Source organism: Drosophila melanogaster, chromosome 2R (genome assembly GCF_000001215.4).
Source record: "Drosophila melanogaster chromosome 2R".
NCBI classification, from domain to species: domain Eukaryota; kingdom Metazoa; phylum Arthropoda; class Insecta; order Diptera; family Drosophilidae; genus Drosophila; species Drosophila melanogaster.
The window spans coordinates 5955098-6023330 of NT_033778.4; the positions used below are offsets into that span (position 1 = coordinate 5955098).

Sequence of the window (68233 nt, forward strand, 5' to 3'; positions counted from 1 at the left end):
CTTGGCCCGATTTCAACTCAGAGGTCGTAGAACATTGATCAGAAGAGTAGAAAAGTTCGTTGTGCAACAATTACAATAAGCTGGATGGGACAACAGCTGGAGACAGATGTCGCGGCGTTGTCCGGCAGAGTCCTGGACAAAGGACTCTGTTTGCTATGCCGGATCGCCGCTTGGAGTGGAAACACTTTTCTTATTACACAATATACAATCATAATAACAATCATAGTAACAACAATGAAGGATTTTTCTCTGCCGCGCTTACGGCTGTTCCCCTTGGATGCTGCACGTGCGGAAATGTTTTGGTGCCGCAATAACAATGGGGACAACGACTTCATCCGCAGGAACGGGAACAAATGGTTAAAGTACAAAAGTTGTTCTGAGCTGAAGTTGCACTTCAGTGCTCTTCGGTGCATAAAGCGATGCGGCTTGACAAATTAGCGTCTTAATAAGGAGATGCTAGAACATACATATATTTAATTGCACAGCGATTTTTTTTCATCAGGTGTCCCTTAAATCGATGACAAAAAGAAGCACCCCAAGCCAGTTGTTGAGTAACGCAAAATAATTTGATTCTTATAAAAATGCGCGAATCCGTTTTTCATATTGTAAATTCCAACACTCAATAATTTACATTTTATAAACCCAAATTACGATAGTATCTCCACCAACTTTTCTCGCTAAAAGTATCCTTGTGATCTCAAAGCATAAAACGTCAACGTGTGGGGAGGCAATTGTGACCCACTAGAATATTGGAGAGTAAGTTATCTTATGTCAAATGTGCATCGTTTACTAAAAACGTTACTTTTTTCAATGAAACTAGCCATTTTTGTCAAAAATTTGCTGAATATTCAAATACATGGAGAGGAAATGTCCAATCTTAGACCAAAAATAGTTTCTCGTGCACTAAAAAGAGTGTACCAAATACGGTACACCAAAAAAAGGATACGGTATACGGTGTACCCTACAAGGTATGTATACTTTCGATTTTGATAGTCAAGATGATCTAGCTTTAATCGTCCGTTCCTACTAACGCTGTGCTCTCAGTTAATATATGTACATATAAACTAAAATGGACCGCCATTGTCGAATTCCGAATTTCAGATACCCATTACTTAGATGGTGGGAGAAATTTCACCAGTTTCGTAGCATATCTATAGCAATTGACAAAACTAATTTAAAAAATCTAAAATTTTGGTGTGGCCAAAATGTTTTTGGTATACCGATAGAAATTGGCCAGACAAATAATAAAACGAAATAAAAGCTGCGAAAACATTTTTCAAAAAGTGTTTGAGTGACAGAGTTTGGCGGCTTATGGGCGTTAGAATGGACGTGGCAAAATTTTGTTCGCATACCGATAGAAATTAACTAGACAAATAACTGCCAAAAATATTGTAGACCACGTCGAAATATTTGAGAAATCCTAAATTGTTTTGTATTGACAAGTGGATCGAGTGGAATGCGTCCACTTTAACGCCCACATGCCGGAAAAGGCTTTCTCACCCACAATAAGGTCAAAATGGTTTGGGTTTTTTATTTTAATATATTTTATAGCATATTTCTATCGGTATTTCAAATGTATTATTTTTTCTTCTAATTTCTGGAGATATTTCGAAAGAATTTTGATTTTACTCGCTCGCATTTTCATCTGAGTAATGGATATACAATAGTCGAGGAACACAAATACACCGTTTCTCATTTATTTGTTACATTTTTATATTCTTGCAGATAGTTACTGACTTTGGTCAGAATATTGCAACGCATCAATGGAGACATTAAATAATGTATTGCTGGTCAGTATCAACAGCCGGGTCGATATAGCCACGTCCGTCTGTCATTCTGTACGTCCGTCAGTTTTTACTCATACCAAATAATTTCTCAGTTAAAATACAACATGCATGAAACTTTCATAAAAGACTTCTTTCTATTGCAGGTATCATGCGATGGGAATAGTTGGGAAAATAATTAAAAAGCTTTTGTTGCTCTTGATCATAAAGTGTTCTTATGCGATATTTAATATATATATACATATATACAATAAAAAGCTATTCGAAGCTAGCTTCCTTTCGGGTTTTGTTTTTATTTACACTATTTGATTATAGTTAAATAAATTATTTTAAGTATTTTTTGTGGCTAGCAACATTGCACAAGTGGTACATATATCGTTATAATGTAAATGTATAAATGTGATATATTCTGTTGATTAAATAAAGAAACTTTACCCTAAAAAGTTTTCAAATTGTGAAAAACTAAATAAATTATAACATAACATATTCCGATATGCGAACAGTTGCCTTAATAAATAAAAGTATATGTAGTTTATTTTTATTGTTATCTCATCACACATTTCCGTATTGTGCTACTGCACGTGCATTACTTTGGCAACTTTGGCAACCTACTAACGTAATATAATGTAAATGACAGATAAGTAGGTTTAGGCTTTTATTGTGGGTTCTGTGATACGCTGGCGTATTTATCGCCATTCATTACCATCGTGATAATGATTAGCGAATTCAAATAAAGCACCTTGTATATCTCAAAGATGAAGCCATAAGACGCCGAAGGCATCCCAACGCTTTAATTATAAGCACGGTATGCCCTGCCCTTAGCGCATTTGTGCGACTATGCCATCGGTTATCTCTGCGCTTGATAACCGACTTCTCAGTGGAAAAATGCCGTCTCCGTCGCGGCGAATGATATACGATCCGCAATACTCCATTCACCAGCATTCCGCTCACAAAAGCGCCATAAGAAACACCACCACCCACGAAATACGCAATGGCAAAGCCAAAAGTCGGCGAATCGCTTCAGGAGCAATCATTAACGTTCTCAGAGGCGCCGCTAATGGCACACGAAAATGGCAAGCAGGTAAGGCAAAGGAACCCCAATATCGTGGGAAATGTCCCAACAGTCCCCGTTTCCAGGAGGAGCGGCCCCAGTGGAGCTGGTCCCTCAATTGGGCGGCAATCGGATCGTCGCTTGGTGCGGCGGTTCCCGTGGGCTATTGCACAGGAGTGATGAATAGTCCCGCTGAAGTGAGTACTCTTTAAATTTGTCAGCACCGCACAAGTTCATCTCCCATTTGGCCAGCTCATGCGCTCCTGGTGCAACGAGACACTGATTGCCAGCTATGACCTGAACTTAAGTGATGCGGGGTTGGAAATACTGTGGTCTGCCATAGTCTCCATATTCCTCGTTGGAGGCGCCATTGGATCAGTTGTTGGAGCCACCATGGCCAATCGGTTCGGACGTCGCGGCTGCTTCTTCATCTGTGGCCTCCTTCTGGGTCTGGGAGCCATTAGCTTTTACGCATGTCGACCGTTGCGTTCCGTGGAGCTCCTTCTGCTGGGTCGGATGATGGTTGGTCTGGCCGGCGGTCTGCTAACATCCTTTATGTCCATGTGGCACAGCGAAATCTCGGCTCTCTCCCAGCGCAGCACCTTGGCTCCCCTCTGTCCAATGGGCTTGACCTTGGGGGTGGTGATTGCGCAGGTCTGCAGCCTGCGCTCGGTGCTTGGAGGTCCTGAGAACTGGCACTTCGGCCTCGCATTCTACGGTCTTCTCGTGCTTGTGTGTTATGCACCTTTTAGGTGGTATCCTGAGAGCCCCAAGTGGTTGTTCATCGTCCAAGGTCGTAAGGAGGATGCTCGTCGCCAGCTTCAGCTACTAAGGGGTTACACGGCTGGCAGCGCCGCACTGAAGGCCGAGATGGAAGAGATGGAGCAGGAATCTGCTTGCGAGGTGAAGACCAGCAGTTTGATGCAGGTCCTGCGTGACCCCCAATTGCGACTTCCGCTGATCATCGTCTGCGCCTTTCTTGGTGGCCAACAGCTGTCTGGCATTAATGCTGTACGTACGGTGCAGCCTGCGGAGCGACTAAAAAGTGATTCACCTCTCGTTTGTCCCTGCAGATATTTTACTACTCCGTCTCCATTTTCCGAAAGGCGGGTCTTTCCAGTCAGGCTTCTGAGTGGGCCAACCTAGGTGCGGGTTCCCTCAATTTGTTCGCCTCCATGCTGGGCCCCGTGCTGCTGGAACGAGTCAATCGCCGACCACTGATGCTTTTCTCCACATTCTTCTGCGCAGTCTTTCTGCTTTTGTTTGCCATAATGCTCTTCTTCATCGTAAGTTTTGTTAAAAACAAATAGTCATTGGGTTAATTATTATTTTCTTATACCTTAGGAGAGCTACAGCTGGTTTGGTATGGGCTGCATTGGCTGCATTTTCCTGTACATTTTCTTCTTCCAATTTGGTCTGGGCCCAATGCCGTTCTTCATCGGAGCAGGTGCGTTGCACTATTTAAAATTTTATCTTATCAGGTTTCTTTTATTTGATTTTTGACACTTGACAGAACTGTTTGAACTGGCTACCCGTCCAGCCGCCATGTCGTTGGGAAGCTTGGCGTACTGGCTGTGCAACTTTATTATCGGAATGGCGTTCCCCACGATGCAGAACCTCTGGGGCGCCTTAGTTTTTTTGCCCTTCTCGGTGACCTGCCTCCTGATATTTGGCCTGACGAAACGCTACTTGCCAGAGACGCGAGGACGCCATCCCTCAGAGGTGGCTCCTCTCGTCGCTTTGGGTTTTAAATCAAAGGTGATGCTCCCGAAGCAGATGTCCATTTAATATAAAGCCAACTCTACCACGAAATAGCAATGAGACAACCAAGCCATTCCTTTGTAATTTTAGGAAGTTTTATAAATTAGGCTTCAACGATCTATGTAACTGTAATCGAAAAGCCTTTTCATCGCTGATCCTGGGATCCTTTTAAATTCTGTAGGTGCTGTTGTAGCACCAAAAGTGTGAAATAGTGTATCGTAAAATTCATATGAACCGATTAGACCGACAGACAGATGGACACGGCCAGATGGACTCGACTAGTGTTTCTAATCGAAACTATATATGCTTTATAACTCCTCCGGGCAAATGAAGATGCATTTGCATTTCTTAAGATTGCTTAAACATTTAAAGATAGATTCCACTTGGCACTAACTCCGAATAGAGCCTAACTCTTTGCTTTCAACTATTGTTCATCTAATTAAAAAAAAAAATTTCGGCTAGAAATTGTTCTAGTTCGATTCCTCAATTCAATTCATAATTACTTAAAGAGCTTTGATAACAATGGAATTGCCTTTTGGCGAGCTTAAATACCATGTTCGTTTACTTACTGCAAGGACACTGCGAGTCCTGGCGCTTTTGTGCCATACGCACTTTTATATACCCGTATCGCCGTATGTTTGGGCGAGGGGCCATTTATGACTTTCCATTGGGGCAGTGCGGCTTGGTGGTATTTGGAGCAATGGGTGGGTAAAGAGGAAGGTAGTCGCGGGAACATGACAGCGATGGGGCAATTCAAATGAATTTTTCGCTCGCTCCGCAACGATTTTAATTGAAAAAACATTTTCGTTTTGGTTTCGGTTTTGGTTTTTGTCGGGCCTGGAAAACGTGCCGCAGCCACTTGCTGGCCATAAGCCTCTTTTGGCAGGAGTCCTCCCCATCCCCGCAGGCTCACTCGTCGTCCAGTTGCCTTCTGCCGCCTACTGGCGAGCGGTTCCTTGCGACGTACTGTGCGCACGCGTTCGTGCATAAATTCTACCAAGTGTCCATTTTTCTGATTTGTGTGCAAAGTTTTTTCCTTGTTGTTTGCCATCCGCCGCTCAGTGTTGACTGACTGACCAGGACGAGGACAAGGATAAGCATGCTGATGGGAATGGGAATGGTCTTGGTGGGTCGAGAGGGTTGTTCGGACAGTTGGTAAGCCGGAGCTGGTGTCTTGTTGCCTTAGCTGCACTGAAAAGAAAAACGGGCATACGCTGAAGAGATCGAATTTGATCCGGAACCAGCATGCCTTACGCGAGTATGAAGAAAGTATTTGAAAACCAAATTTTTAATACTATTATTTTGAGTAATAGATCGAACTAGATCGAAACAATATATTAAATTACATTTGGATAGAATGATAAACGCATGATAACTAAAACTAATGTTAATAGGAGCATAATGGTTTATAAATTAAACAGTGGCCATAGTAAAGATAGAGCTTTTTAAGCCAATTGTTTGATTACAAGACAACTTTAAGTGTAGTTTGGCTCTACTCTTTCCATCTGCCCCGCTGCGCTGTTCGCATGCAAATGCGGGCAGAAATAGAAAATGAATTCATTCAAAGAAATAGTAAGGATTTTCTATTAAATTTCGCCGGTTAGCGAAAGAAATGCGTACAAACAAGAAATTAAAATACAAGGGCGCAGCGAAACGTTTTAAGAATTTTTAATTAAAATGGCATACTCTACTACGCCAAATATGCATTCAGACAGCGCTTGCCAGATAGATCAGATTTTCATTTCGCACTTCCCTGCGGCTTCAGGCGCGATCCCGGAATTCCATTCGCGAATCATTCTGCTTTTATATCTGCCTTAGCCTCTGAATCCGTCCTTGACTTGAACTCCATTTGATGGGCATTTGACTCGCTCTCCGGGTCCTTCGCCTGCAAATAGTCTTCGGCATCCCACGCCTGCTGATCAGTGGTGCCCCAAATCAGGTACACCAGGTTGCCAATGAAAAAAACCACAGCGGTCATGGCAAACACAATCTGCCACTGGCTTCGTGAGTCCTAAGAAACGCAAGCACATATTAAATTATAGACTTGCTTCATATAATTTTAACATAAACCTTCCCACCTCAGCGCCTAGTTAAATTAAAATTATTAAATTTTTTCTTCTGAACGAAAGATAACCATAAAATAATAATTTACTTTTATCGTAAAATTGGCATAAATCTTCAATATATTGAAAACCCGCATTTCAACTCGCCTTCCTATTGCAGTATAAAAGTCTGAGAAAAATACCTTTAATACCCTTACTCACCGATTCAGTGACAATGACTCCCACTAAGAGCGGCGTTAGGAGCGGAAAGATGTTGCCAATGCCATTCACTATTGCCATTAGCATTCCAGAATGGTTTGGGGACATGTCGATAATGGTCAGGATGCTGCCAATCCCAGAGCCAGCATTTAGGCCAGCGTTGATTGTCATCAGTGCGATGGCCAGAGTTGTCTGGCTCTTATCCAGAAAGCCAATCCCAATAAGGGCCGCCGCAGGTCCCCAATAGGAAACGGTGTTAATTGACTTGCGCAGCGTGGTTAGGGACATCCATTGCCTCGACATGGCCACATCTGCGAAAACCAGGTATACATACGACATACCCCACATGGCCAGAAAGGGCAGGGCCGAGTAGAGAGCGTTGCTTTTAATGTCCATCTCCAGGACGCCGTGCATGTAGGACGGTGTCTGCAGTTGCATGGTGGAGTTGGCCCAGCCCTGAGCGCTCCGTACCACCAACAGTGCGTAGAACGGACTGGATGACCAGATGGCCCGCCACGGGATTGGAATCTTCTGTGCGTGAAAGCCATCCTGCCGCTTCATAGAGCGCTCGATGTGCTCCCGTTCCCGGGAACCGATTAGCCGGGAACTGGGCGCGTTGTTAGCGCCGAATAGCACCCACAGTAGGCACCACAGCCCGCAAGTGCCCGCCGACACGTAGAAAATTCCAGGCCAGCCCATTGATCCATTCGCAATAAGACCGCTGCTAGCCATGGCCAGCACTGATCCGCAGTCGGCTCCAGAGTACGCAAAGGCGCCCAGTCGGTTTCGATCCTCTGGCGGAGACCACTTGGCCAGGTGCTCATGTATGCACGGAAAGATTAGACCTTGAAAAAGACCCTCCACAATCCGGATGGTGCAAAAAGCCTGCCAGCCACCCCAGGCCACGCAATACGGTGTGAGACCGCTCAGGACGGCCGTAGCCAGCGTGGGGACGAGCAGCACCGCCTTAGCCCCGAAGCGGCGAACGAGAAAACCGGCTGGAAATTGAGTGACGATGTATCCCCAGTAGAAGCTGGACAGAATGTATGATTGCTGCACACCATTCCAGTTGTACTCCTTTAGTCGCAATTTATTTGATTAAAGATAATCATATCGGACTCATTTCATATTGTACTCACAGGAAAGTCCAAGTTAGTAGTGGCCGCATCCGTCATAGCAACTATTGCTACGCTAACGCTGAGCCGGGCTGTGTAGTTCACGACGATGGCCAAGAATAAGAGGAGGGCCTGCATGTGTCGGATGCCGATGACGGGTCCTAGTGCGGAAAGAATTATCAACTTCTTGACCAACCATTTAGAATCTTTACTGGTATAAAAATAGTAGTCCTTATAAGTATTTTGATCCTCCTACAGAGTGCCAGTGGCACCATACAGTGACTGTGTTTTTAACAACTTGTGAGCGGGAATCTTTTTGTACTAAAACGTTGACACCCTGGTGGAACCTAAGATGGACATTCTCGTCCATCCTTCTCCATCCATCTACCACAAATGGCCCATCAATTGTTTCTGCAGAAATTGCGTAGAGAAGCTCCCAAACCTCTGGGATAACAATGAACATATTGGTATATGTGCCTGACGGGTATTATATAGCGAGTCAAAGCTGTCCTCGAGGATCCGTATTTCTGAAATATCTTCCATCAATGCTGAAACTACTCGAGGATTGGCTACACTTCAAATGATCAATGGTCAACAAATACAATCGCCCCCGCAGCGGACGACATTCTTTCCCACTACTCTGGTATCTATCTTCTATCTATCATCTAAGATAGATATCTTCATCAACATCATCACAAACCTGAGGATTCCACGCTAAATATGTAGTTTCAGATGCAGCTACTGTTGTGTAGGGTTGTGTAGCTCACGCAGATGCAGCTCGGTATCAAGGAGGATTTCTCGACTTAAGCTCACTCGTCTTCAAGAAAACCGCATCAGAACCCCGCCAACTACGCGACAAGAGGCAAAGCCACTAACAACAAGCTATGGTGAAATGATCCACTCTGGCCTCCTCACAACGATCAGTACGCGTCGAAGCTCCAGAGTGGACCTTAAAACCTTAAGATATATTGGACTCAAAACGAAATGCTTATTTAAGCGCATCGAAACTGAGCCATTACCGGTTACCATCTCCCTTTACACTGATAAAAATGCAAAATCGCCCTAAATCACTTTTTTTCGGTACATTTAAAAAAAAAAAACTCTAAAAAGACGCCAATACTTTTTTTTGCTTACTTTTAGGGTGAAATTTCTTGAGTTAAGAATAAGTTCTTTATTTTATGGTGCACAATGAATATTCACTCAAGTTTAGCAAAAAAAACTATGTTTATATTGCTATCCACTGTGTGCTTTTCGTTTTTTTAAGAGGAAAGTGAAGTATAAAACAAAAGAAACGTCTACTTAATTTTTGTTCTTTGCTTTTATTTAAGGCAAATACCAGTAGATTTAGAAAATTATTATACAATAGTTCGGATTCGTTTTCCTAATTATGACATCTTTTCTCTTAGAAATAGAGAATTGAATTTGTAAAATGCTGAAATTTTGTTCTATGTCGGCTTCTAATAACGATACTACTCTGATAACGATAATAGTGGAATTGCCCAACAATAATAGCTATTAGCTAGCTACTGATAACTTGGCTTGAATGTCATTCTCGTATAAGTCATTCCCTTACCGTTACTCAAACAATAATAGGGTGTACTAGATTTGTTGAAAGTATATCTGGTCACTACAGAGCTATAAAAGATTAAGAATGCAAGATTAAACGCAGCGCAAGTTTGCTTAAACAGACACCACTGTAAAGCGTATAATTTATATCGATATGCCAATAACATTTTTGACAAGCCCACAAACCGTTTAAAAGATGTCAGACTAAAACCTTAAAAAAATATGTTGCCTTTTTTTGATTATTTCTCTCAAGATCGCCAATTTTAAGACACTCGGACAAGCGGGTATCTGATAGTCGGGAACTATAGCGTTCTGTTGTTTAACTTCGGTTTTGATTTCTTCACTATATATGTATATATGTAAATATATGTATTATATGTATATGTAAAATAAATAATAGTTTCGACGTTCTTTAGTGTCCTCTCTAAAGTCCAAAAATTGAGTAATATTCTTGGCAGTTAATATTGATCAAGCCAACATTTAGCGAAACACCACAAATTTTACAAATCCTTCCATTACTTAAACGGTTTGTAATACCTAAAGTTTACCAAGTTCAATGACATTAGAGTATATCTGCATCTGCCCCAGGACTCCCTTAGCAGAGCAAAGGGTATCAGATAGCCGAGGAACTAAAACGCACTCTATTGCTGATAGTTTTCTTGATATATAGAAAATCCCAACTGGGTCTGTTACTGATTTTGCCTGCTAAAGGCCAATAAATATAATATATATATATATATATATATATATATAAATATATTTATATGAATGTATGAAAACCTACTTATTAGAAATGAAGAATATTTTTTTACCAGAAAAACGGGTATTTGATTTTGAAGTGACTATGACTTATGAACTAAGCTATTTAGCGCATACGGCGTTTTAAAACGATTTTAAAGGGCATATATGGGCTTGATTTGAGGTATTATTTTTTTATATTACGTTAAGTTTAATTTGAATTCCGTGGTAAATACAGCTTTAGGCCTAGTATTCAGGCTGCAAAACAGGTAAAGTCGAAACTTCAAGTCTTTGTTTCTTGCTAAAGAACCCGACTAATTCGGAATTTCAAGCTGAAAAAATAAATATTTAAAACATAGTTCAACTTTAGTTTTAAAATTCTTAAGTCCGTTGAAAGTCGTCGCTCTTTCTGAATCCGTTCTGGTAAATAGGAGTTAACCCTAAAAAAGGATGCTTTTTAGTTTTTTATCATTCATAACTACATTATAACATTTAACATTTTTTAAGATTGCAATATACAATTTTATACCCGTTACTCGTAAAGTGAAAGGGTATACTAGATTCGTTGACGAGTGTGCAACAGATAGAAGGCAGTGTTTACGAACATATAGATTATATAAATTCTTGATCAGGATCAATAGCCGAGTCGATCTGGTCATGTCCGTCTGTCCGTAGATCTTAGGAACTATAAAAACTAGAAGGTTGAGATTCAGCACACAGATTCTGGAAACATAGACGCATGTCGACACGCCCCCTCTAACGCCCAAAAACCGCACAAAACTGCCACTTTTGTGCTATTTTTCCACATTTATTAGTCTTGTAAATTTCTATAGATTTTCCAAAAAAAAACTTTTTGCTACGCCCGCTCTAACGCCATAACCCTTCAAACCGGTCACGCCCACACTTTTAAGCAATATTTAAATATCCCACAAAAATTATGAACTTTCGCGTTTGCCTTTACACTAGCTGAGTAATGGGTATGTGATAGTCAGGAAATTCGACAATATCATTCCCTTTTGTATTTTGGCTTATCATGTAATACAGTTTTCTTAAACCATAATATTAACAAACTACTTTCAAGAAATACATATGTATGTTTATGGCTGAACAAAGTACATACATATATCATTTTTGGACCAGTTCGCTGAGTACATGTATTTATGTATTTATCCGTATATCTACATACATATATGGATTTGAAATCCATATATAAACTGTAATGTAAAATTACGATTTTGTTTCCGTACTAGGCAACAACTTTCGTTCGTTAAGAAGCTATATTAATCGTCACTACTGTTTGTTTATTCAATAATTTACCTTTTTCGTTGTCCCTCATTCTGTTGACGCAGTTTATTACTTGAATACTTAGAAAATGTCCAACGGAAGAAAAAATCGCCTCTTGCTACATAAGTTTTTAAAAAAAATAGTTAAGCCGTCAGCAAAACACTCACTTCCCACCGCGTCGATAGCTAAAATGTGTCTGAGCGTATCATTTAAAGCTCTGCCCACCATATAGCGTATATGACTGCAATTAGACATCAAGATTGGGTCTTTGGCTAATAAGTTTTATCAAAGTACCGATTACCCAAAGCGATAGCTGGATGCTACCTGCCGCATTCCAAACTTGATACTGTCTACCGACTACTTTTATAAGCAAACATTCATGATATAAACATTCAATCACACGCACTCCCTTTTCGCCAGTCATCTAGTAAGCGGTGGGACTTTTTGTGTAAAAACTCACAATCGTTCATTAGCCAAAATTCTGCTAGACCAGATCGCTTAGTTTCAAAAAGAGAAAGCGGTTTATGTGGACTCAATTCAAGAGATACTCTGTTATATGAGAATATACATATGTTATTCATTTAAGCAAATAGATAAGTCTTCAACAGACAATTACAAATGAAAACCTGCTAACTAATAAATCCTGTAAAATGTTATCGAAATGACTATTCAGTAAATAATATTCAAATATAATCAATGAAAGTCTAGACCTATGACATCATTGCGCACAAGTATAATTAACCAAGCAATTTACACCAATTACAAAAATGTATAGTCATGAGAAAATTATTTTCTGTAATTATTACATGTATGTATATTTCAATTTATTAATTTGCCACGGAGGTGCATTCAGATAGCCTGCTGAGTTCATCATCTTCGATGTGATGTCCTTGCAAGTCCAACTAAAACAACAAGGACAATGATTTAATGTTCAAGTCAATAAGCTTAAAGACGCTGTTTTATTATGCCGTAACACATCTACATAGGAATTTTTGCTGGTGAATGTTTTGCTGGTCATTACATTTGAAACTACCAAAACATTCTATATTCCGTCGCTAATTCTTTGTGTTCATTATCGCTCTTGTTTACATTTAAATGTTAGAGATAGTGGTGTTCAGTGTTGTTAGATGTCGATAGTTATCGATGTTGTAAGCTGTGACATTGGGAATATTCCGTCTGCACTAGCACTGCCAAAGAAAAATTATGTTAATCGATAGCAGTAGTTTGAATTTTTAAAGTGAACTAGAATTTGAGAACTAGTCCGAATGTTAAAGGATTGTTGGTCCAAATCCATTGTAACTTGCTTGACACACTAGCGCTGCTTAATCTCAACCTTCTAGTTCCTCAGATCTCGACGTTCATACGGACAGACAAGGCCAGATCGATTCGATTGATCCTGATCAGGAATATTTATTTATTATGATAGATAGAATAGTTTACAAAACTAGACTAACTTAAATAGTATAGCATTGGCTACAGGACCTACAGCTATATTGGTTTACAATGCAATTATATCTTAATCTAGTTAATATTAAATTTGCTAAATAGTTGCTGTGCTTGTTAAGTACATTTTTCCGTTTTATTTTTAGATTTTGTGGTATAATTTAATTTTTTAATTTATATACTTTATATGGTCCAAAACGTTTCCGTCTATCTGTTACATACGTTTCAACGAGTCTAGTATATAAACATTGAAAATAAACACTTTAATTTTTTCATTATAAATCATTTTTTATTATTAGCAATCACATCATTTTTTTTAACAAATACCGAGATTTGAAAGATCGAGTATCTGCGCATATAGACCACTTTTAATAAAGAGAATAACATCGTTGCCAATTTATGCATTTTTGCACTTGTGTGACATATTAAATGATTATATTATTTAAATTGAATAGTGTCGCTATCAATACATATGTATACACATACATAATTAATGGAAAAAAATGTAAGATATGTCGCCAAAAATAAAATTTGACATGTCCTTGCATAATAAGATGAATAAGATTTTGTGTGGAATACACAAACGACTGCCAAACGAGTCCGCGATTCATAAGCACCTACCGCAATCATTGCAATTAAAAGAAATGATCTCGTTTCCCTAAGATTGATAAACCAAGTTTCATGGCATCTAGTGAGAAGATATTCTGCTGCCGTCATTAATACATATGTATATGGCAGCGTCTCCCAGCTGAAAGATGAGGGGCAACGAATGGAGGATTCAAAAATCGTTGTTTCTTCGCCGAATAAAAGGGTATTTGAGATTCGTTGAAAAGTATGCAACAGTCAGAATTACGCGTTTCCAACGTAACTAAATTTATATTCTTGATCAAGGTAAACAGTCGAGTCGATATAACCATGACCCATGATGCACATTCTAGAATAGCCAGTGTTTTATTAGTTAAGTGCCACGGTTTCAAAACAGTCACACACACACTTTTAAAAAACCTTTTCTTTTTATTTTAAATTTTAAAACAGAATAGTTGCGTATTACTTATAGCAACCATTAACCAGTTAACAAGAACGTGTTAAGGTATGCAATGTGAATATGTTTATATTACTATGTTTGCACAAGAAGACAGCTATTTCTGCAATATCGTGTTAAACTTGCTGATTGCCTCGGCAACATATTTTTCCTTTTCGGCCAACGCACATTTAAGCTGCGTACGCAGTTGCTGCAGATTAGGCATGGTGCGACAATCTCTAATGTTAAGCAGAGTGCGGAAGATGTTTTCCCACATTGTGCGCTGAAAGTAGCGTGGCACGTTTGTTTTCGGCATCCAAATCGTGCTCGGAGACCGCTGCACTACTTCCATATAGCGGCCGAAAAGCAGCACATGCATAACGCTTACGAGACCATATAAATCCAATTGGTAAGTCCATGGGCGTCCCGTTCTCATCTCAATGCACTTGAATAGGTCATCATGATGAACATAGTTGAATGTCTGATTGTCCGGAAACAGCTTCATGTCAATAGACACACCGAAATCAATAAGCTGCAGGCTGACTTCGTTGGGATCCGCACATATCCTGAAACAGAAAAAACCTGTGATATTATTGGTGTTGACGAAGAAGCTTTCTGGTTATTACGGTTTCATAAGTAGAAAGTTATCCGGCTTGATGTCGGCGTGGATTATACCCATGGCGTGCAGGTGATCCACAATATCGAGCATTTGGCAACTCAGATGCATTACCACATACTCGTCCATATTCCTGTTAGTGACACTCTTAACCTTGTTGCATACACCGATCAGAGAACCATAGTCTGAAAACTCTGAGATGTATACACTGGAATTATTTCCTACCAGTGCATAGTCAATATGTGCATAGGATGGAATCTGTAAAAGAATTTGCATTCGGTTAATTCGTGTCATGTGACAAGTATTAATAATTATCCCTCTATATGATATGAATAGGTAATATTCTAGGATAATAAACTTGGAATAAAAACTATTTGAAAAATCGGATTTAATGTCCATATATTATTAGTTATGCCTTACCATTTGCTCACTAGTTAGCCGGCTGTGAATCTCTAGACAAATGTAGAACTCCCAGTAGTTAGTGGGCCGTTCCTGCTTGAGCGCGACCTTCTTGCCAGATTTCAGATGCTTTCCTACATAAACCGAGCCATAAGCCCCCTTTCCTATCATTTTAGACACCTCAAACTTTTCGTTGTGCACTTCCAGGTGGGTGTTAGGATGTAGGCGCTTAACGTGTCCAACCAGTTGACAATGGGGCAGCTTTTCGATGTACATAGAAAAGTCAATTGATTCGAGTAGCGAGCTGATCAGTTCTACATTGAAAGGGTTTTTATTAGCGTCTGCCAGCGTTTCGTTCAAAACAGTTTGATCTCCGTTTGAGGTGGGGTGAACAAAGTTTTCCCGCGGAGGAGTTTCTAAATCAGACTGCGACCAGGAACGGTGCGATTGCTTCGGCGTCAGTGGAGTTGTCTTATAGTAGATGCTTAGTTCCGACGCCTCTGCTACCTTTGCGTTAGGGATCAGCAGTGTGGAATTTTTTATCATACTGATATTTGTTGCAAACATTTCAGTAGCTGCGTTAAGCTCGAAAAACTCGTCAGGTTGTTTTGAAATACCGACATTTTCATTCACAGGGGCTTTCCTTGACGATTCTGACATGGAATCGTTGGAAAATTTGATCTTATTCGATGTGCTTGAAATATTCGTTTTGACAACGGAAGCCGGCATCTGTGAAGGACAGCTGCCTATTTCTGTGCAATCTTTCATAAACGAGGCAATCATATGGGAGTGCCCAATATTTTCCTGTTGAGTCCCTGGCTCCTTAATTGCCACCTGTTGCGTTTCGGGCAGCGTGCAGTCTAAGTCAAAGCTGGAGACCATTAAAGCTACTGGTTTTGACTTAGTGAGCTTTGGCTGCGTGTCGTCCAGAAAAATATCAAACTTCTGTATCGCCCCTGATTTTGCTACAGCTTCAGGCTGCGTTTCGGGCACAAAGGAAAGGTCGCACATAAAGGAATCCTGCAGATTGCTGATGCTGGGCGCAGCCTCCAGTTTGTTGCCAGTCACTGCGAAGGATCTCCGATCGCCCTGTGTCGATTTAAAAAGCTGTGAAGTTGGATCGAAATTGCGCTTCGGAGAGCCAAAAATATTTGTTTTCGGCGGTGTCTTTCCAAACAATCCACACAAATCGCTTTCATCCTCCAAAGTGGGAAGTTGCGGTGCGGAAAAACAATTTTCAGCTCCCAGTGAGCCATGATCCATAGAATTCTCCGGCAGTGCGATCGGCATTTGTGGGAGTGTTTCAGTTTTATCTTCCTGAAAGCAAGCAAGAGGTCTTGGGATAGTCTCTGTCTTATCCTCTTGGAAGCGCAACGACTTAAGCATAGGCACGCTAGGCGCATTGGGCTCCCATAACTCACGGCGCAAAAAGTTGTCACCACCCGGTTTTTCCGGCTCGGAAAGGACTGCTGATACACCAGCACTTATCACGCGCTGCAGACGCATTTGTCCAGGAGTGTTCTCTTCAATCTTGCTGCCTAGTTTAGAAACAGCATTGGATCCGGGTGAAGACGTGGAGGTAATAGTGGATTTAGTGGTGGTACCGCTCGTCGCCAAGCTTTGTGTGCCGTGCTCAGAGGTTTCCAATATGGTAGATAGTTGCTTTCGCAAAGTTGGAGAACGAGTCTCCACTGGAGATTCGACGGAATGAGCAGCCTCCTCTGGTAGCGGTAGTTCTTTGAGCACGGTTCCAAATTGACGTGACGGAGCCTGTTTCTGTGTTCCCTTAGGAGTGCTTACTGCCTGCGACTTTATGAACATGTTGAACATTTGCGTGGAGCAGGTCTCATCTCCGTCATAAAACGGCCTTGTTTTTGGAGTTGGCTGCGGCTCTTCAGAGTCTTCATAGATCTCTATTTTCGGAACAGGAACGGCCGGTACAGCAAAATTGTCACGTGGAGAACCGGAATCCTCAAATATTTTAATTTTTGGCTCATCTATTTGATCGCACGGCGATTCAGGTATCTTAGGTGCCACCTGAGAAGGTATATCTTTTACAATCAAAGTGGCTTCATCCTCTTTCTTTTCATCCTCCTCCTGCACAGACGAAACTCTGCGTGGCATGATGGATTTTCTGAAGGAAGAGGGAAAGAAGCTCTTGCGGCGTGGCATCTTGTTTCCGGGCAAGCAAACGGTTTCTTCCATGTCAAAGTCACCATGAACTGTCACATTTCGTTTTTCCATCCATTTAGCTGCCAACAACTCCTCTGGCTGGTACTCCTTTTGCTCAACTTCGTTGTAAATTTTGTCAAAAACTACCTGAAGGCCCGGTACCAGTGGGGGTTTCCAAAACTTGTCTAGCTCATCGAGATCTTGTGGCTTAGAATATCTGGCGAAATTCGGATAGCAGCGAATTCCTCTGATCACCCGTCCAGTGCCCCACCAATCATCATTGCGATGGATAAATGGATGCTGTGGGTTGCGATGCTTCAAAAAGGAATAGGCTCGATACTCTTCGGGCGAGAACTCGATGTTGGGGCGGGGGTAGAGGAGACACTTGTTATAGCAAGGCAGTCCACTTGCGTTTGGCTCGTCCTCAATAGTAACTGGCGTCACCCACGGTTCCTGAGGCCTGTTCTTGGCCACAAAGTTTGTCGGAAATCTAAATGGTTGTTCTAGACGACGCTCGTAGTTTGTAATAGGTGGCATTGCTTGTTCGTCAACGTGTATATCAAAGCCCAGATCCGGCGAGGCGTTACTGCCGAAAATTTTTCCATGTTTGTGGCGTTTAGCATTTGCCTTATTCCAGGCCACCGGTTCTTTTATATTCTCCTGACTGCAAGCCGAGTCGATAATGGATCGCAGGCTTGACTTCACCTCCGTCTCAGAATTAGAGATCGGAATATTTCCCTCAGAATTTTCGTCATTAAACACCTCAACGTTCCGACCTACATTGCGCCTACTGGTGGTGGTTGAAGGCTCGACCTGCAGAATGACAATGTATATTTTTAAAGAAATTTTATTCGATTTAAACCTTTTTTATTACTACTGTATATTGATATAAAAGCTTAGGTGGATTTAAAATCCCTTAGAAAAAATCGAGCTTAACGGCGGGATCTCCAAAAAGTTGGACAGGTTCACCCTAAGCCGTTTAATAAAATACAAATACAAATTAAGGTAAGGTGCACCTGATAGTCAAGGAAACCGACTCGTTCTCTATCGTTCTCTGTTGTTTCTGAATTCTAGAGAAGATAGTCATTAAACATGCATCAAACATAAGTTATAAAAGCAAAATTATACTTGAAACCGATTTCTCTAGCCAACCAAGTTCTTTGTAAACATGAAATAAAAAATCACCCACCTGAACCACGCCTGGGAGGCCGCTTTTAACTGCTGCTCCGGTACGGATGCTGCCCACGGTGATGCTGTTAGAGATCTGCTGCCGGCGACCATGAAGTGATTGCAGTGCTAGCCGTCGCTCGTTAAGTTCCTGGTTTACTGCGTTGGCCTCTTCACCAGTGCTGTAGAGCATGCGCTGGCCCACCGTATAGCCAAAGTGGTGGTGGGCCTCCTTCAGATCCTCTAAGGGCTCTGCGCGGCACTCTAGACCTAAGCGAAAGATCTCGTCGGCCTTGCGCATGTTACCGCTCAGGTCGTAGCTGTAGGCCCAAGCAATGTAGAAATCTGCCAGCATTGTTCCGATCCCGTTGTTGTACATCTGCTGATAAAACTCGATCTTGTCCTTCTGTTTCTCCATCTAAAAAGTGACGAAGTAAAATCGGTGGTTGAGTGATCGTTTAAAATATCATCGGCTACTCACGAATTTAATGAAAAGCTTTATAAGCCGCTTGTCCTGACGGTAGCGCTCGTCGTCTTCAAATTTGGTGAGGCACTGGTGTAGGACAGTCTGCAGACCGGAGCCACTGCCCCCCGCCGGATAGCTCTGCTCGATCCAGCAGATGAACGTGTACCAGGCACCGAGAGGATCCGCGCCTTTGTAGGTGCGCACCTCCTCCTCCATTTGCTTGCGTTGTGCCAGCAGTTCCTGGCCGTGGGTGGAGTCCTGGCTAAGAGAAGCCTGCAGAAGGCTCACATTGCGACCGCTGGCCAGCGGCTGAATGTTCTCTTTCGCATTGTCAAAGTCCATATCGTTCTCCTCAAGCAAATGACCTGAAACTTTTGGTTGTCTTGTATCGGTTAAACAAAAACTACGCGCCGAAGCAAATGCTAGAGATGAATGATACTACGCTCTTTCGATATTTTTAATTGTGTCGTATCGATACTTCGATTGAAAAACTGTTCTCACTGAAGCCGAAATACATACGATAAAAATTGAATTGCTTAGCAACACAACGTCATCACTGACCACCACTTTTAATTGGTAACGAAGCTCACCATCTTGACCAGTAAAAAAGAAGCGTAAGAACAGCTTACTCCAGTTACTATTACATTTCTGGTGCTCCTCAAATCTTTGTGATCTAATATTTATTTGATCAACTTTCATTATTGCTTCGAAAATTATGATATTTTAAAATCACCGCCATATCTGTACAATAATTAATTTTTCTTTTCCCTTCGAGTTTTGATAAGGCACGAAATATGTTTTGCATATATATGGCTTTTTATTGTATATATTGTTGTCATGACATATGTTTTAAAAAGGTCTAATTGCGAAATCAGTAATCGTCTAAAATGCTAGCAGAGATAAAAAATAATGATTACACAGGTTCACCAAAAGCCTTTATAGAATGAATGTTTTTGATCTCATTTTGTGACAATAAACGATTTCCACGCCTTCACAAACGAAATTCCAGCAATATATGTATGTATGCAACAGGTTAGGGAATGTCAGCGGAACTATCATATTTGGTTACTATTTACATACGTTAACTCGTGAATCTATTCGGATCGCACATGCGTATTTAATGCCAAAAAACCAAAAGATTCAATGCGTCTTATTTGTATAATCCCTTCAGCATATCGAAATGCGAATAGTAATGTTTATTATTCTTTTTGTTTTTGAAAAAACCAATACATTTTTTTTATGTATCCGTTAAAAGTTACCCCAGCGGCCGCCTTGGTCGCCATTTCTAAAGCCGCCGCCTGATCCTCTATTGCTTTCAAATGAGTCTCCAAATCCACCTCTCTTGTTCCCATATCCTCCGCCATTGTTTCCATATCCTCCACCATTATTTCTATAACCTCCGCCATTATTTCCATATCCACCATTATTTCCATAACCTCCTGCATTATTTCCATATCCTCCTCCAATATTTCCATATCCTCCTCCATTATTTCCATATCCTCCTCCATTATTTCCATATCCTCCTCCAAAAGTTCTGCCGTTTCCACGGCGACCAAAGCTGCTGTTAGTAAAGCGTCCTGTCTCAAAGCGACCTCGTTTGGGCGGTCCTCCGCCGTCACTGAACTGACGTGATTGGTGCGGCAGAATTCCTGATTCACGCTGCAGTCCGAAGTCTCCGGCGCTCTTAACGCAAAGGTCTTTGACCACTTTGACCAGCTGTGCATAGGGCTCCTCAAGGCGAAGTATGTCGGAAGGGTTGTCGCACGCCACCGTGATAAGATCCTCCAGGGCCGGCTTAAGGGCACCAATCTTGGCCGCAAGTTCCGGCTCTATGTCGAAGTTAAGCCAGTTGTCAACGCGCACTATATTGTTGGCGGCCAAGTCAATCTTGCGCGATCCAAACAATATCACCTGCAAGGGCGAGACCATAGATAGTTGCTTGCAGGAAACAGCTCGCGTGCGAATCTTCTCGCCGAAAACGAAGAACGGATACGGAAATGTGACGGCCAAGTTGCTGCAATTCACCGAGGTTTTGTGCAGTAACGCTGCTTTAGACTCTGTAGTCAGCACTTTGCGCTTCTCCTTGTGCACGCAAATGTTGGGGTAGAGACCCAAGCACAGCAGCGCCAGGGACACATCCAGCACGGGGTCATCCCCATCAATCCTTTCGTCTACCTCGTGCGATATCATACACTCTTCTGGGAATCCTGCCTGCTGAAGGAGATCCAGTAACTGCTGCTTGGCATCCCAGATAACGTTCATAGTACTCATTTGCAGTCCTTTCCAGTCACAGAACCGAGCTTCCATATGCTCACCGCGTTGTTTCTCGCGCCGCCACATTTGTGAAGCTACAATCATTGCCACGTGGTCGGAACATTTGGTACCACTCAACGCTTTCTGATGATTTGCCAGGCGACGTTGACCTATATCAAGACTAAACACCTCTGAGAAGGTGCTAGAGTACGAAGCCATAATGGCCATTAGATCGGCGCAGCCAAATACTGCGCCGAGGACCATCATCTTTCCAAGTCTTGGTTCAATTGGGAGGCGTGCCAGCAGGCGCCCCAATGGAGTAAGTTCATCGTTAGCGTCAAGGCAGCGCATCTCGCGAAGCAACACCTCAGCTTCGATTACTGCGTCTACCGGAGGTGGCTCCAATGCCTTTGACAAAAAGTGGTGAATGGAGCCCAGTCTGAGTAATTTAATGGTCAACGCCATCTCGTGCAACGGTGTGCGGAACATCTCCGGCGTAAGATTGTCCTCTAGCGCTTGGAAGCGGGCACGCGAACAGAGTGTGAAGCAGAAGCCTGGTCGGACACGTCCAGCTCGGCCCTTGCGCTGCTCCAAATTGGTTTTGCTTGCCCAAACGGTGGCGTAGCTGGTTAGGTTGTTATGTGAAGTAAAGAGCTTCATGCGCGCCTTACATATATCAATTACGAAAACAATGTCGTCAATAGTTATAGAAGTCTCTGCAATGTTGGTAGAAAGTATAATCTTGGTTACGCCTTCTGGAACAGGCTCGAAAACCTTGCGTTGCTCGTCTCGTGGAATCTGCGAGTGGCACGGCAAAATTTGGTATTGGGATGTATCACCAAAAATGTTTGTATTTTGCAGAAACTTCATAAGCGCAAAGATCAGGTTCCAACCGGGCAGGAATACTAAGATAGCACCGGGAATATTTTTTGACTTAATATGCATCAATAATGCCTCCAGCAGCTCAAAGCTAACGTCCGATTCGGATAGCATGGCCATAGCATTTCGAGTCTTTTGTGAATACTTGTCCTCGCACACCTTGTTATAGTTGATTTCCGCCTCGTCCTTGTCCTCGGAAAGCAATTGCTCCTCGTCCTCCACTTCCTTGCGCTTTCGGCGCGACTCCGCCGAAGGCACAAAGTCTGTCATCTGAATAATGTCCTCCAAGAAAAATTGCTGCACGGGAAATGCTCTTCCGGGTACTTCCAATACGGGACAGATGCCAAAATATTTGGAAAATTTCGTTGTATCAATAGTGGCCGACATAAGAATAACTGCAATAGAAGAGTTTCTATTAATTATAGTGTTTTCTAAAAGTCATATCATATTAAATTAGGACTAGAAATGTATGACCCGTAATGCATATAAGTTTTAAGTTCTGAATAGTAATTTTGTTGGGCATAAGTAATTTTGGCAAGTCAACTCTACATTAAATATGAAACACAAACAATTGGCAATGCAAATTTTCAATGGAACAAACTGACAAATCGACTATTAAGAACATAACATATACACTCTGGGCGGATCCGGTACAAACAATATAATCATAATCTTCATTAATTAAGCCAGTGAATTAGTGCAAAATAAGTTATTTTCGCGGCTCAAAATCTGCTCAACATTGCTTTTTATACATGTAAATGTATGTATATATACAATACATATATACAAATGTATGTATATATAAATATATAAGTATAATCAACAATTGTCGAAGAGTTTCACCCCAAGAAATTTGAATGCAGGTTATACATACGGATTTATGTTAGAAATATTGCACCTTATTCGAGCTTACCATGCAGGTCCGGATATGTGTCGACCATGTCGCGAAGGATGACCAGCAAAAAGTCGCTGTTCACGTCTCTCTCGTGGATTTCGTCCACAATAATATGCGACACTCCTCGTAAGCCAGCCTCCAGCTTGCGCAGCAACACACCCACGGTGCAAAAGAGGATTGCGCCGTAGGGTCGTGGAAACACAGACTCAAATCGCACCGAGTAGCCTACAGTGTCGCCCAATTGCTCGCACCGCTCGCGAGCTACGCGCTCGGCCACAGAAATGGCTGAAATGCGACGAGGCTGGGTCACATAAATATTAGCGTACCCGCCCTGGCCGGAGCAGATGTAGTCATCAAGAATGTATTGGGCAATCTGGGTAGTCTTTCCGCACCCTGTGTTTCCACGAATGATTACCACTGGATTGTCATTAATTGCGGTTAAAATTTCCGACCGCATCGCTGCAATGGGCAGCTTTTCGCGGAACTCGAGGAATTGTCGGTACTCGTTGTCGTTTTGGCGGCGATCACGCAGCGAGCGTTCGTAGTCCATCGAAAGGTCATCAATAGAGGTGGTTGCCAGTTCGCCTTCGTCGATGTTGCAGGCATGCCACGTATTCCAGTTTGCCTGAGGAGGAGCCCACGGAATCACGGAGCTTTCCTGACGTTTTTCGCCATCCTGTTGCGAGGAATCTATACGGCTTAAGTTCACCTAGGAGAAAATATTTTACATCGTACACTACATTTTTTGTTCGCAAAAAAAAGGTGGTTTGGGTAGGGCAGCGTATTCCTATGCTCATATAGTAAGGGTATGAATGTAAGAGATAACAGAAATAATCTTGTTCAAGATCACTAGCCAAGTCTATCACAACAAAAGCTTGAAAGTTAAGATTAAAGACGCAGATTTTAGTTATGCTAACGTAGCGTAAAACCTTCTTTGAAATATCTTTTGAACACAGAATTGGATTAGGTCGATTATGGTGTCTGTCGACGCGTATTGAGAGCTATATATAGAAAAAATACAAATGTTACAGCCAAGTATGCAGTACAAATTAATCGAGTTAAAGTATTTGCATTGTTGTTTCGGCATATCAAATATTTTTGAGGGACTGAACGATGTGGGAGTTACTAGCGTATTCCTAAGTATATGACTTACGTAAATCAATATAATAATATATACTTTATAAAGTACTGTTGGATGTCATCAAGAATATTGAAACCGGTATACAACATTTAGCTAATAGTCTTTGTCTGATAAAATCTCTAAACTGTTTTTTAATACTCTGAGATAAGAAATTTAATTCAAATTGCTGATACATTTTTATTTTAGTTTTCTAGTTTCGTATTACTTACAATGAGAGGAATCGGAGGACCGTCCAGTTCGATTTTGATATTGCGCGGGTTTACGACAGGAAGGTCCAAACCCTTAATCACCTCATCAATTTTGTTTATCAGATTTGGCGAAAGCTTCACCGGATATGGCTTCAGCTGCTCATCCTTTTTTTTCTTCAGAGTTCCACTAAAGGGCTCTATCACATTTAAATGGAAAAGTTGGCGCACCAGGGACAGGGCGCATGACTTGCTGGCAGACTTCTTGTTTGAACCCGACTCACGGGCCGTCACCGTGCGATTGAGCGCCGGCACATAAATGGACAATTCGGCCAAAAAGCTCCTACATTAAAAGAACTTTTTGAAAAAATCTGGACTGGTAATGTAGATCAAATCCGGAACTTACCCTCGGGCTATCGTGGGAGTCTACGGACTGCTGAAGGAGCCAGCCGACAGAACGGCGTGGTACTAATGTGTTAGACGCAGCTGGAAAGTCAGCGCTTGAATTATTGTCAGCTAAGCCGCGTTGCATGGGCGTCCGTTTTGCTTACAGACCCCACGCAAGGAAGCTGGACGTGGTTCTTGTAGTTCGGAGTATCGTACCACATCGTTCTGCCGGCGCTGCTCTGCACAAATCAAATTGGTCACAGCCCGACATGATTATGGGCTGCATTTCAGATTTGGCCGTAGGCCATATTCGGTCAAATCCGAAATGCAGGCCGAAGAAAGTTGAAAAGGAAGCACATACCTAGCGTGTTCCGGGCCCACTGGTGTATATTTGTAATCGTCGCGAATGTTGTTCGTCTGCTTGTAAATGTTCAGTCGCTCTTTGGCATTCTCTATGGTCCAGTTACCGTGGATGGCAGCGTTGACATCGAAAGCCTCCGCTTCGTTCATGTCCCTCTGCTCCTGGATGCGATCAATTACTGAGTAGCGGTTACCGCCGTCACCGCCATCGTGGTTTAGAGGGCGATAGGCCTCACCCAGATCCTGTGGACCCGACTGACCATCAAACACTCGCTTCTGCTGTCCACTGCCCCCTGCCATGCCCGCACCCTCCAGACCAGTCCTAGGTCCGCCCCCCGAAGCACCAGCATCCGCTGGAACATCATTGGTGTTCAGTTTGCCCACGCGCACTAGGTAGTTGACAAAATCACGGCACGCATTTTTCTCGGCATCCTTTTTGTTAGTGGAATTACCCACACCAATATAGGTATTTGGCTCTACACGAACCTCGCAAAGGAACCGCTGGCGATTTTTGGGACCTATAAATTAAACTGCTACTTGGGAAACACGCCTGGGGGAGTGCAACATAACCACTTACCCGTTTGGCGAATATCAAACTTTGGTTCTATTTGCGACTTAGCACAAAATTGGTACAAAAAAGATTTTATATCCATTCTTAGATTTTCAATAAACTTTCTATCAACTACGGAGCTCAAATTAAATTTATTTCTTTTGTGATGTCTATTCTGATATCGATTAATTTTTTTGTTGCTTTACAAAACACTAACGCGTCTTGAATCGCCTATCAAAATAGGAACGGATAAAATAGAACAGTGTGTGTAGATATAAAAACATTTAATGTAATTTAATCTAAAATAAAAGAAACCTATAGAGAGACTTAGACATATTTGTATATATTGCACTATAAATAAACAGACAAATTTCTTATATATATACTTTTATTTATTTATTTAAATATAACGTAGAGTATAAAATTTTAAGGTAACTGAAACCTAGATGCATTAGCAGCTAGCACCTTCCATTTTATATTTTTTAAATTAGGTTGGAGCTTTTTAAAAAGTTTCTAATTGTGTTGATGTCAACTGTTCTATGTGGCGAAAGGGAAGAACAGTATGCTAGGATGGGATTAACGTCTAACTGGTTGCAAAGAGCGCATATAAATACATATACATATATATGGGGGACCTGTTCTTGTAATGGTCATTTGTAAGGTTGATGTGATCAAGCCTGAGACTGTTAATAAGAAATATCGTTTTCCTGTTGTGTGATGTGGTGTTGTTGAAAGGAGTTTGATGTGGTATGTTGAAGGATGAGCTTGTATCAGGGAGTTATGTTGTAATGCAGTTCTGTTTGTTTTGAATTGACGTATATGCCTATGTGCCGAGAAGTCTTTTATGTATAAGTAATAAATGAAATATTGCAAAACAAAAGAAACGGAATTCCAATTCAAATTGGTAGACGAATTTTGAGCCGTTTTTTGCGTAAGATGTGTAGGACAGAATATTATCGAATAATTGATATCATATGACTATGTTATGCCCTTCAATCCGTCAAGAAAGATTCCTCATATCATAGCAGGTCTTAGAATCCTTAAATAATTTACGCTAATTTACGATGAAAAAAATAATAATCAGCATAAATAATCATATATTAAATAGTCATTTCTGGCACCAAGAAGACCACTAAACTTGACCAGCGACACGACCATTGATTTCTGTTCAAATAAAAATATCCAAGCTGTTGAAATAAATTAGTATTTTAAAGATGATGACTGAAATTCAGTATTATAGTATATTTGCCCCAGTCTTTTGGTATTTCTCGAGTCCGCGTACTGGTCACACAGCTTTTTGCAACGCGATGGGAAAAAGAGGACGATATTTGAGTTAAAATGTGAATACGGATGCCAGCCCAACTAAATAATAGTGCAATCGCGAGTCACCCATTTAATCGCCTAGTTTGAATTCTTTTTTGCGGCCCCAACGCCGGTACACAGCTGGATTTTTGTTGGTTGCCAGCAGTCCAGCATCACGCACACCCACACGAGCAAATGTAGATAAAAGTGAGAAAACACTCACGCACGCACACACACAGGCACACGTTTGGTCGTGGGCAAGCATTTAATTTCGTTAGTGCCCAGTAAAACAGAGTTGAGCGAAAAGGCGATAGCAACTTGCACAAATTGTAAGCAGTGCAGAGAGTCAGTGAAGAGGGGATCGAGTGAGAGCGGCGTTTAGTGCCAACACCCAAGCGCTGATCTCGCAGCTACAAACAATAAACAAACAGTGAAAGTAACAGTAAACGCAAGCGCTGCAATTTGGCTTCCATTGATTGCATTTAGTACTCAGTCTCGGCGGCAGCACAACTACTCATCCAACAATGGGTAACTGCCTCACCACACAGAAGGGCGAACCCGACAAGCCCGCAGATCGAATCAAGCTGGACGACCCGCCCACCATCGGAGTCGGAGTGGGCGTGCCACAAATCCCCATGCCCTCACACGCCGGACAGCCACCGGAGCAGATACGTCCGGTTCCCCAGATCCCGGAGAGCGAAACGGCAGGTGCCAACGCCAAGATTTTTGTCGCCCTCTACGACTACGACGCCCGCACCGACGAGGATTTGAGCTTCCGCAAGGGAGAGCACTTGGAGATACTGAATGACACGCAGGTGAGTTTTGCTACGTTCACACGCACGCCTTATTCGCGAACAAAAAAGTTGGCGTTTCCTTATTTGTAATTAAAAACTCAAAAAATATCGTGCACACAAAAGAGAATTAAACTTATTTTCCAAATATATGAATTTGTATTGAAAATCAGTTTTGGACAGATATAGAATGTTCATTCGATAAAGATATTATTTATTTTGTTAGACTAAATATGACTATGCAACTTTAAAATAAAAACAAATTAGACAAGAGTGTAGTTGGTCGAATTTTGTCCTGGCAGCGTTTTGAACTTTTACTTTATGTACTATTTTGGCTAACGAATTTTTAATCGATATAGCAGAGGTAAAATTCAAATTATTAGCTTTTTCTGTGCGGTTGAGCGTCGGACATCCTAATTAGCTAAGATGAAATAAAAAAATAACTCTCCGGTGTGTCCCATAATTCGGTTATTAAAGGTATACTGATTGAGAATTAGATGACGTCAAAAGCTTATGTGGAAACGCTACAGGTATCTCCAATGAAACTAAAATATCGCCCAAACACAAATAAATTAACTTGCAAACAATATATAGATCGCTAACAGCTCGCGTTGAAACAGAATGTGAGTGAGTAAGCCGATAGGTAAGCTATTTATGTTGGTGTAAGCAAAAGAATGCGAGAGAGTGTCTGATAATAAGTGCAAATCGCTTGATAACGGCGTTTGTAGCATTTTTCTTCTTGCTGTGCGGTTGAAGGAACACCTTCTCGCGTTTCCAACTACTTTCATATGTTATGGACGCAGGCACTATCACAAATCCCAGGGGTACATTTGATAAAGCAATTCATAGCATTAACGACAAAAAAATCATGAGTTAAAATACCGCGAGAATCTAAATATTAAATTATTTTAATTTTCATTAAAATTTTTATTATATTTTCAATAGTTTGTAGTTAAAGGGATGCGTTTTTCCGACCCTGAGATTAACCTCACGGATCTAGGTATAATTGGGTTTACCGATTGTTCTTTAAGTTATTTGATTACTGTTTACGAGTCTAATAATCGTTCTTACTATTTTTACGTTAAAGTTTGTAATCAACCTTGCCTTTCTTAATTTTCCTATTTTGATTTTAACAATCTCCAGTAGTATGTCCTCCTTTTTGAGTTAATAATAATACCCCTTACTCGTAGCGTAGCTATAAAAGATTTGAAGAATTACTACTATTACTATGTAATAGGTAGAACATGGCTTTTCCGACTCCATAAAGTATATGTATTCTTAATTAGAACCACTAGTTGCTAGCACCTTTAATAATATGAAATATATATGACATGCATATATGGTAGGTAATACATTTAATCCAACCGCAACTCCTATTGAATCCAGATGTTGAAACGGACGGTAACGCTAGCAAGTATTGGTCGAATTCTATAATTAAGTACGGAGGTCACCACCCACAACAGCCACCCATTCCGACTGTTTTAAGACAAAAGTGCCGCACACATATTTGTATTTAAAAGCTTCGCGTCAACATAGCAGTGGCCGCTCACTGTAACAGACAGCGCTGAAAGCATGACGTATGCAATTGGCTGTTGGCCAAATCTTGCGCCCTCCGTACGCAGTAAAATAATATTCAGATTTTGAGCGCAAACGGACTTTTGAAAAAACGGGCTATACAATTATGAGAAATCGTAAAGCTTTCCCCGATTTCCCCGGCCAGTGGTAGACATATTACCCATGGTCAGTACTTGCTGAGAAACAGTTCCGCGGCTGGCATTTCCGGTGCGGTAGCATACGATTAAGGTGCGGTATATTCAATTGTCTACTCTTGTTGGTCTCTCGGCTATTACTTCACTTAAGCCGAAGTACGACCAGAGAAGTTGAACTTGTTTGAAAAGTATTTTAAAAAATAATTTAAAATTCTATGATAGGTAGTGAAAACTTGATGGAAGGAATTCTTGGGTTTAATAACTGGCTTTTGTTTTTCCTTGTTATACATTTCGAATAGGTGGCATATATTCAGTTCATTTGTAGTTATGAATACATTTATAATAGTTATAAAGATTCTAGTGACTTTGTGAAATTTTGTTTGTTAGCATGTCATGTCCACAAAACGTCAAGAACATTTTTGTGGCACTAAATATGTAATAAATCAACATCCAATACACAACTTTAAATAAAAACAGATATTTTATACCGCTGGAAGTGCGAGAGAAATGCGCATGCTGATAAGCGAGTAATTAATATTCAACTAGAAGGCCTTTCCTTTGTAGGATTTAAATGGTTTAATACTCCGATATAAGCTATTTTCGGAACTTTGATAGATATTTTAGACATTAAAGTATTCTTTTACCATGTAGGGGCAATGTATTGTAACAAGCCAAAATCTACACGTGTACCTTATCTCGGGATCTAGATATTCATCCGGTCTGGTAAACGGAGGCGTCCAGATCGTCTCGGCTAGTGATCCTAAAGCGGAATACATATTCCTTTTATGTTCGGAAACGAATCATTGAAAAGGACTGGACAATTGGCTACAGGGACAAACTGCATGTTATTAAATAATAGATTCATAGGAGGATGCAATACGAACAAGCAATCGGGAAAGGGACGGAAACACACAGAAACAAATAAACAATGAACCCTAAAGTGTCTGTTCATTGACCTTACCCCAGACTTAACATGATTACAAACGCAGCGGGCCAAGTCTAATCATAGAACAGCACTGGAATGGGCTAATAGTAAGCGGAGGTTTTATGTTTATCATACAAATAGAAGTTGTTTAGACTCATTGATTTCACCCGATAAATAGGTACATATGTGTGTACTTATGTGCAACAAGCTCTTCGTTGCGATGAATAGGAGTAAATATATACATTATTATTACTAAGAGTGCTGCACGAATTCGGCAAAAGCTGTTTTCTCCTGCTTTTGTTTTGTACTCGGTCGAACCCATTCAGACTTGGAAAGCGCGTAACAACATGGCAATCCGAAACCACGCAAGGAAACAAATAATTTTTAATTTCTCATTTGATTCTCTCCTTGTGCGCTCTTTTTTTTAACTCGCAGTTGAAAGTAAATAGCGAATTCCATGAAAATAAGTGAAGAAGAAAGGCTTAGGACTAGCGTCGACTTTCAGATACCCCTTATTCACTAATATAAGCTATAAGACTAAAGCTATTTTACATTTAACAATACGCAAGTTTACAGATAACGAATAGTTTGGATATTGTCTTTAGTCAAGTTCCTCGAGGTATCCATTCCTCGGCCAGTGGAAGAGCGGGAGAATTTTAAAAATTATTCTTAAATATGGATAGAAATTGGATAGATAATGTAAAGTTTTTCAAAACTGTACCGTTAAAATGAGCCTGATCGAAATATTTATTAGCATACCGATAAAATTGGAAAACACAATACAATAAAGACGACCATGGTGTGACTGTTTAATCTCCACTCAAAACTCAATTTTATAGTTGCTGAGATCTCGACGTTGATACGGACAGATAGAACGGCAGTCAAACATGGTCAGATCAACTTAGCCATTCATTCTGATTACAACGAATCTAATGTAACCCTTTACTGTGAATTCAAGCGCTGTAAGTTTATATACAAAGAAAGTAGTAGTTTAGGTCAACTGATAGTTATAAATATATATTTGAAAGGACCGGAAATAAATTTATCTCTTTCACATGAAGATCAACTTGCAATATAATAATTATAAAACTATATTTATACGTTATAAAAAGTCAATAAAATATTTGTACTACAAAAACGTTGTTTCTTGAATACCTATCATGGAAATGATATCAGTTGCTCAAAGTGATTCTTTTTGTTTGCCATATCTTTAAATTACGGTCTTTGTTTGTATCTTTTAAACCTACCAATAGGGTGACTGGTGGCTGGCGCGGAGCAAGAAGACACGTTCGGAAGGCTACATTCCATCCAATTATGTGGCCAAGTTGAAATCAATCGAAGCAGAACCGTAAGTAGACTTAATGCATATGCCTGAATGAACAACTCGAGTCTTAATTATGGCCTTGTTTGATATATTCTGCCTTTATTAATAGTTGTAAAAGTAGTTGTGGAAATATGTAGATTTTGTTTAATATAAGATGTAGTTGTGCTTGCTTATTAGAGAATAAAAATTATATAATCTAATAAAATAGGTCCAAACCAAGTGGCTTCTAATTGTAATATTTAAATAAGTTTAAAATTTTTTCTTTTAGTGGTACCTAGTAATTTAAGTGTAGAAAGTTGTTCTACATTATCTATGTAAATATTTTTATAGCATACTTTTTGATGCGCCGAAATATACAAATTTGTATCGCACAGGAATCAACTGCAGCTTCTTAGCTATACAGAGCTTAACTTACAATTTATTACAGTTTATTCAAAGAAAAAAAGGGTAAAACAGAAATAGGCAGAAGGAAGCCATATATGTAAACCCTATAATGTATAGATATTCTTTATGATGATCACAAACTGATTCCGTCTGTATAAGGCTGGAACAAGGCTCGGGTTCCAATTAGAGCGTAAAAATAATTATTTAATAATAATTTCAAATTCATTCCTATTCTTTTTAATAAAAAAACAAGAGAGAATGCTATAGTACAGATCCCCGAATATCAGACACCCGTTTCTCAGCTAGTGTGAATGCGAACGCGAAAGAGAGAGGATGGGCGTGGCCACAGTGTTTTTGGTATTCAGATAAAAACATTTGTCAAGAGTGCGGGCGTGCCAGTTTTCGGGGGTTTTAGGGCGTTAGAATGGGCGTGGCAACATGGGTCAACAAACTTGCGTCTTTAGAATCTGCATGCTGAATCTCAACCTTCTAGCTTTAATAGTTCCTGGGGTCTCTATCGACGTTCACATGGACAGACGGGCACGGCCAGATCGACTCATCTATTGATCCTGATCAAGAATATTTACTTTATATGGTCGGAAAGGTTTCCTTTTACCTGTTACATACTTTATTTGTATAAAACCATTGAAAATTAAAAACACCTTGGTTTGGAATAGCTAAGGTGCACAGTGGTTCACAGACCTGCACAAAACCCTATAGTAGAGATAAATCTTTCAATCTATCGAAACACCGAAAATCGGTTCGAGATTCATTCAATTATTTAAAAAAGTTATGAGAATTATATGTAACCTAGGCTATGTGGTAAATTTTTGGAACAGTCCTTGTTGCGCATATCCATCTCCCTCATACACTCTCCAACTATTTAACGGGTATCTGTTAGTCGAGGAATCGGCCATATAGTTCGCTCTTGACTAATATGTATACGTAGGGTTCCTCCGTCTTTCGAGTAAGTGTATGTCACTTACAACTACAATTTTATCGACAGCCACTGACTGTTTGTACTACATTAGCTTCGATTACTATCGCAGTCAGATAACATTGCTGTTGGTTGGGCAAAATTGTATTCATTTAATTTAGCTGACCAATGTTCTGTTTTTTTTTTTTTTGTGTAATTGACAATAAAACTGGCTTCTGAGTGGCTTAGATTTGCTGCGACCTAGCCCACTATCAGTGTCAAGTGCACTAAACTTGACCCGATTCCGAGACAAGACTTTTAATTGTCTAGGAAGCTTTTTGGGCTTCGAATTCAATGGCACACCACCTTCCAATCAGTGAGCCTACAAAATGTCGACATGCCAGCGAAATGCTTTTCACATATTCGAAATGAAACTCAATGGAAAAATTCGAAAGAAAAGGAACCAGCTGCATATATTAAAAGAGTGTTCGAAGCTGGGATCGGAGTTGGGCTACTTGAGTTTAGGGAAAAGTTCAAAAACCGGTAAATCGGACGAAAATAAAATTAAATGTCATGGAAGCCACTAATTAAATTCATTTCGGTGCGTTCGCGTGTAACTGTAACGATGTAGCATGCAAGCCCCGGAGATAGCTTTCAGCATCCATCGAACGGAGACTTGACGACGGTATGCTTGTTTTGTGTGTGTCAGCCGAAGATAGACTGTTATGGTTAAGCCCCAAGTGCATGAAAATGCATTTCAGGTATGGTTTCCAAATGCTGTCACCCTAATATGATTTCAAGGCCACAACATCTTGAGCAGGCCAGGTGGGAGCGAAATTCAAAGGCTCTCGTTCAAACATTGATATCATAAGGCCTTATTGAGGCCAGTTTTTATCCGATACCTTGGACTCTTGACCACATTCATAAATCAGCATTTACCGGTAAGCACATTGAGCCCAAGCTGAAAGCAATATTCGGGTTCCGTTAAATTAATTTATTTGCAATGCAGTAAATATTCACGCTTATTTAACTGAGCTTTCTTCTTTCTTCGACTCGAGGATCACTTGAACAATTTATATTTTTCTGAGAAGCACTCTTGCTGTTGTCCGTTGGTTTAGACTTCGATTTTGGTCGGCCATTCTGTAGTTTCCCTCTTTTTAACCCATTTCATATAAGGTAATATAAAGAGCAATAAGTGCGGCGTACAGCTTACAATTTTTAGTTACGTTACTCATGGATAAAAAAGCTTTTCTAGATTCCTTTTGTTTCCGACTATGTAAATTAATATAAAAATATTAATATTATTAATATAAATTATTATAAATAATTTAGATAAGCAATGTAGATTACCAATGAATCGCCAGTTTATTTTTAAACTGCCACGCCTACTAGGGAGTCCAGCCCAAAGCAAACTTTATAGTCTACCTAGCGTCCACATGCTTAACGCCTTTTGTAAATGGAGTTTTGTTAAGCTCCATTTCCGTTCCAAAAGCTTCTGAATTCCTACTTCATACTAAGATAACGCTTTCGTCGAATTCCTTGACAACCATATACCCGTTACTCAGCTAGTGTGATGTGCAAATTGATAGAAATTGGCAAGAAAAATAATAAAGGGAAAATGATCAAAATATTTTTAAAAAGTGTGAGCATGGCAGGATTGGGATGTTTGTGGACGCTTATGTGGGCGTAGGAACATCAGGAAACAAACTTGCGCTGTGTGTTTGCCTCTGGAATCTGCATGTGCTAGTATCAGTTTTCTAGCTTTTCTAGTTTCCGAGATCAGGGAATCCATACGGACAGACATGACCAAGTCGACTCGGCTATTGATCCTGATCATGAATGTACATTCTTTATATTATATTATATATATTATATTATATTCTACTAGGAACAACAAATTTATGCGCTATCGCGTACCAACATTCTATTGATTTAAAATATTTTTTATATATGTACCTGTTAGAAACGTGTTATTAATATATTAATTAATATTAATATTTTGGCAACTTGTAACTTCGGAGTTTGGCTTATGAAAGAAATCTTTAATTCTCGATTTGTTTTTGTTTTTTAAATCCGATTAAACCATAATTTATACAAGTTTTGAAAAATATTAGTTTCCGTGTTATCACGCCAGTGAAAAAAACTTTCCCATGCGTAAATGAATATTTATGATTTTCTGTACTAATGAAATCTCCCCGATTGCCACACGAATGTTAAAGCCCCACAGTTTTTCCATCGGAAGGCGCTAACCAATCTTCTCGAGAGTATTTCTGTTCAGCTTTGAATGTGGGTCAAAGAGAAATAAGTTGAAAGAGTGAGCAGGAAGGTGCAGGGGATTGTGTCTTTATGGTGGTTAAAACGCAGTGACGTCAATGATCACCGATGATTTTAAAGCGTTTACACAGAATACGGCAGAGACGACGAGGCCAGCTCTTGATTTAATTCAAGTGAATTTTTCAGGGGAAATACCTGGACACTCGGTGAATTAACTTCTTGCTTATGCGCTCTTCTTGCTTAACTTGACTTCCGTCAATGGGAAAGTCCGAGCGAGTCGAGCTATTTGACAAAGTGCTAAATGGTTGAACCGAACATCTTAAATTGACTATTACGTAGCTTTAAACGTCGCCAATAATAAAAACGTCTAAATTAGAGCCACCCACAAACACCGAAATCCATAAAACCAATTTTTATTCGTTCCCAGTTCAGATCGTAAATCACTCGCAAAGAGAAGCACATCAAAATCAGCAAACTCACTTAAATACACAAATATATTTTTTTTTTTGCTTTGAGCATTAAGCAATCGCCAGGCGTAGCAATTGAACTCAAGCCTAACTCGAATTTAAAATTTATAATGGAACAACTTTGATTTTGAGTCACTTGTTGCTTTAAAAAGCAGTATCTGTCATATGACGTTTGGATTCTCGTGCGTTTTTTTTTGCATTTAATTTGCCTCGTCTTCCGACACGGAAGACCGCACCTGACGCTATGAAGCTCAACGCAGATCCGCTCTGCTGCTCTCTTGTTTGTTGTTAGCGTCAAATTGCCACAGTGAAAATGATCGATTTATGAGTTTTTCGTTTTTGGCTAGTTCCAATGTCAGAGGAGCATTATTCTGTATACGCATATTGAGTTTCGGTTAATTAAAATGTTCAATAATATGATTGTTGAGAGCGATTTGAGAAGACTCAAATAAATATTTTAACAATTAAAGAAAAGTTATGATACCACAGTTTGCAAATAAATGGGTCCGATTTTCCAAATAATTATAATTTCAGCTCATATGCAGCGAATTTAGTATTTTTTGAACCTCCGTATTCATTATTCATTAATAATTCAAGCCATCCTTTATTTTACTCCCGTTGCCACTATAGGCTGCAATTGTTATTGAACATGACATCAGAAAATGTCGTTGAACCCACGAAGAGAAGGCAATTGTTTTAGAGAGCCACATGCAAGAGCCGTGTCGGCATTTATTCATATTTCCCTGTGTTCATGCGTGGTGAAGTTCCGATTTAGTTGAGCGTTCTTCTTTCGGCTCAGGTGAAGTGTGTGTGTGTGTAGACAAATCATTCGAGTTTGTGGCAAGTCAATAATACTCAATAGAAGGCAATTGTTTTAATAATTTGTCAGTAGCTAAAAAAAAACATAAGTGACAACAGACTCGGTCGTCGCTCTCCAGGAAGGTCGAACGACTACATTTTAATTGACTCAGTGATATAGTGTTAATTTTTAGCTGATACGTCCGATAAAGACTACATATACTAACGGTGAACGTGTTGATGTTATAGGAATTTGAATTAGCGTAAAATTGCACAGGAAGCAAATATTCACCTAGTCTGGCTGGGCATTAATTGACTCGTAATTTACGTAGAGGTAAATACACACATTTCAATCAGATTAGGACAGTAGAAGGAGACGAAATCGCATTTTGTCGATACAGTTTGGTGTGTGGCTAGATTTGATTTCAGTTATACGACCTGTAAGCTGTGACTTTGTGCTGTAATATTGTAAAAGTTAATTTAAAATGAAAAAAGAATATACTGCTAAGTTAGATAACCGTATACTTCAGTGATATTGGCCATACTGCCTAACGTTTTTATAAAAGTGTCCTTTTATTTATTTATTTTGCATTACACAACCCGTTAAAGTTAACATTTAACACTTTCTGTTTACTTTTTATTTCCAGGTAAGTCCCAATATTTCAGTATTTAAGGGTTTTGTGGTCAGGGAAACGGAGAATCTGAGCCATCGACGTAAACACATGTGTTTATATGTGCACATGAATTTCTATTTACATAAGGGAGCTCAGGAACACTCATATTTGGTCAAGTGTTAAATCAAAGTGACTAACGACTATGTTTATAGATTTTGCCCTCCGACTTTTCGCAAAATATCCCCAGGTATTCGTTAATATATTCTTAATATTAAATGGTATGTCCAGGCGCGAGTCCCCACTGCGAGTCCCTTCTGGATTGGATACTAGCCATTAGTATTCCCACGATGTAGACTCTAATATTTTCTATTTCAGCAATGTTCCATAGCATACCTTATCAATGACGAGTTCAATGGCGTTCACAAGAACCCAAGCGGAGACATTTAGAAACAAATAATTTGATTTCCAGTGACGCGACAGTGCTGAGTTATTTTGGTTACGTGAACAAATTAATACAACCTGACATTTTGTCAGTAACAGCGACGAGTTAATTGTTTTCAACTCGATTTGATCTTTGCAATCAACGCACTTTGTGACTAATTGTTGTCGTAATTACAAAACTGTGCAGTTTATCTCGGAGCATCTTAAGAGAGAGGCACTTGGAGACGAAGAGCGAGACCACTCTTCGACGAGCCATTGGACTTCTGGGCCAAGATAAAAGAGACTAAGCACACAAAGATGGATCGAAGAGCGAGAGAGCGGGAACGGTTGGCCAACACGCGGGCAGCGAGCTTGGCTCAAATGGCACACACATAGATGCCAAGGCGGCGGGTGCGAGTGTGTCGGTGCGGTGGCAAGCGGTTAAAACCTTTCTATAAAAATTTCATAAACGTATCAGTTGTCTGCGAAGCGGTGCACAAAACGGACGTGTAAACGGAAGCCGCACGAAAACGGCTCGGAAATCGGAATAGCGCCCGTACACGCAGCACATAGGAAATCGAATCCGAATCTGAGTTAAATGCCTTAATCGAATTTGGCCAAAGCTCGCCTACCGCGCTTACAAGTTTTTTCGTTCACGGGCCGATGAAATCTATATAATCTATTATCCACAAGCCACCACAGAGCCACTAGATGCACTGTGCGGCGCATGCGCGACCTGTTTGTGTTGTTGGCATACTTCTAACAGTCAGTGTTTTCTTTGTTCAAAAGTGCCTCAAGTAAAACCCCACTTTGATATGGATAAGTGGTAACAAGAGCAGCAGTAGCAGCAAAACTGGAAAAGGTACAAGCCCAGGGAAGCTGCAGTGTGCGGAACATTCCTCTGGTGGATCCGAACTCAGAAAAAGATGGGAACAGAACTTTCTATTTTCTTTACTGTTTCGCGTGTGTTTCGCTGGTCATGCAAACATATTTTCTTTGCCTCGGCGCATGCCGCTGGAATTAGAACGGTGTATTCCGTGCGGAATACAAAGTCGAGCTTATTTCGTAAGAGAATTCCTGCGAATCTGGTTATGCAATGCCTGACAGCCCACAAAGTCGTCCTCAAGTTGTTGCGAACTTTATCGTTTACTATGTGCTAAAATGCACAACTGGCTTGCCAAACGGGTGATACATTTTTGTAAGTGCTAAAGCGCTCAGTTCCGTGCACATGAACTTTCTTATACACTGCTGTGCACTTCCACGGCGTTTTTTTTTTTCAGACACCATACCAGGCCTCAGAAATCATATCAATTTCGACTTACGTGACTTGGGCAAACTGCGCCATTTCGCACATATTCTTTGCGTTTAGGCTAAGATTTAAGTTGGCTCTCAGGCTTGGAATTAGCGGAGTTTAGGGCCTTCTTTTATATCGCTTTTCAGCCTTCTCTTGCTGCACTGTGCCGTGGTCGTAAATTTCCTGCGTCATGAGTCATGCCTGTCAGTCGGAGTCGCTTAACAACAGCAGTGGTAGCAGAAAAAAGATAAAGATACAGATACAAAATATTCAGTTGAAAAACACATGAAAATTGCTTTCATGGTATTGAGTGTGGAGCTCCAGATGAGCTAAAGAGAGGCAAAAAAGCTCATTGTTTATGGTAGCTGGCTTCGTGGTCCGCTCTTTGTTGTTGGCATTCCGAGCTGTAACCTCTGATTGTGATCCCTTCGAATTACTCCTTTCAGTTCATTGGTTCTCTCTTCAGCTCCTGCCACTTAAGCTATTAACTGTGGACCGTGCACTTTCCCAAAAACCTCTTATACATACGCTGACGATACTTTGTTTTCAGTTAGAATAAATAAATACAGTAAGGGAATAAAATAAATGTGGTTTTTAAAGCATATATGTGCAATCTCGGAGTCACGTTCCTACTGGAATATTTGCGTCGTCCTTGCACTTCTCTTTTTTGAGTAACGGGTATTTGTTAGTCAAAGAACTCGCTTTGGTGTTTTCTCTTGTTTTTTTAAGAGTGTTGGCGCCACAAAATATTTGATGAATGTGAAGGACGTTCAATTTCTTTTAGTTTCTCTCTTAAAAAAACAATTTTTTTATTAAATTAAGTACACGAATGTCGCGGATATTAATATATATGAAAAGTTCGACATATCGAATAAATTCGAATTCCATGAGTGGAAGGGAACTAAGTCTCGTCACCATTGTGCAATGACCTAAATCACGGTCATAAAATCAAAGCCAAACTTTTTTTTACCATAAGTTTTGTTGTGTTGGTTGAGGTTGTCGGTCAATGGCTATGTTTTTGCTGGCCAAATAGCTTACTTTTGATTTCCACATTAATGGAGCGCAGCAAGCGAATCACAATGTTATTTGCATTAAATTTTTTTGGAGTCACGGAGAAAGTACGCACAAAAGCTATAAATTAGACGGCATCACACAGCTTCTTAATTCCTATCGCTCTCTTGCAATGATTCACTTTTTTTTGGCTACGCAACGTAGACTCGCTCACAGATTTGGCTGAAAACCATCATGTCGAATGGCAACAGAAAGAGTTAGTGTTTGATTTTCGAGGTTTACTAGTTGTGGATTGGCGCACTAGAAGGAAATAACAAAAAAGCAGACAAACATAAAAAACGTTAAACCGGTTCAATTTGGGTCGTAGTACCTTTGAGTGCAATTGTTACCTTTCAGAAACAACGACAACAAAGACTTCGCCAATCGCACTCCATTCCACTCGCTCTGCAGCTCATTATACCCGTTATTATGTTCGTCTTGTTCAGTTTTCTTGGCACGCGTTACCGTAAAAAAAAAAAACTCCCACACAAGCAACCGAAAACACATCGAGCGATATTTTGTAATGACCATGCTTCGAATCGGTTACCATAGGTCAGTCAACAAGTTCGGTGTGAGTTGAGCTTTTATTCAGGGATAAACGCACCGTAGTCTTTTTGTTCATACTCGGTTAGTAACAAAAACTATACAAATCTTTAAAACACTCGAACAATTTTGGTCTTTTTGTACAACTTAACGTATGTAAGAATGTGTAAAATATTGTAAAACACAACGATTTTCTACTAATGTTTTTAAAACATTTTAAAGATATTTTTAAAATATCATATACCGATTCCTCTGAAGTCCACCTACGGCTGTCTAATTCGCTAGATGTTGACTGTAAAAGGTACAGGGTTTTAAAATTGTTTCAATAAAGCAAAATGTTCCCGGATATGTTTCGATCAAGAATATATATATATATATACATTTTATATATACTTTTCAACGAATCTAATTTCCGCTTTTTATCTTCAACTACAGGAATAAAAATATAATTTCTTGGTACACGACAGTATTAGTCCTTGACGTCCGACTCGTGACAAAAACTGCTAAAAGATATAGATTACTATATGCATCAGAGCTTTCAATAGCCTTTCGAAAACAAGACGGGTTCAACTGGTTTTATACAACGTCGTTGCTGTTATGGTTATTGTTGGTGTTTATCGTTAAATCAGCTGTTTTATTTTAAAGTTATTGTTTAGATATTGTTGATATCAGATATATAGCACACATAAATGTGAAGTTTATTGTTTAAGAAACAAGAGTATTAAAGTGTTGGAGTCATCGTTTGTTAGTTAAGTGACTTGAATGTCTGCTATCCCTTACTTTGTTAGCAAATTGCAAACGGATTGCATGTAATATTCACGAAGGTTTAGAGTTCATTTAATTGATTATTAATGAGAATCCTTAAAGTTTTTCGGCATGGGCATTCGCGTAGGGATGTGTACGATTTAAAATAAACTTTTACTTAGCAGGTTTTCACAAGAATCTGCATCTCACATCTGTTGCGCATTTAATCGAAGACAATGGAAATTTCTTTCTTTAAAAAAGGATATATTTTGTATATATCTAAAAAAAAAAATTTTAAGTGTATGAAACATAAAAAAAAGAGTAAAGTTCACAGAGTAAAGGCTCGTATAGTGGTGATGATTAAGAATATACGTGCACACATATTTCGTGGATACGAAAAAGAAGTACGCCATGGGTTTATATAGTAAACCCCAATGCTTGATGTCTGTTTGAAGTTCAACTAAGAAAAGGTGGTCTTAATTTACTTAATACTGGCAAAAACTCTGCGACTTTCTGATATCTTGTTGTTGAATCACTTAAGGTACCTTTTTCCTCAGTTTGTTTTGCGTTTTTCTGTTGACATTGACATTTGCGCATTCTGACAGTATTGCGACAATATACCTACAATTCAGAACAAGCGCACTTGTAGATAGCAAGATCGAAAGTGATTTGTCTGCACGATGTCCAGCATCATGACATCCATTGGTTTGAATCGATGACTTGACCACTTTGTCTCAAGAGTTCATTTTGTCGGCTCAGCATCAATCTGTTGCCTTTCCTTCGAGAAAAGAGAGTTAACCTTAAAGGGGAGATGGACAATATTATCTTTGCTGTGCATACAAATAACTAAAACTAAATGATCAGCTGAAAGACAGCTTCAGACACTGCACAGAATTTTTCTACGGATCTCGCAAGGGTCGTCAAGTAAATAACCGCGTGATCTGACGATCAATTCCATCGCATGCTGCATACAATATATACGCAATGGAAGATTTTTTCCCCGTTACACCTTCGAAGTTAAAAAATGGGATCCAAAAAGTGGTTGCTAATATCTCAACCAGATATTTTATTTGGTTATACTTGGGTATAAAATGGACATATTGTTCTTTCTTTGTTTATTTTTCGTAAATTTTCCCGACAATTGATTAGTGTAATCATTGCAATTTCTGAAGGACAAGTACACAACAACACTTAATGAAGACGACTTTTTGGTTCGATTTTGGGTATGTTTATCACGTTTAGTTCTTGCGTGTTTTTTTTTAAACATTCCTCAAGTTTTACGTGATCGGAAATCCGCTCTAATTCCATCGCATTCAAATCACAAATATTTCTAACGGCTTGACTGTTCTTCATGTCCACGCCGCCAAGAATTTAAATATGTAAAAAAAATTTGCATTACCAATCCTCTCATAATAAAATAAAGCACAACAAATAAATTTTTGTTTGAATATTTTGGTCACACAACATTCTTTGTTGTACATGAGAAGTCACCTAAGCTTTGTGCTCAAATAATCTCAGAAAATCCAATCAGCGAAGCTCAAAAACAGTAAAGAAATCCCAAGAAAGAAATCAAATCTCTCCAATTATCAAGTACTCAACCGTTTTCTTTACTCACAGCCGCTATACGCATTAATCTGCACAAGGAACCATCATGACGGCCATGCCCGTGGTGTGGTGCACCGATCCCAACTCGGTGAACAATAAGCCCACAGCCTTCGCCTTGCACGGAATTCAGCTGCAAGGAAATGTAACCAAGAAACAGGTCCATGCCCTCCGGGAGCTGGTAAATGCCGCCGCTGAGGGCCGCCTCATCCTCCCCTCGGACGGTACTTTTACTCTGTTGGACACTGGGCTTAGCATTGAAAGCTCTATCGTAGAGCAGGAGTCAAACAACTCTAATAGTCCTGGTGAGCCTAGTACATTGGCTCAACCAAAGAATTCCAAGAACACCTATATCCTGATGCCCGTCAGCAAGGCAGATGGATCGAGACAAGCAGGTGTAGTGAACGGAGGTCTTGACTCGTCCGTACAATCGATTGCAGCCGCCGCCGCGCAACTGGAGTTCCTGCTCGATCCCAAATACTCGTCCACCCCTGAAGCCAGCCCAGATGTTGAACCAAGTGTAGAACTGGCTGAGGGTGGGGCGGCAGGAGAGATTTTGTACGAGTTCCTGTGCTGCGCCAAGTGCATGAACGAACAGCGGACCGGACTCACTTGCGCTGGACGTCGCCTGCAGCGCTATTTAAGGACATGCAGCAGTGGAAGTGGCAACGCCAGTGGTAGAAACCGCGACTTCGAGACGATCAACGATCCAGCTACATGGCAGCTGAAACTTGATCCTGTCAGCAGCATCGCCAGCAAGTACGCCCGCCGACAGCAGAGACAGAGGCAGCATGGCACCGTTTCCATGGGCATCGCACGTAATCGCACCCAACGCCATCACAAATTACCCATGCACAGTGTTAAAATCTTTCATAATCGCAGCACTTACATGCCAGCTACTACAGCAACAGGAGCACTAGCAATAGCTGGGGGGGGCCCAGCTTGCCTTGTGGGCGGAGGCCGGGAGGTGTCATCAATTCCGATGCCGATTCCAAGTCCGAGCTCGAATCCAAATTCCAAACCCACCCCAGCGAATAGACCGATCGTCGGCAGTGAAGCGTTTAGTTTGTTACCGACAACGGCGAGATCTACATCGTTGACGGAAACAGCACTCGCGAAAACGGCAGCAACAGTTCTACCTCTCTACGCTGTTGTTAGTAAAAATCGTGAATTAGAGAGCATTACAAAGACTGTGGAGGTCCCAACCTCAGCTATGCTAGCCGTCGTGCTTGAGGAGACGTCTTCACATACTGCAGATGGACGCGATCTGATCAGTTTTGACGACGACCAGGCGCAGGTGTGTGCTGAGGCGGGGTATGTAAGCTACCAGGCCGGAAGTCCCGTGGATCTTCTGTGCGCCCCAAATGAAGAAAACACACTGGTGGAGACTCCGCCGGCCACTTCGGCCAAGCCCTGTATACCCGGAAGCAACAATTCAAGCCGAAAAACCAGCTTTGATTCTACCAGCACCCTCAGTTCCATGGACTCTGGTTTCATGGAGATGCAGAACAAATTGGATGCCTTGGCAGCAGCAGCAGCAGCAACACTAATAGGCGAATCAACACCACCTTTAGGCGAAGCAGCAGCACCTTTAGGCGAAGCTGCACCATCGTCGGCGATCGGCGAGAAAATTGACCGACGGAACTACAAGGAATGTCTGACGCAGTCACGAAATCGCCGAAAATCCTATGAGGAATTCAAAGCAATGTTTATTGAACCCCCCGCGGAAGCATCCAAATCAGTTACCGTGCCACCGCCGGTGGTAGCACCAGCGGATGACGCAACAACAGCCAGCAGCACTGTGATCCCACTTTCCTCCATTTCAGAACAAGAAAATATAGGCAGCCGGGGTGTAAGGGGCAAACCGGATTGCGCAAACGAGTTTACCGCCAGCACTGATGAAATGGATACCGGCGATGGTAACAGCGATGGTGAAAAAGGCGCTGCTGCCGAAGTCGATCTGACAACAGAAACAACAGCAACAGCAAAAACTTTAGTGAGCAGCTCCACCACAGAGGCGATGCGAAAGAATTCCGATTTTCTATCGCAGATTCTCGATCATCAATTTGCGGCCAAGGAGCGAGCCAAGGCGCACAAACGTCGCACTTCATACGAGGAATTTAAGCGACTGGTTAACGAAATTGAGCCGCTGGAATGCCCGAACACCCAGCCTACCGTCTCGGCTGCGGTCACACCCACAACCGCAACAGCAGCAGCAGCAGCATCTCTGATAAAACGCCAAAACTCGCGGCAGCGTAAAAGCTTTGCCAGCTACTTTTTGCCGCACCGGCATTCGACCAAAGAACAAAAGACTGAAAAGGAAAACTGCTCTCGGGATCCAATAAAGCCTTCACAGGAGCAACAGCTGGCGGTCTGTGGCAAGCTTCCGCTTCACAGGAGCAACACCAGCGACATCTCTAGCTCCTACTATCGGCGCAATTTCAAGATCTACGATAAACTGGTCTACGGTACTATCTACGATATCATCCAGCGCAAAAATGACATCTACCAAAAATACGACAAGTACATGACATATGGCACCATATATGAGATTCTTCACCGCAAGACCTCGCAAAGCAGCGATCCGTGGCAACGTAAAAGCCTTAGCTCCATTCTGGAGGGAGGGCGATCTTCGGGCGACATCATCTATGACATCGGTCAGAGGCGGGAACGTGATAAGCGCACCCTGGGCTCCTCGTCTTCGGCCACTGTCTCCACGATCAATCCTCACAAATATGGAACGATTTATGATATACTGCAGGGCGTTAAAATAGATGCGGGTCATGTCAAAAATAAACCGGACCAAAAAAGTAAACCGACCAAGCCACCACTGGCCAAGCCAACGCGCTTCGTGGTCAGCCAGGTGGTAGAGCCCGTCCAGATACCGCCCACGGATCAGTCGGGAAAGAGTGTCCAGGAGCAAGGAGCACCAAAATCTAACAAACCAAACAAAATGCGCCGTCTATCTAACATCCTAAGCTATAGTCGCAACTCTGGCGAGGATCAGCAGGAAACGACTGGAAAGGAGGAGACTAAACCAAAACGCACTCAGGCCAAGCGACGGATCGGAGTCACCAACTTGTTGTTGCCCCTGGATTCTGAGGAGCTCTACACTCGCATTATAGCCCAGCAGCGGGGGCTTGATAAGGAGCACAGTCAGGAACCAGAAGAGAAGTGCGCCAGCGAGGAGCAGATGTGCACCCGCAACGCGTTGACCAAGTCTAGCTCACTAGACGCCATCTCACTTTCAGTAGCCATTTCGCCTGCGTCGTCGCCATCCCCTCCGCGTCCGCGCCGTAGTCTTAAGCAACACCGCTGCCTCCAGCAACACCAGCAAACGCCACTTGCCAAAAAGCACTCTCTGGACAACTGCCTTCAAGTAGTGTCGTCGACTACTAGCCGGCAGCCACTTCGTCGGTGGTCTAACCAGACTCCTCTGAAGTGCACCTGCCACCCCGCAACCGAGGAACTTCCGCTGACCGCCATAGAGAAGTCCCGCTCGCTCCCCGCCGCCTGTTCCGCCTCCTGCTCTCATACGTGTGCACACTTAAGTGTAATCGATCAAAGCCCAGCTACAACAAAGTGCTTCGGAAAAACATCATTGACGACGGCCAAGAAAGGCAAATCGCGTCGTTTATCAGAATTTACGCGCGGTGAATTTTTAAATGAAAAATCGTAAGTTTAACCGTTCAGCTACAGCCACACATCTCTTGTTAATCTGATCCTGTCCCCCAAACTTATTTGATTTTTGAATTCTGAAAATCGCGTTTTTATAAGATCATCAGCACGAAATGTGAATTTTTGGACTTTAATTAATGATGATGATTAAACGCGTTGGGTTAGAGCTAAGGTCCATGCGTTGTAAAGCTTAAATACATATTTTTTGCGTACATTCCCATTCCAAACAATTGAAAATTGATGAAATTTCCACCGCCCACATTGCTTATGCCAAAATTTTCCACTGCAACAGAAATTCGTGAAACCACGGCACTTCAAGGCCAAAACGTTTCAAATTGGTTCAAAGTTTGGTATTTGCATATCAATGTGAGCAGAAATAGTGTCTGAGCAATGTCCAATACACGTGCTGCCCGAGCCATACCAAATCGGGCTACTGAAGCACTTGCACAGGCCAAAAGCAAAAGTCAAGACAAATGGCACCTTCCTCTTTGTCCGATCCCGGCTCCACCGCCCACCTTTCCACTTGGCACGGAGCAGCATTTTAAGCGAAGGAGGGTAATCATTCAAAAATGTGTTGAACAATGTTTGTTTATCGTTTAATAAAAGCCAAACTGCCACGACTTGCGTCGCTTAATGAACTTCTTTGGCCAAATAAACGGTAAATGCCCTCTCAAAAGTTTTCGGTGTTCATTCGATAGCCAAATGTAGCAGGCTAAAACGCTAGCGTTGGGACGTGCTCGAACGTTTCTCCACTCACTTGCAATCACACATTTGGTTACAACACTCAAACAGACTGACAAATAGACATGCGTCGATGGCTAGGGGAGGTTAGCGAAGGACAAACATATCTGGCCATTCGGCCATAAACCTAGTGTTCTATACATCCAAACTTCCCGTTTTGGGTGAAGTAAGCTGCTCGCCAGTGATTTTGGATGGCCTTTGTTTTTTTTTTTTTTTTAGGTTTCTCTATAATAACAGCTATTTTGCTTTCATACGACTTCAACGGCAAAACGTTTTTTTCCAATTGGCATTAGTCACCATTGTTGTTGATTGATTTTCCCCAGAACCAATACCAGTTGTCTGATATTTGCTACCCAACTTATTAGCAGTCTAGTTAGGAACAGATTGCCAATCAAAACTATACTGTTGGAGCAGCTGCAAAATTCCTAAACATCAGCTGAATTCCTAAATTAAGTAATAAGCTCTAGGGCTATAAAAAGTGGAATTGTTTTCTTATATTAGTTTTGATCTTAAAATGCTAAACTGGATTTATAATTACTTCAACTGTCAGCGTGTTTTTTCGTAATCTTTTTAAAAGAAGAAAGAACGCTATATAGTCCAATTTTTCTGGCGAATATGACGTTCAAAAGATATGTAAGAGAGATGTAATGAAGTGAGACGTAATGATACCGGTTACTAGTAAAACTACTAGTTGAAAAGTATGCAGTATGTAAAAGGAAGAGTTTGGGACCGTATAAAGTATATATGAATAAATGTGTGTCTGTCCTTTCATATGAAGGCTGTGATTTCGGGAGCTAGAATAGATTGAAAACATGCTGATTTTTAAGACGTCGACACAGCCTTAGTGTGTTTCAAAGCGATATCACATCGCCCAAAACTGTCATGACCACACTTTTAAAAAGTTTATAAAACCAATTGTTATCGGTTTTCCGTAAAAACAAATTATCCACTCTATCTCCCAAAGCTGCCTAGTAGAGGGTACTGGTTTTATTGCACTGCACTTAATTTATCTGTGCAAAACATGTATATATAAGAACATTTAGCTCTACGACTTTGGTTTAACGCAGTTAGTGAAAAACTTAACATTTTATACTTTTTCGGGAAGTTTATCTTTAACCAGAAAACATCTTCAAATACACCAACAATTGTCAGAACCACTTCATTACTTAAAAGTTGTACTACGGTCAATATTATCAAGAGTTTTTGTGCGATGGCGACAATTGCAACTACACCGTTCTCTCTTGTTTCGTATTAGGTTTCCGTGTATTTGTTTACGTAACAAATTTTCGATAACAGTGCGACATCTTAAAGTTAAACTCCCACCAGCTCCAATAATATCAGTCGTTTCAATGGCATTGTCAATCACTTGATTATCCACAGCACAACTTTACAGTTGAGTATGAATTATGGGATATCCCACAAATTAAAAAACCATTAGGAGTACAACGCATTTGAAGTTTGCTTGATGCAGTGCAGTTTCCAGGCAGTGACAAATAACAAAAACTAAGTACATCCAACAATGTATATACTTAAATGTTATTATAGTGTGTTTTTCCAGTATTCAGAACAACGGAAAATAGACTAGGTGTGTCTGGGAGCTATGTTGGCCTCCATTGTGTAAATACTTACCCACCCGCCGACCTAAAGTCAATCACTTTTACTGTGGCTGGTCAGTCCGCGGATTATGTTAACGCAGGTGTCATCTCATTTAAGAATGCTTTCCAAATTCACACTGATTTGTGTATACATATAATATAAACAGTATATTATTAAGTTTTAGTTAAAATGTAGGTACATTTATTTATGATTATAAATTATCTATAAATTATATATTGCATATATATATATATATTATTACTTTGATCAGAAATATTCGTGATTTAAATACGCGCACAACAATCATTATTAAATTAAATTCAAAAATACACTTTATTTTTTGAGTGCAGGTTGATATTAAGTATACGCAAAGAAAGCTTTGATGATTATTTTTTCCGAATGCCCTGAAGCGGAACCCTCAATTTGACCTGCCCAAAATGACAAACGGAACCTATTACAATGTGTTGTGTTCCCATGCGTTCTGGTTTGTCACAAGCCACTCAGTAAAAAGTCTCGAACGAACATTCAAATCAAGTTGGACTGTGAGCGATAAAAGTTACATACAATGGCAGTCTATTCTTAACGACTCTGATTTCTATCAAATTACCGCAGTACAACTCGAAAATTTGACAACCGATCTCCGATTACTCTCGCGTGTCAAAAGATTCCTTATAGTATTAAATAAGCAAAAGCGTGACCGGAAATCAATAATTGCTACTTTTTTCAACGCATTGTTATAAGGATTGGCAATGGCCGTCGTGGACGTTTCTGGAAAAATACTTATCGACTGTGGAACCTCCCTCGAAAGTGAAGCCTAGCATCACCAAATTATTTACTCATGAAAACCAAATCTACTGCTCCGACCAAACGCCAGCGGGCAAGTCAAGCCTAGCCATATTTATTTTTAGATGCACCGAACTGGTTGCATTTCCAGCTGCTCGTTGTCTGCATTGATTTGGAGTTTGTGCAGCAAGTGCTGCGTACCAAAGTCTGGCTCAATTAAATGAAACCCAGTCCAGCAGCTCGCATTTCACAGCCAAGAAGAAAAACTGCATTTGACCAGGCACATTGTTATTATTCGATCTATGCATTGCGGCTTGAGCTTATTTAACCATCATGTCCCGATTGGCTCCGTCGTCAGCTATGAAATTGCATTGGAAATTCACTGCAATTGGCGCCGTCCAACAATTATGTGTGGCTCCAATCGCTTTAACATGAATTGGCCTGGCTTGGTTTGGTTTTAAAAATAGACACATGCCAACCCATTTGTGGTCCACAACTGTCAATTGCCGAGTGCGTATCCAAGGCTTGAGATAGCTACGAACAGTAGCTGCATTGGCAAGATTGTATACCGGAAATCATTTTTTTAAGCAATAGGTAGGCAGTGCTTTTATATTTGCGCTCAAACACACAAAGGAAAAGATGCCTGTGTGTATATATTAGCTTGCTTAGAGAGCAAACATTTTTGATGTGGTTTTAATTTTGATTCAAGACGCGACAATATTTATTACTCGTATGGGATAAAACAAATCACTGTTAAATTGTTTGCTAATTTGCTTTCTAGCGGCTGTCGAATACAGTAAATGTATTAAAAAAAAAGAGAATATTATCGTACCCAGGGCTTTTTGTATATAAATATATATTAAATTATAAAACTTTCCGCAATATTTTATACTATAGGAAGGAAGAGTTTCCGACCCTATAAAGTATATATATAATGAAAACAACAGAACCACCAGCCAAGCCGATCTTGCCATGTCCGTTTGTCTGTCCGTCCGTATGCAAGTCTCGAAATTAAGAATAAAAAAAGAAGCTTTTAGATTTAGAATGTTTAATCCAGAGACGCCTACGCACTGTTTAATAACGGTCTTCTAATGTTTTTATTATTTTAACAAATAAAGGCCAAAACTGCCGGGTCAATTAAAATAAAAAATTTAATTTAAGTATAAATTTTAAATTTCAATTTATTTAAACTATCTCTCTTTTTTACCTCGCACAGAGGTCTCTTTGTTTAGTGCCAAAGGTTTTTTCAAAAGATATGCTGATAGAAAAAGCATTGCTGTAAACGAGATATTTGGATTTAATCTCTTATATTTAGATAAAATAGATTAGGAAATCATTGCTTTTTAAAATGCCTAGCGGATCAGCTGTTATGAGAATAGAAAAAATATCGATTTGTAGGTGGTTTCACCCTAGATGGCGTCGTTTTCCAAAACTGTTACACTATCGAACTGTTTAACACGAAAAAATAATTTCAGGACACTATAATAACGTTTCGTTGCAGTCAATGAAACAACGTGACAATAATTTTCAAATACAAGAATTACCCACACATGTTTTCGGAATATCTTTTAAACGAAGCATCCGAATTTCGCAAATAATGATTCAACCGATGTGCAGTTTTCCTTTAGATTTTACGATACGTATTGATTTGTGATTACGCATTATGACAACCACAGCGGATTACCATTTCTTCTTTTATATGAAGTAGTCGCAATCGCACATTCTCCTGGTGCGCTTCGTCACTACATGCATGCTGTCCTCAGTGACGCTATTTTGGGTTATATTTTAATGCACCAGAAGTAACACTGTGGCTTCCGAATAAACATTATACTAAGAAAGGTTCATTCGAAAGTCTGTAAATCAATTTCTTGAAAAATATAACATGAGATCTACACGTAAAATTTAAATTTATTATCTAGACGGAGAATTGAATAATATGGGAAATATATTGGGCAGATATTGAGTTTTTGTGGCCGGCAGCCAATTATAGAGAAACTGGCAGTGCAGTCGTAGCAGCTCGACCAATAAAATTGGTACTCCAATTCATATGCGATGGTTAAGATGCTATACGGGAAATAGTCAAATGGCTTGAAGAGCAAATTGGCTTATTCCATTGTTACCAGATGATCTTGGAGATCATTGCAAATCCGGGTATATCCTATCAACTCCCTCCCACTCATGCTTACGGCGTTGCTAACCGAACCGAAGACACTTTTGACGCGTATACTGCGTCATGACCTGTTTCAGTGAATTTTACTAGGGCACCGCCAGACTAAGGTATGGAGAGCAACCAAAAGCGGCAAAAAGCGGCTGACCAGGCCAAACCGTTGTTTATTCCAGTTAAGCTGCCAGACTAAGTCCCGGCACAGGTGCGCCTGTTTCGAATAAATAGAAACGGCTACAAGAAACTATGTCCAAGAGGCCCAGCAGCAGGCTTAAATGGGTTTATAAATCAAGTAAACTGTAAACTCCACGTTTGTAACGTGGGCCAACTGACTACACATCCACATAGAAGAATTAAAATCTTGGTTCGCGTAACTCCCTATGGGCCAGAGGCATCTGTATGGGACTTGCATATAGTGGATCGGTTCACCAGTTAATCTAATTTTAACTCAAAAGTGCATGTGACCAAGTGCAATTAATGTTACCACCGTCTAAAAGTAACCAAACGTGTTATGACAAAGATCGTACATGCATCTTGCCATTGCTGTTCCATTACCCATGGCCAAAAAAATGCCTAAAGCCATGTTGGGGCGTAGAAAAATTGTAGGAAAAACGAAAATGCCTCAGGCCTCGTGCGTTGTTGCACATATTTTTAGACAAAATCGAATAAAAATGCAGGCTGTGTTTAAAAATAGCTTCAACTTGCTGTAAGACGAGCCACGGACCATAGCTCTTATGGAAGCTGCGCATACACTTGGCTCGGACATTTAGTTTTCGCTTTGGCATGCTGCGCCATGTTTGGTTTGATTTCTATACAGTTGGCGTTTGCTGCCTGTATACATATAAGTGAAACCGTGTTCTAGAACAAACTTGAATAACGACCAAAATGACCATGTCGGTTCACTGCATCTTAAGAGATTGAACTGTGGATACTAAATCCCTTTCATACATACATGCTTATTTTCGCGTGCTTAAAAGGGCAACCCGTATTCGAGGGGATAAATGTCGATCGAGGGAATCGTGTGATACCTGCGCATCTCATCCGACTGGATCGGTTTGCCATCGGCATTAGCTGGTCCTAACAGCTCCGGCAGGATACCATTTCCGTCGACAACTTGTCTTGTAAGTAATTAAATCGTGTTGCACATTTATGAAAGTCGTGCATGCACATATATGGTCAAAGCACAACGGGCATAGTCGACCTGGCCAGTTGAGTCTCATGAAATGGCTCAAATGGCTCTTTGCTGATCATCACCGTCGCATACCATTTAATGACTTCTGGTAAACGCTTATTGGCCAAATAGACGCGTGCTGGCGAGAATTCATCCCATTCGCCCCTGACCATGGTTCATCAATCAAAGCGTATGCAAACACGCCTGCCATATTGTGAGACAACTTTGTTGCAACTGACCGCTGCATCGGACGATAATAATAATGCTGGTGGAAGTAAAATGGTGCTCACGATCATTAGAACACCAGTAAGCTCTCCTCTCTGAGATTTAGACATAAAATAAAAAATGTACGTTCATTCGTGGACTTTGACTGCGACGGTCAAGTTCTGTTAAGAATACCTTTAAATCGGTCTGCGCAATCTGAATGGCTCAAAGACTCAAAGACTCGACTTCAGATGCTGTGTACTTGGTCAATTCTAGTATGGATTTTAAAAGAGTTCTCCTGGCTGACTGCTATATGGATATTATCGAGACTCATATGAAGGCAAAACCCTTTTATATGTACCCGTATATTGTGCCCTGTTTATTTGGGGAACATCTAACCCAAATAATAGCATGCCCATATCTCTACTTCATGATTCCCGACAACAAGTTGCTTACACATATGTGGTAACGCTTTAATCGTCATCCGTTATCTCGCGTTCGTCACGAACTTCAAAATGCGAATTGGACTGTTATGTAACATACCCGTCACACACATCTTTTAATTGACCACCTCCAGAGGCCGCAGCAACGAAAATAAAGAAGAATAGTTAAAGAGCACACCATGAAACCACATACAGTTAATTTTCTTTGTTAATGTCAATGTTAATGCTGAAATATATGATGAAAAAATGTTTACACTCGTTGCTCGAAGAGTTTGATTGAGATCTAGTAATACAATCATACACATAGTATAAGTAACTTATTTGTTGATAGTATCTGTAGGCCTTCCATGCGACCTCTTAGTCAATCCTTTGGGGCGAGAGAAACTGAAATCGAATATTGCAACCTTGATAGAGCGGTTTCCTTAATAAAGTTAACGGATTTATGATTAAAAAATCGATGTTTTTTTTTTAGCATATGTTACACTTGCATGCATTTTAATAATTTCCTTCTCTGTTTTTTCGCTATACTTGCAGCTGGTACTTCCGCAAAATCAAACGCATTGAGGCTGAGAAAAAACTTCTACTGCCAGAGAACGAGCACGGTGCATTTTTAATTCGCGATTCCGAAAGCCGTCACAACGACTACTCGCTATCAGGTGCGTGCCCAACAAGGCATTCAATTAGCATTAATGTGCATTATATTACATAAAATTAATACTGCGGTGTACGAATGTTTTTGCAGTGCGCGATGGCGATACGGTTAAGCATTATCGCATCAGACAATTGGACGAAGGCGGCTTCTTCATCGCCAGGCGCACGACATTCAGGTGAGTGTTATTATATTTGGCCTGCCGATCCGGAGTCGTAGTAACTCTATATTCCACTCGAAAACAGAACCCTTCAGGAGCTGGTGGAACACTATTCGAAGGACTCTGATGGCCTATGCGTCAACCTCTGCAAGCCGTGTGTCCAGGTAAGCCGACAGGGAAATGTGGTCTTTAAAACCATTGTTTGCTTTGATTTAATCGCGCATTATACATCCGACTTGCCGCCAAATGTTTGGATGCGTGGGATGACAACATTTGCATTTGACATTGTTATGCCTTGGTTTGTTCATTTCGAAATGCCCAACACCTGTATACTAAAAAACTGTTTTAAATTTTCCTTGTATTTCTTTCATGTTTCTTTAATTAACACAAAATTGTGTGTGTATAATAATAACCATACAAAACAATTACTAACCATCTTAAATATAATCAAAACAAAAAGACAAATTCTTTTTCGGGTGTCTTTGAGGTAGGATTTCTATCTAAGACGTTAAGATGTGCGTGTGTTTTTTTTACCCATTAAAACAATACTACTAAAAGCGAGAGTTATTCTATCACTGCCAATCAATACCCTCACAACAAATTAAATTAACCTTTCATGTTCTATCACAGTACAATCGACTTAATGACGAATTCAGGTGACCCACAAGTGTATTCAGTCAGAGTTCAGAGAGTACTAAAATTAACCATATATACAACAATTATATCAAGGTGCAATCTCTTAAATGTTCTTTTAATGTCCAGTCTAAAGATATTCATACTGAGATACTGAAAAAAATCTGATTCATTAATTTGAACTCTGACTGTTTCGCACATAAACCAGAATCAAAGCCTTGCAATCTATTCACATCCGTCCCAGCTAATAAAGTCCATACTTTTATTTTGTAAATAAGGCCTAAACGCTACACGATCATTACTCAATTGGCACAATCATTTCTCCAAGCTGTGCAGTACTACGCCTAAAAATGTGCAAAGCAATTACTTACCGTTTTTTTCGTTCACCATGTAACCATCGTAACGCAGATCGAGAAGCCTGTAACTGAGGGGCTTTCGCACCGCACTCGCGATCAGTGGGAGATCGACAGAACGTCTTTGAAATTCGTGCGCAAACTGGGCTCCGGACAGTTTGGCGATGTCTGGGAGGGATTGTGGAACAACACAACACCTGTGGCAATTAAAACTCTGAAATCTGGTAAGTCTGCAGTCGAGCTAACTCATAAAGATTGGTCCCATCACTTTTACTTTGGATTTCAGGTACAATGGACCCCAAGGATTTCTTAGCGGAAGCCCAGATCATGAAGAAACTGCGCCACACCAAGCTTATACAGTTGTACGCTGTCTGCACTGTTGAGGAGCCTATCTATATTATCACAGAGTTAATGAAGCACGGTTCACTGTTGGAATATCTCCAAGGTATGCCACTAGGAAGGAAAGCCTAGGAAAAAATAAGACGCTTTGCATAAAAAAAAAATGAACCAAACACTTTGAACATCTTTTTTCATGCCACTCAACGTTAACCAACCGCTCGCTTATCATGTCATGAAAATTGCTTATTTTTGTTTTTAATATCTTTTAGCCATTGCAGGCAAGGGTCGTAGCCTTAAAATGCAAACTCTGATTGATATGGCAGCGCAAATAGCTGCTGGCATGGCTTACTTGGAGTCCCAGAATTATATTCATAGGGATTTAGCGGCGCGCAATGTACTGGTAGGCGATGGAAACATCGTCAAAATCGCCGACTTTGGTTTAGCTAGGTAAAGACACGGCTTTAAAAAGACATAACTAACTCCTATAACGCAAATCTTCAATGTGCAGGCTCATCAAGGAGGACGAATACGAGGCGCGGGTAGGCGCCAGATTTCCCATAAAATGGACCGCTCCAGAGGCTGCTAACTACAGCAAATTCTCAATAAAATCGGATGTTTGGAGCTTTGGCATTCTTCTCACAGAACTGGTCACCTACGGACGCATACCATATCCAGGTAAGTCACACCTTTGACTAGATTCAAACTCTTAATAATCGAATCCGGCTTATCGTTTTGATTAGGCATGACCAACGCTGAGGTGCTAACGCAAGTGGAGCACGGCTATCGAATGCCGCAACCTCCCAACTGCGAGCCGCGCCTGTATGAGATTATGCTGGAATGTTGGCACAAGGACCCCATGCGCAGACCCACGTTTGAGACGCTACAATGGAAACTGGAAGACTTCTATACATCTGATCAGAGCGACTACAAAGAGGCGCAGGCCTACTGATAAATGCTTTTCGAAGTCACGGACGTGGCCAGCAGTCGTGACGAAAATTAAGACAGCTGCAAAAAATCGCCAGGCATCCCAGAACGGACAATTCTTACTAAGTTACTTTTGTTTTGCATAGATTTTCTACTGCTGCACAACGTGTCCATGGGCCCCCGTTTGGTGCCCGTTGGCTGTGGTTGTCTAGGTACCGATACGATTCATGTTATTAGCATTTAAGGTAAATAGTTGCTGAGGTGGAATGCAATTTCAAATGACGTTCCATTGGAACATTCGTTTTCTTGTTTATTATGACAAACATATTGGCACTTGGTCGGATTTATACGCTTTGACATCCTTGTCGTATATTTCGATTAATATATCAAATGTATTATTATTTATATAACGCATATAGCATATATTTACGCGTATACACACACATATATATATATGATCACTTATATACAAATATAAATACAACCGTATAGTCACACCTTCATATGCCGAGACCCTCATTATTGAAGTATGCTAAAACATACTTCCCTATTTTTCTTTAGTTGATAGGCCAACCTGAGAACGATATTTGCAGCACACACATATACAAAAATTTTTCACTTTTAGTTAATTAATTACGTACGTGTCTTACTTCTATTCTCACTGAACATTATCAACGACATTATATGCTTTATCACAAATAGAAAAAGCAACACAAACGCCAATCATTAAATATATGCTAGCTACTGGATACTTTGCAGTGCCCAATAGCTAAATCCATATAATTACTTATTTAGAATTTAAATGTAATTTGTAACCTTAACATAATATGCATAAACAAACATACATATACGAAAACATGTACATTTAGAACCAAGAAAATATTTCTTTATAATTTATAAATATAAAATTCTTTAAAATTAAACTCAACTTTGTTCACTCATTCTTTTATCTATTATGGAGGGCTTGAAAAAAGGCAAGGACTTGTTTTAAAGTCACTCAGTTTTTGTTGAAATATTCCAAGATAGCAGTTTTAGTGTTGATTTCTCAGAAACATATTTAAAAAACTCAAATTCTTATAAACAACAGTGAAAATAGTAGACAAAGTCAGCAAATTTCCCCGTCACATTATTTTTAACGCAAGTCCTTGCATACACAAATTTAAGAAATATAAAATGCGCATAAGTATTAAAAATTTTATTTTGCAATTCAAAATCATTTTGTTTTTTACTCAGACCATAGGCGGGGATTGGCAAACTTCTCTTTCCTTACCTTATTTTATTAAGCTCTGATAATTTTATTAGTTCTAGTTTGCTGACCTTACTACTAAAATATACAAATTAACCAAGTATGTATGACACACGCCATAAAATGTTGATAACTGCCAGAAATCGAAAAGTTATGTGAAAATATTCCTATTTTTAAAGTATTGAAATTGTATTGAACAAATCTACCTATCGATGGATTTGGAAAATACATTTATTTAAAGCCAGCTTCCAGCGTAGAAACCCAAAATATATTGTTTACAGCAATAAAGTTAGTTAGGCATTTGTTGCAGTGACTGAAGTCTATAACGGCCTCCATATATGGACATCGACGATCGACGCATGCGCTCTTCTTACGAATCTACTTTCTGGCTACAGTTCATTAAATTTGGTCAACGCGCTTGTCCAGATCACCAGCAGATTTGCTAGGGATCCCCCAAATGAATTTCTCTACGTTTCAACACCCAAGTGATAATCGGATGGGGCGGGCCGGGCCCCACCTATCAACAAAATCGGGCAAACAATGCCAATTGATGACAACGAAAACTACTCCGAACATTCGTGAGTGAGTCAACATGGCTTTGTTTTGGTCTCGATTTGCAGTGGCCAGTGCGAGTGCGATTGCGGTATTCCTCCACTATTTCCTTATAAGGTAACGCTGATGCAGCTGCTTTTGGCGTTTCACTTGCTTCACTCGCAATCAATCAACGTAAAAATACCGCTTAGACTGGGTGGGGTCGGGTGATAAGCGGAGCGAGTCCAAACTGAATCACACCCTATGCTCAAATGTACATATATCCGATTCGACAGAAACTGCAGGCCATAAACTGGCTTATCAAGGCACTTCCTGCAAACCGATGCTTGCTCCCATCTGACTTAAACACAAAAGCAAAGCATGCCTTATTGGTTAGCGCTTTATCTGACGCCTCCGCCACTGCATGCCAGTGGAATGAGCACATAGCCATCGGAATATCACGGTCTCAGATTGCCTCTTACTCATGCCAGCCAAATGCTAGCTTTTTTGGTGGAAAAAATAATAGAATAATACAAAAGGAATTTTCAGTTCTTTTCGTCGCTTTATTATTAAGAAGCGGTTACAAGTATTTTAGTGGTATGGTAAGTTTGCTTTTAATACATATGTAGGAATGCATGGAAGTAATGTAAATGCCAAACATGAATCAGTTTTATAAATGCTTATGTGCATATGAACTTGAATTTCGAATAGAACACAATATGGTTTGCTTATGCGTCGTGTACAACTGTGTATAAAAGTGAATGGAATGCATTCTTCTGAAGGAGCGGAAGTGTTGTGCGCCTGCTCCCGGTATTAATGTACTCATGCCCAATACTTTTGACTCCCATCCTTTGTCTGCAATGGGTGTGTTCGATGAGGAACGACCACGCCCAGCCCGACTACTGCTTAGAAGCACTTGCGGTGAACAATGGAGGGGCCCGACTCGTCGTACTCTTGCTTCGAGATCCACATCTGCTGGAAAGTAGACAGCGAAGCCAGGATGGAGCCGCCGATCCAAACAGAGTACTTGCGTTCTGGCGGGGCAACAATCTTAATCTTCATGGTGGACGGAGCCAACGCCGTGATTTCCTTTTGCATGCGGTCAGCGATTCCCGGGTACATGGTGGTGCCGCCGGACAGCACAGTGTTGGCGTACAGATCCTTACGGATGTCGACGTCACACTTCATGATTGAGTTGTAGGTGGTCTCGTGAATGCCACAGGCCTCCATGCCGAGGAACGACGGCTGGAACAGCGATTCGGGGCAACGGAATCGCTCATTTCCGATGGTGATGACCTGTCCATCGGGCAACTCGTACGACTTCTCCAGGGACGAGCTTGAAGCGGCCGTGGCCATCTCCTGCTCGAAGTCCAAGGCCACGTAGCACAGCTTCTCCTTGATGTCGCGCACAATTTCACGCTCGGCGGTGGTGGTGAAGCTGTAACCGCGCTCAGTAAGAATCTTCATCAGGTAGTCGGTTAAATCGCGACCGGCTAGATCCAAACGGAGGATGGCGTGCGGCAGGGCGTAGCCCTCATAAATGGGCACAGTATGGGAGACACCGTCGCCGGAGTCCAACACGATACCTGTGGTACGGCCGGAGGCGTAGAGAGAAAGCACCGCCTGGATGGCAACATACATGGCCGGAGTGTTGAAGGTTTCAAACATAATCTGAGTCATCTTCTCGCGATTAGCCTTGGGGTTCAAAGGAGCCTCAGTAAGCAAGACGGGGTGCTCCTCCGGGGCCACACGAAGCTCGTTGTAGAAAGTGTGATGCCAGATCTTCTCCATGTCGTCCCAGTTAGTCACGATACCGTGCTCAATGGGGTACTTCAGGGTAAGGATACCACGTTTGCTCTGTGCCTCATCGCCGACATAAGAGTCCTTTTGTCCCATTCCTACCATTACGCCCTGGTGACGTGGACGGCCGACAATAGAAGGAAAAACTGCACGCGGTGCGTCATCACCGGCAAAGCCGGCTTTGCACATGCCGGATCCGTTGTCGACCACTAAAGCTGCAACCTCTTCGTCACACATTTTGTAGAAATTTTATTTGGATCTGCAAGAGAAAAGAAATCTGGATGTGTACACTAAAAAAACAAGGAGACAGGACAGCGGCTAACGTAAAAAAGAACGCAGACGGGACCGACCCCTTCCAGAAAGGAATAATAATGACCGCACAGACAAAAAAAAGTGTTGGGCAGGAGTCTTACCTTTTATGGAAATATGTAGGAGTAGTTTCTAGTTATCCGCTGCACACACTTAGCACAATGACAGACGCTTTAAGATTGAATTGACCGACGCCTACTTTTTCGAGTTAAAGTGGTTGAAAAGTAGTGTGACCATATACGCATAAAATTATGGTCTTTTTTACTTCCGAAGTGACTCCACCAACAATAAATGTGCGATAAGTTGGAAACGGTGAAGACTGGAGAGCGGACTTTTTTTAAAATTTTTTATTCATTGGTATACTGACGTGTTATCAACAAATTAGAAATGATCTAAGAATCCTTGAAAATGCATTTAAAAATTATGCAGTGTTCTCAAAATTCGACCAAAAGGGTTTTGAAAATACCGCCAAATGCTGTACCTGCACCACAGGGAAATCCATGTTATGAACCGATGTATAGCACTATCATTTCGACGCTAACTTTCAGAATGTATTACACCGTTTACAGAGCGTTTTGCCAAGTGGCCCGGTATCTCAACCTTTTGTTTTTAATTTCATTAACTAGCTGTGAAAGCTTTTGCATTAAGCTATGTAGAGTTTTCCAGGAAGTTGCAATTTCAGAACATATTTCAAAAAGTGTTGTGTGACATGAAATCAGCCTTAAATAACTTTTATATTAAAAGGACATGAATTTAGTTGGATTTTAACAAATATATATATATAAAATACTTAGGTTATTTTTATAATTTGCGTATGTACCTTGCGTACGTATGTGCCTTGCAGCTGAGAATATTTTCTAATGTTGGACAGAAACAGATACAAACAACATTCCCAATAGGGAATTCGCTCTTGATCAACATCTCTAGCCGAGGCGACCTGGCGATGTACTAATGTTAGCATAGACATCAAAGTCTCTGGAACTATATTGGTAGGATGTTAAAACTAATCATGCAAATTCTAGTGACGCCTACTTCGGGCAAGTTTGTTTTATTGTATAACTACGCCACTTTCACTCTAACGTCCACAAGCCACAAAAAACTGGCAAGCCCACAATTTTAAAATGAACTTGTTTTCGATTTCCAATATATGCAATGTATTCATCTAAATATTTTGCAGGAATATAATTTTTTTAATCTTTATTCCACATGTACGCTTCAGAATTGGTTGCTAAAACTGAATAAAGCGAATATCCAGTAATTGGATATCTAATATCCATTATACATTGTCTTTAGCATTCTCCTCTGAGAATAAGTTTTTTTTTCGCATGATTTCAATTGATATTTTTTACAATAACATAATTGTTTATCTCTAATTTAATGAAATAAGTTCGAACGTATCCATTACAGAATCCCTGAAATCTTTATAAGCCGAATATTATTCAGACTAAGAAGTAGCAAGCGTTATTCATAAAGATAACAAATAGCGTTAAAAAATATTGAAATATCTTGCCACATGAAAAACGATCTGTAAATGGTGTAACACATTTAGCAAGTTAACATTGGTATGTTGTTGTACATCGGTTCATGTCACTAATTTGCTTGGTGCGAGTGCTGGAGCTGGCAGTATTTTCAAGTCCCTTTGAGCTGTTCCTACTGTAAGGCGAATTTTCGGAGAGCTGTGCATAATTACTTTATCAATTTTCCAGGATCCTTGCTCTCATAAGCTTTCTCTTTGAGCAACAACAATGTAAACTTAATTTGAAACATGAACCGTCCATTTTAGAACACCCTTAGTCCTAAGTGGATTCCTAAAAATTTTTTTTTATTTTTCTATTACATTATGTATTTAATATATAATTTATATACTTCCAAGACCTAATAAATATTGGGAGTTCCAAATCAAAACATTCTTCGATCGCTACTAACTAAAAATGGTAATTGAATGCTTTGTGTATTTTTAATCCGTTTTTTTAAGCAAAAGATTATTGAGTAATTTTTATAATTTCAACACGTGATAACTTAATATTTCTAAGTAACTTATTTCCTATTTAAAGCAATTGTTGAAATTTAGAGATTTCTTACCTTTTTTAAAATGTCTATAAAAAGGAGATCCAAGCTCTATTTTTCGTGCATAAATTTGTTGTGCATCCCCACAGGAAAAGAACATGTACGCTAGTGGAATCCGGCTGGCTTCATTCAACAAAAAAAAACCTAAAAAACACCTCTTTTGTTATCGCTTGAAGTTCGCTAAACTAATCGCGTTTTCCAACACCATAACCCTTTGTGTCTGCATGATTGTCATCCGCCGGCCACCCCTACTAACGACGAAACCAATCTGATAGTGGCAGCTGGTCATCAACATGGTGGACATAAACTTGGAGTGCGTGCACCAGATCGAACCGAAGACCCGTTCTGCTGGTCAGCAGCAGCAGGAGCGAGGGTTAAAGGAAGCCTACCTGGAAGCGGTCCGCATTCTGTTAGTGCTGCTGGAGAACATCTTGGCGCAGCCGGAGAACTCCATGTTCCGCACCATACGGCAGGAAAACAAAGCTATTAAAGAAAAGCTGCTGTCCTTGCCCGGCTGTGAGAGGTTACTGGAAGCCATAGGCTTCGTACGCGCCCCCAGTTCCAACGCCTACACCTTGCCCACAGAGGTGTCACTGCAGCAGGTGAAGAAGTACAGAGATGCGCTGAGCGAGAGACGCACTGCCTGGCTTAACGGCACAGTGTCAAAAAGTAAGCTTTGGGGGCAAGACTGACATCCTAATCATCATGTCTCGGATTTTAATAGGTCCTCCTCAACAAAGCACCACCAGCACCACGCCCTTGTTCATCAAGCCTTCTGTGGAATATCGCCATAGAATCGCCTTCCCCCGTGTATTGGTAAGCCAGCCATCGAACAAGATAGACCTCTGCTGTATTCTGATGTGGAAGCTTGTTTTCAGCGCACCAATAATAACTTTCTGCAGTCGCTAGAGCTTTATTCCGATGCAGTCATGCAGTACGAGGATAACCTGCTGCTGGCTACTGGCCGCACTCTGATTCCTGTGGAAGAGCTCACCGAAATGGCAAGCGAGAAACTGATAGACATCCAAGATCAAATTGCGTCGGGTGAGCGCCAGGAGAAGGAGCCATGTGTTCGCGACTTGCTGCTTGTGGAGCTGGTAAACTGGTTCAACACGCAGTTCTTCCAGTGGGTAAACAATATACCTTGCCGCGTGTGTGGGAGTGAAGAGAGCAGGCTGCGCCGCACTGAACGGGAAGGTGATATAAGGGTGGAAGTCACCGTTTGCTGCGGCCAGGAGAGCAAGTTCTACCGCTATAACGACATTTCCCAGCTCCTAGTTTCCCGTAAGGGCCGTTGCGGAGAATATGCCAATTGCTTCACATTCCTCTGTCGCGCCCTCGACTACGACGCCCGTATTGTCCACTCGCATTTTGATCACGTCTGGACCGAGGTGTACTCCGAGGCCCAGATGCGTTGGCTCCATGTTGACCCCTCCGAGAACGTTATAGATTCTCCGCTGATGTATCAGCATGGCTGGAAACGTCACATCGACTACATTCTTGCATACTCTAGGGACGACATCCAAGATGTGACTTGGCGCTATACTAATGACCACCAGAAGATTCTACACCTACGAAAGCTGTGCGGGGAAAAAGAAATGGTGCAAACGCTGGACGCGATTCGAGCAAAGCGGCGGCAAAATTGCACCGCCGATCGAAAGTTATTCCTCAGCCAGCGCAATATGTACGAGGTCATCGGCTTGACGCTAGAGCGGTAAGCATTTACAGGAAACTGTTCGAAATTAAATTTAATCCCGTTTCCTGTTTAGTAAGCCGACAGAAAACGAGCTGAAGGGTCGGAGTTCGGGAAGTCTTTCTTGGCGGCAGTCACGTGGAGAGCATACTTTTACCAATGTAAGTGATCTGGCCTGAGACGCGCTGCCGGCCGTTTGTCACCTTTCATGTATTTACAGATATTCGTTTTCAATCTAAGTGCAACCGAACTACAAAAAAGGCAACTTAATGTGCGTTACAGCTGTGCCACCGATACATACGAACGATATGCCAAAGGCGAGTCATGAATTTATTTACAGCACTATGAATGCTTTTAACTTTTATATCCATAGAAGGAGAACACATCACTATTTTGGATAGCTATAAGACATGGCAAAAAGCGCAATTTTCCTCAAAGAACATATTTCGGAAAGTGGAACGCGATTGGAAAATGGCATATTTGGCTAGACTGGAGGATACCGATTGCGGAGAAATTGCCTGGACGTTTGATTTCAGCAAGACCAATTTAAAGGTTAAGTCTTACAACTTAGTTTTCGAGACAAAAACTTTTGGCGACGGAAAAATCAGCGTGACTGTCGATGCCACCGACGGAAGCGCTTCGGTTGAAAATGCCACTGGATTCAAAATAGTGGCCAAACTTACGGGTGGCAAGGGCGATGTAGCATGGCAACACACACAACTGTTCAGGCAGAGTCTTAATTCAAGAGACTATCCCTTCGATCTGCAAGTGCAACTACATTGAAGTCCTCAAAAAATATTTTGGAGAAATTAAAATGTAATTGTAAATAATATAAACGATTCCCAGTCTGGATGAAAATATAATAATCAAAAATGTATATTAAAAATTAAATAAAGGCACATAGTGTCGCTATATGTAATTATACTTGAAGTTTTAAGGACTAACTTTTATGAAATTTCTATATATATAGAACAAGCGCATGGAAACAGTTAATACAAAATATAAGGTTCTTAGATTTGGGTTGCAGTTAATTAAAATATGAATGACAAATTTAGAAACGACATTTAAACTTTATTTTCTTCTATATGTCAATATTTATTTCATCCGGAATCAAAGCAATAAATAATTTTATTGGTCACAATTGCTGGGACGATTTTTCAAGATTTACATATATAGATGAAAAAAGGCAAGACAATTAAAAAGACTAGATCGACTCGGCTAGTGATCCTGATAAAGAATTCATATACTTTGTATATTTTGCTTACAACTAACGGGTATACAAATAGATATCATATGTAGGTATTCAGCGATTTTCAGAGAACCGCGCAGTGATTTTGCCATTTTACATCACCAAAAAGTCATTCGATTATTGCCTGCCCTTTATGAATATCGGTATATTAAAATTTTTCGAAACATGTTTTTCGCTAATCATCTACAACAAAATGCGCATATATATATGAATCTTAAAATTTGGTTGAAACATCAAAACATTTTTGTGTAGAATATACATATATACAAAACTAATGTTACATATATTCTTTTAGCTGTATGGCATTTATCATTGGTACCATTACACTAAATTAGAGTTAGCAAACGGTCATACCTAATTTATTGGTAAGAATGGGTCATTATATTGGTATTGAGAAAAAATAACTGTTTTTATTTTATAATAACATTAAAACGTTAATTTTTAGTACAATAAAAGTTAAAAAATTTCAAGGGCACACGGTTTAACATTTTACATGCGATGACCGTTCTTAAAAAATCGACCAAAATAAAAAAAAGTTTTTCATATTTTCAGGTTCTGGTTACCGAAAATAGTTTTCCTTTAACAATTCCGACCCCAGACTAATTTTTTTTTAATATTTAGCCTCACACTTTTACCGCCTCTTTAGTTTGTGAGCTACCTCTCGATTGTTATATTAAGCTAAGATCGGACAACCATCGCAAATTTTCATTTCTTCGTATATATCACCTTCTTCTGGTACGCTTCGTCACTACGTGGACCAGACGCTATGTGCTATATACTATGTACATACATCTATCCATGTGCTATTTACATATATATTAATTTTGATATTTAATGGCGTGTCTTAGATTTAAGATCTATGGTCAAATATAATCTCCAAAAACGTACTTAGAGGTAAGAGTGCTAGTGACAGATGGAATTTGGCGGTCTCTAAAATAAAGTTTAATAATTATTTATGGGGTCATATATAAACACGTGGAGTTTCTTACTTGGATTGCATTTTAACCACTTGACGCACATTCATCATTATGGTGTCGATGTCTGAAGTCTTCCCCGATCGATTAAGAGCTTCACACAGTGTCTGAATAAAAGGAGTTCCGTCCTCCGTGCGAAAAGATACAAATCCCTCGTACGTGCTATAGCACTTGAGGATTTCATTTGGAGACCCATTGGGCTGCGCGGCATCGGTCATAAAGCCCCCTAGTTGGCAGTCGCCCTTGCAGGCCTGAACGAAAATCAGCTTGGGCTTGTCCTTAAGCGTCCTATTGCGCAAAATGGGAAAAACAACGTCGTCGTCCAGGGAGTAGTCGTCATCCTTTGCTGCGATCTGGTCGTGGCGCGTTCCATGACTGAGGATCACGAGGACCAGAGCGCTTTTGTCCTCAAAGTCCTTGGTTTGCACTGCAAAATTTAAAAATTAATTGATTAAGCCGAGAAACTACACTTCTCCTCTTACACATTCGCACTGTTTTTTTAATGGTGACCAGGGTTGCATCTGTAATAACTTCCACTTTGCACTTCAGCTGCTCAAAGGTGGCGCGCAAGACCTTCACATCCTGGGCACTTCCCTTTCGGAATTCGTTCTTGTTATCGAACCGCTCGTGGTTGAAGATATACACCCGGGCGGGCTTGAGTTTGTTCTTGGTCAGGCTTGATTTCGAGATACCCAGGCTCGTTGAAATCGTGCCCTGGGCATCTTGGGATTGCGCGACGGCAGTGACCTTCGGCTTGGTGCCTCCTGACGATCCCAGACTAATGAAGGGCTTGGGAGTTGCGGTAGAACTGAGCGGCTTGTCAACTTGCTTGGGAGCGGACTTGAAAATGCTTGAAATGGAGGATACAGATGATGATGGTTTGGGCGGACTCGTAATGGAGCTGGCACTGGAACTGGACGTGGAGCTAGTGGTTTTTGGTGTCTTGATGTTGGGAGATGTGCAAGTTATGGCCATGCTTGGCTTCTGACGATAAGGTGAGACGTAGCTGGATGTTGAGCTGTTTGCAGTGGACGCAAATGACGCCCAGGTCGCCTTAGGTCGACTTCCCTTGAGGTCCACTCTATGAGTCTCCAGGTGCTGGGTGACCGTGCGCCCATTCTTTTGGGTCACTGTCGTCTGCTCGGTCTTGACTAAGGTGCTTGACCGTTTGCCAGCATTGCTTGCCGTGGCTTTGAAGGGTTGTGTGGAGCGAAAGGAGACGCCGTTCAAACTGGGCGGTCGGGAGCGCGAGGAGGTGGTCGTCGTAGTGGTGGTGGTGGAGCCAATGGGTCCCTCACCGCCCATCTTTATCTTTGCGAAGAGAGCCTCTAACTCCGCCTGACTAGGCGTGCGTCGCGTTGTCGTCTCCGTGATCAGCGCCCGCTGCGTGTGCGTCACCGTCTGGCGGGTGGTGAGAAAGGTAACCGTCTGCTTGTTGTTGTCCGTTATGGTCGAGTTTTGCACGGCTGTGTTGGTCGTCTCCGTGGCTGCACTCGTAGTCTGGACTCGTGTGCGCGGGTCCTGCGCCACCAGTTCCTGGCTGGGCTGACTGCGATCCGTCTCGCTTTTCTTGCTCCACCAACCCATAATGACTCCGGTTTGCGTGTGTTGAGCTTTCTGTCTTAAACTGGCTTTCACGCACTGCGCTGTAGTTGCTTTGTGAAGCTCGACGGTTCTCGCTGAACTGAAAGACTCGGAGAGAATTCAGAATAAAAACGCTCCCAAGATAAGGAGGCTTACTCATCGCAAGCCTCCGCCGCACCACTGGAGTGAAACTGTGGCGCTCCGTGGTGGCCGTTATCTGCACTCCGACGTGGGTGATAACCATATCTCCCAATCATATCCAAAAACCTTTAATGCCTTTATGATCTTTCC

General features: G+C 40.9%; 8 protein-coding genes, 1 long non-coding RNA gene and 1 other non-coding gene across 19 annotated transcripts, besides 11 other annotated features; 3 read left to right on the forward strand and 7 right to left on the reverse strand.

Moving 5' to 3' along the window:
* Positions 1-1076: 1076 nt before the first annotated feature.
* Positions 1077-1362: a mobile genetic element.
* Positions 1363-2490: 1128 nt separating this feature from the next.
* Positions 2491-4202, reverse strand: asRNA:CR46269 (antisense RNA:CR46269). The gene has a single exon (NR_133105.1).
* Positions 2524-5086, forward strand: CG7882 (uncharacterized protein). Of its 2 annotated transcripts, none has more exons than NM_136345.2 (6): positions 2524-2865; positions 2922-3032; positions 3088-3846; positions 3909-4121; positions 4180-4282; positions 4349-5086. In NM_136345.2, exons 1-6 carry the CDS (start codon positions 2776-2778, stop codon positions 4621-4623), a joined length of 1551 nt encoding a protein of 516 aa, NP_610189.2. In that variant the 5' UTR covers positions 2524-2775; the 3' UTR covers positions 4624-5086. The 2 variants fall into 2 exon arrangements, with proteins under 2 accessions (NP_610189.2, NP_724438.1); NM_165450.3 differs by having other exon boundaries at positions 2622-2865; positions 4349-4720.
* A 91-nt stretch (positions 5087-5177) lies between these two features.
* CG7881 (uncharacterized protein) lies at positions 5178-11759 on the reverse strand. 2 transcript variants are annotated; one of them, NM_001299215.1, is made up of 4 exons: positions 11594-11759; positions 7997-8133; positions 6861-7934; positions 5178-6607 (listed from the first exon to the last, which is right to left on the reverse strand). In NM_001299215.1, the coding sequence occupies exons 1-4, from the start codon at positions 11610-11612 to the stop codon at positions 6389-6391; spliced, it is 1449 nt and encodes a 482-aa protein (NP_001286144.1). In that variant the 5' UTR covers positions 11613-11759; the 3' UTR covers positions 5178-6388. The 2 variants fall into 2 exon arrangements, with proteins under 2 accessions (NP_001286144.1, NP_610190.2); NM_136346.2 differs by having other exon boundaries at positions 5901-6607.
* Positions 9820-9852: a mobile genetic element.
* Positions 10800-11294: a mobile genetic element.
* A 540-nt stretch (positions 11760-12299) lies between the features above and the next one.
* On the reverse strand, positions 12300-12649 carry lncRNA:CR44127 (long non-coding RNA:CR44127). 2 transcript variants are annotated; one of them, NR_073835.2, is made up of 2 exons: positions 12582-12649; positions 12300-12462 (listed from the first exon to the last, which is right to left on the reverse strand). It is a non-coding gene; the product is annotated as a long non-coding RNA:CR44127 (long non-coding RNA). The 2 variants fall into 2 exon arrangements; NR_073836.2 differs by having other exon boundaries at positions 12300-12649.
* A 230-nt stretch (positions 12650-12879) lies between these two features.
* Positions 12880-13243: a mobile genetic element.
* Positions 12971-13174: a mobile genetic element.
* Positions 13244-13821: 578 nt separating the features above from the next.
* Positions 13822-13920: a mobile genetic element.
* An 81-nt stretch (positions 13921-14001) lies between these two features.
* BubR1 (Bub1-related kinase) lies at positions 14002-19288 on the reverse strand. Its single transcript, NM_058034.4, has 5 exons — positions 18860-19288; positions 18401-18796; positions 15061-18024; positions 14651-14898; positions 14002-14590 (listed from the first exon to the last, which is right to left on the reverse strand). Exons 1-5 carry the CDS (start codon positions 19184-19186, stop codon positions 14143-14145), a joined length of 4383 nt encoding a protein of 1460 aa, NP_477382.1. The 5' UTR covers positions 19187-19288; the 3' UTR covers positions 14002-14142.
* Positions 19289-19759: 471 nt separating this feature from the next.
* Positions 19760-25681, reverse strand: mle (maleless). 2 transcript variants are annotated; one of them, NM_057293.4, is made up of 5 exons: positions 25522-25681; positions 24946-25462; positions 24222-24540; positions 22890-23580; positions 19997-22371 (listed from the first exon to the last, which is right to left on the reverse strand). In NM_057293.4, exons 1-5 carry the CDS (start codon positions 25595-25597, stop codon positions 20093-20095), a joined length of 3882 nt encoding a protein of 1293 aa, NP_476641.1. In that variant the 5' UTR covers positions 25598-25681; the 3' UTR covers positions 19997-20092. The 2 variants fall into 2 exon arrangements, with proteins under 2 accessions (NP_724440.1, NP_476641.1); NM_165451.3 differs by lacking the exon at positions 25522-25681 and having other exon boundaries at positions 19760-22371; positions 24604-25004.
* Positions 25682-26746: 1065 nt separating this feature from the next.
* Positions 26747-57698, forward strand: Src42A (Src oncogene at 42A). 4 transcript variants are annotated; one of them, NM_001414106.1, is made up of 11 exons: positions 26747-27611; positions 31475-31569; positions 53966-54087; positions 54174-54258; positions 54326-54404; positions 54701-54727; positions 55282-55450; positions 55513-55671; positions 55835-56012; positions 56074-56240; positions 56306-57403. In NM_001414106.1, exons 1-11 carry the CDS (start codon positions 27321-27323, stop codon positions 56512-56514), a joined length of 1581 nt encoding a protein of 526 aa, NP_001400983.1. In that variant the 5' UTR covers positions 26747-27320; the 3' UTR covers positions 56515-57403. The 4 variants fall into 4 exon arrangements, with proteins under 4 accessions (NP_001400983.1, NP_476849.1, NP_001400996.1 ...); NM_001414107.1 differs by lacking the exons at positions 26747-27611; positions 31475-31569 and adding exons at positions 37895-38280; positions 42667-46326 and having other exon boundaries at positions 56306-57698; NM_057501.4 differs by lacking the exon at positions 54701-54727.
* Positions 31053-31142: a mobile genetic element.
* Positions 32180-32554: a mobile genetic element.
* Positions 34362-34713: a mobile genetic element.
* Positions 57699-58812: 1114 nt separating the features above from the next.
* On the reverse strand, positions 58813-60592 carry Act42A (Actin 42A). Its single transcript, NM_078901.3, has 2 exons — positions 60480-60592; positions 58813-60325 (listed from the first exon to the last, which is right to left on the reverse strand). The coding sequence occupies exon 2, from the start codon at positions 60301-60303 to the stop codon at positions 59173-59175; it is 1131 nt and encodes a 376-aa protein (NP_523625.1). The 5' UTR covers positions 60304-60325; positions 60480-60592; the 3' UTR covers positions 58813-59172.
* An 854-nt stretch (positions 60593-61446) lies between these two features.
* Positions 61447-61499: a mobile genetic element.
* Positions 61500-62641: 1142 nt separating this feature from the next.
* Pngl (PNGase-like) lies at positions 62642-65598 on the forward strand. Of its 2 annotated transcripts, none has more exons than NM_165454.3 (6): positions 62642-63111; positions 63167-63258; positions 63321-64156; positions 64212-64296; positions 64356-64452; positions 64509-65598. In NM_165454.3, exons 1-6 carry the CDS (start codon positions 62736-62738, stop codon positions 64916-64918), a joined length of 1896 nt encoding a protein of 631 aa, NP_724444.3. In that variant the 5' UTR covers positions 62642-62735; the 3' UTR covers positions 64919-65598. The 2 variants fall into 2 exon arrangements, with proteins under 2 accessions (NP_724444.3, NP_610192.1); NM_136348.3 differs by having other exon boundaries at positions 64509-65058.
* On the reverse strand, positions 65214-68047 carry Strica (Ser/Thr-rich caspase). 2 transcript variants are annotated; one of them, NM_001273789.1, is made up of 3 exons: positions 66841-68047; positions 66374-66785; positions 65214-66314 (listed from the first exon to the last, which is right to left on the reverse strand). In NM_001273789.1, the coding sequence occupies exons 1-3, from the start codon at positions 67943-67945 to the stop codon at positions 66248-66250; spliced, it is 1584 nt and encodes a 527-aa protein (NP_001260718.1). In that variant the 5' UTR covers positions 67946-68047; the 3' UTR covers positions 65214-66247. The 2 variants fall into 2 exon arrangements, with proteins under 2 accessions (NP_001260718.1, NP_610193.1); NM_136349.3 differs by having other exon boundaries at positions 65771-66314.
* Positions 65342-65391: a mobile genetic element.
* Positions 68048-68233: the final 186 nt, after the last annotated feature.

Bases quoted from the DNA above. Each gene is read 5' to 3' on its own strand.
- CG7882 (NM_136345.2), top strand. From the start codon at position 2,776: ATGGCAAAGCCAAAAGTCGGCGAATCGCTTCAGGAGCAATCATTAACG. The intron at 2,866-2,921 runs GTAAGGCAAAGG...CCCCGTTTCCAG, and splicing joins CACACGAAAATGGCAAGCAG to GAGGAGCGGCCCCAGTGGAG. The intron at 3,847-3,908 runs GTACGTACGGTG...TTGTCCCTGCAG, and splicing joins AGCTGTCTGGCATTAATGCT to ATATTTTACTACTCCGTCTC.
- CG7881 (NM_001299215.1), bottom strand. The intron at 7,935-7,996 runs GTGAGTACAATA...TTGCGACTAAAG, and splicing joins CTACTAACTTGGACTTTCCT to GAGTACAACTGGAATGGTGT. The intron at 6,608-6,860 runs GTGAGTAAGGGT...TGCGTTTCTTAG, and splicing joins GAGTCATTGTCACTGAATCG to GACTCACGAAGCCAGTGGCA.
- BubR1 (NM_058034.4), bottom strand. From the start codon at position 19,186: ATGGACTTTGACAATGCGAAAGAGAACATTCAGCCGCTGGCCAGCGGT. The intron at 18,025-18,400 runs GTGGGTGATTTT...GTCATTCTGCAG, and splicing joins GCCTCCCAGGCGTGGTTCAG to GTCGAGCCTTCAACCACCAC. The intron at 14,899-15,060 runs GTAAGGCATAAC...ATTCTTTTACAG, and splicing joins GGCTAACTAGTGAGCAAATG to ATTCCATCCTATGCACATAT.
- mle (NM_057293.4), bottom strand. From the start codon at position 25,597: ATGGATATAAAATCTTTTTTGTACCAATTTTGTGCTAAGTCGCAAATA. The intron at 24,541-24,945 runs GTATGTGCTTCC...CTTTTAATGTAG, and splicing joins GTGGGCCCGGAACACGCTAG to GAGCTTTTTGGCCGAATTGT. The intron at 22,372-22,889 runs GTAAGCTCGAAT...CTTCTATTGCAG, and splicing joins CACATATCCGGACCTGCATG to TTATTCTTATGTCGGCCACT.
- Src42A (NM_001414107.1), top strand. From the start codon at position 42,701: ATGACGGCCATGCCCGTGGTGTGGTGCACCGATCCCAACTCGGTGAAC. The intron at 54,259-54,325 runs GTGAGTGTTATT...ACTCGAAAACAG, and splicing joins GCCAGGCGCACGACATTCAG to AACCCTTCAGGAGCTGGTGG. The intron at 55,451-55,512 runs GTAAGTCTGCAG...TTTGGATTTCAG, and splicing joins AATTAAAACTCTGAAATCTG to GTACAATGGACCCCAAGGAT.
- Act42A (NM_078901.3), bottom strand. From the start codon at position 60,303: ATGTGTGACGAAGAGGTTGCAGCTTTAGTGGTCGACAACGGATCCGGC.
- Pngl (NM_165454.3), top strand. From the start codon at position 62,736: ATGGTGGACATAAACTTGGAGTGCGTGCACCAGATCGAACCGAAGACC. The intron at 63,112-63,166 runs GTAAGCTTTGGG...GGATTTTAATAG, and splicing joins TAACGGCACAGTGTCAAAAA to GTCCTCCTCAACAAAGCACC. The intron at 64,157-64,211 runs GTAAGCATTTAC...TTTCCTGTTTAG, and splicing joins ATCGGCTTGACGCTAGAGCG to TAAGCCGACAGAAAACGAGC.
- Strica (NM_001273789.1), bottom strand. From the start codon at position 67,945: ATGGGTTGGTGGAGCAAGAAAAGCGAGACGGATCGCAGTCAGCCCAGC. The intron at 66,786-66,840 runs GTAAGAGGAGAA...TAAATTTTGCAG, and splicing joins TAAAAAAACAGTGCGAATGT to TGCAAACCAAGGACTTTGAG. The intron at 66,315-66,373 runs GTAAGAAACTCC...ACTTTATTTTAG, and splicing joins GTGGTTAAAATGCAATCCAA to AGACCGCCAAATTCCATCTG.